Raw genomic sequence first — 60,948 nt, 5'->3', positions numbered from 1 at the left:
ATAAGGATCACAAATTTCCTGATGAAAATTCTTTTCTCATTTGGATAATAAAAAGCTAAAACAAATTTTTATTTTATTGTACAAAAAAAAAGGAAAAATCAAAAGATCTTTTAAAGAAAGTTACGAGCTTAAGCAAAATATGTCTAAAGTATAATCAACTGAATAGAAAGAACTGAGAATATTTAATTGAAGAAAAATCGACAACATACTTATTTTTCATATTCAAGCTTTTTGAAAAATAAAAATTTGTTTTGATTGAGGCATAAAGTATAAATAATTTCCCTCACATAATATCCTGAAATCCTTTTTGGTGACAACTAAAAAGTTTTAACAAGGTATTTATGCTTATTGTCACCATTTAAAAAGAATTTGATTCTTTGTTTTCATAGTGTTGAATGGAAAATACAAGATATTCATTTGGGATCTGTATTTTTATTTAATTTTCCCATGTTTTTATTTTATCATAAAAGATCCAAATAATATTTTTTGAATTGGATCTATCCTTGGGCATTCATATTGAAATTAAGAACCACCTTTGATTTGCCTATTAGCTTGGTTCGGCCCAAAAACTGGACTTGTGCAAGGTAATACCTGATAATTTAAAATTAATTAAAGGTTTAAACTTAAATCAGTGGTGATCGTGCACTGGAAAAAATACGGATTTCCGGATTTTTTCCTAACTGCGCTCCGGAAATCTTAGGTCCAGAAGTTTTAAGAAATCCTCAATCATATTTATGTATAAAAATTCTTGACTATTTTATTTAAAAATATTAGAACAAGGCCATGGCACAGAATAGATCAAGATGGCAAAAACTTATTGTCTTGACCTGTCATAGGCTGTTGTGCCCAAGAAGAATTAGAATTTATACTTGGCATCTTTCATTTGTAAAAAATTTTTCTGGTAGAATAATAAATATGATGAGAGATAAAAATAAACTTATACATAATCATTCATTTAAATTATGCTGTATATAATTTATTTAGAATTCAATGTTTTGTAAATATCAATGATTTAAATTTATAAAGACATTATGCGTCTTTAATGATTTTACTCAAGAAATTTTCCGGATTTTTGAGTTGGACTCACAATCACCCCTGCTTAAATACAAATTATGAAGCAATATTAATTCCACAGGGTAAATATTCAACAAAATTATAAAATTTTCTCGTGACATGATTGGACTGTAGCTAAATGGAACCAGGTTGTCTTCCGTGATGAATCAAGATAGCTTGAGCAGAACTACAGTATAAACATTAAAATAACTTCTAGTGTGTATAATTTATTAATGATTTTTTTTTTAAAGTAAAACTTTTTTTTCTATTTAAAAAAATATAAAAAAGTCTTAATATGTTATCTATATACAGTAAAAAATTCTTTTTTCATGAAGAAAAATTAAATATTGAGGTAATTTAATTTTTTGAAAGACAACATGCAGAATTTTTTTTTTTTACTTTAAAAACACTAATTATATAGTTGATTAGACTCATTTAGCCTTATGTTGCCCATATAAAATCCTGTTATTGGGACCATATTTCAGAAGGAATTTTTTCCTTCTCTAAAATTTTTCATTAAAAAATATATACAGTCAAACCCCGCTATAGTGAACCTTCAAGGGACCGGGAGTTCACTATATCCGTTCCGCAGGCAATTTAACTAATGGTTCCCAAACTTCTCCCTTTTATTATTTAAATAAACTCCACATTATTTAAATAAATGACTGAAAAATATTTTTTAGTAGCGAAAAATGTGTTATTTTTCATTACTCTTCGTCTTGCTTACAAAAGGAAAAAAAAATTTAGTAATCCTTAGCTGATGAGCAATCCTGACAGAAAATTCATATTGATCCCACTGACACCTTACAGGTGCACTATCTACCAGGGTTGGAAATATCTGCTTGGTTTGTTTAGGGATGGGAAAGTGAGATAAAAGAAGCTTATCGCTAAATTCCCCTCTATAGATGGTTTTAAAAATCGGTATACGTATTTATTTTAAAGTAAAAATTTCAAAATCATAACAAAAAAAATTAAGAAAGAAAGCAGTTAAAGACAGAAAAAAGTTCATTATATCCAACTTCCTCACTTTTTTGGTTCACTATATCCACAAAAAATAACATTATATGTGTATAGCAAGGCACGGGACCTAACATTTCGTTCACTATATCCGGGAGTTCACTATAGCGGGGTTTGACTGTATATATTTTGCTGTAAGAAGGAATTCATTTCCTTTAAAAAGGTTAAACATTTTTATTTTAATTTGTTCAAATTTAATGCCAAAAAACAATAAATACAAGCGACCTTACAGGTCTCACAATAGAATAGATCGTATAATACTTTGTCTTTCAAGATTAACATTTTTGAAAAACACACAAATCCACATCCAATTAGTTTATGGAGAAAACGCTAACTTTTCTGGAAACGTGTTAGTCAAAATACATTCTGTATCATACATGTTGGTTGCATGAAGAAAAGATACCCTGAATACTCTTTCTTCCATTGTATAAATTTTGCCAATAATAAATAAAGCAACCCAAAGTATTAAAAGAAACAAGTAGATTTTATTAAACAAAACAATAATTCTTATGTACAGAGATTATTTTTTCTTCTTCATCTTTCTTTGTTGCTTCTGATTTCTTTGTTTTTTTGCCTCCCTTTTATTTGTTTTGAACAGCATTTTTTCTTTTCTCTGATCTTTTTTCATTCTTGGATCCACAACTCTAAACTTTCCTTTCAGACCTTGAGGACGGCTGACCCTACGTCCGACACCTTTCTTAGCCACTATGTATGTCACATTACGATCTTCTTTGGGTAGAGCCCTCTTGTATATACTGTGAAGGAAAAATTTTAATATAACATGTTTCAAAATTGAATTAACTTAAACATATTAGTAGTAATTAATATAACCAGATGTATGCAACAAAAAAAAAAAGACTTTTTAAAAGTAACGTTCCCAAGTATTGTTCCCTATTTGTAAAATTACGATGACAATCTGATTAAAAAAAACTTTAATAAATTGTAGATATAAACCAAATCAAATTTTTAAAATATAAATCATAGAAAATTTTATATATTCTAAAAAAAGTTAATAAGTATATAGCCCCCAATTAAGCCAAACAAATTTCACAATAGGAAAATTTAGTTACTCAAGATTGTTTTCTCTTATAACATTAAGTCATATTGTAACATTAAACATAACATGAGTCCTAAAACAATAAATTAAGTAGAACAAGTGATTTTGCATTTACTTTTGCACCATTTTTTATCAATTTTTTTTAATTTAAAATAATTAAGTCTTGCAATCAAAAGTGGCACATCTGTTCTCTATCAACTGAATAACTATAATAAAAAAAAAAATCGCTTTTTTTAAAATTCTCAATTTTGGAGGCATGACATGTGATAAATGAAAACTCTACTACCAGTTTAAAATTCAGATCAATACAAACACCAATCTATACTCACGCTTTTAGTTGCTCGGCCTTTTCTTGAGAACTCATGTCTGGATGTTCAGTAATTTTTTCAGCTTTCTTTCTAGCCTTTTCCATTCTACGAAGTGCCTATTTGCAAGGAAAAAAATCATTAAAAAACCAGAAACGTTTGTACTACTTATTATATAAAATAAAAAACAATGTTGCCAATTTAAAAGTCAGAATGATTCAACTCAAGGTATGAAATAAAAATAATGCAAAACATAGATATGTTTTACAAGATTAAAAATGAAACCATGGTAAAGAAATTTTAATAACTTTGTTAAAAACATACTAACCTTCCTCTTCTTTCTAGCCCTGGCTTCTACAACTTTTTTTATTGGACGAGCATTTATTTCTCTTAGTCTAGCTTTGTATTCCTTAACCATTTCCTGTAAATATAATATTAGAGTATAGGTAAAAAATATGAGGAAAATTTTGAACAACTGTCAATTACAGCAATGTCTTTTACTAAGATTCAGGATAAGAACAAAACAGGAGTGACCACAATCATTGCCTAAGGCAATCTCCTATATGACAATATCTGGCACTTTTGGAGTTGTCACCAAGAAGTGTCTGTGTGAAGTGAAGAAAATGATAGCAAGGTAAACATCTTTCAAAAAAGAACGAAAAATCCAAAAATCTTATGAGGAAAAAAAAATTTTAAAAATGGCAGGAAAATTTATCGAATTTCGTTCCGGTGTTTTGGTTTTCCGGTTTTCTGATTTCCGGATAACGGGTTCTGTACTGTAATTATTTCTTTAATAAAAAAGTGAAAGAAGACTATATCAAGGACAATGTTAAATTCAAATAAATAAATGTTAACCATTGCATTTGGAGATGCGACTACTTAAAGAGACTTTCAAAACTTAACTTAACTTAACTCAAAATTTGCATACTTACCATATAATAGTTGAATCCCACTAAATAAAAGGGTTTTTAAACACCGAATTGTTACAAATTTCAACATTTAGAGGGGTTAAGGTATTTTAAAGGTGGTACAGTGGTGAATGAAGTTTGAAGAGCTGAAACCATTTTTTTTCTCTTTTCATTAATAATGTTTTTTTTACTACATTTTATATTTGTTTCAAAAAATAAAATTTTATTATTAAGCATTGTTGATTCCTAATTTTGCAAATAGAAATAATTCAGAGCTCACTTCCCTGGTATTCTTAATAAGCCATAACCTCATTATTAGAATAAGCATTTGTTCGCCGGGCGCAAGGAAATTCAACTATTTCTTTCCATTTTTATTTTATTTAATCCTTGTGTGTTTAAAAAAATCCAAAAGTTAGAGGAGATCTAAATTTTTTTGGCAACTTTTTGCTTGAGCCTTGCTAACTGAAAAGTAATTAAGCTTTCACTACCCTCGACTTATTATTATGCTAATTGAGCAATAGATGATATATTTTCTCATTACCTAAAAGTGGACTCATTGCGATAATCCAAAAAATATCAAGCTGATTGAAAAATACAGGACACATTTTCAATTAACCTATGGCAAGTACCTATACCTATAAAGAGAACTTTACTTACAGCAGTTACAGGTAACTGTTTCTTATAATGTTTCTTTTCATCACTCACAAACCAAGCAGGCAAATTTTCATCATTTGATGCATACCTGTGAATAAGCAAATAATTACATAAGAAAAGAATCAATGCATTTACTTGAAAACAATTTCTTTTAAGCATAAAGCCTACCTGTTGTATGCACTTTCGATTATATCTCTCTTTAATTTCTTAGACTGCACTATTAAAGACCCTAGAGCTAATCCTTCAGGGTCCAACCGCACTTTTTTTCTTTTTTCTTTCTTACCTATAAAATTGACAATTAAACTGTATGATAAATAAAACTCTAAACTGAAAGTTCAAAATTTTGCATAGTCATTTTACAAAATATTTTTTTAAGTAACATCTCAAAAAAAAAAAAGGAAAAAACTATTCCCAAGAAATTGGAAAAGAATCCAATTTTATCCATTAACTTAAAAGAGATATACAGAAAAGACAAAAAAAAAATTTTTTTTTAAAGAATCAAGTAAAATATACACTACTAAATCAGCTAGCAATTGGAGAACGATTAAAAATACAAGGAGAGTTTTGGTCTTTACTTTAGCCAATCATTTAAGAATACTATGGCTATCTTTACTTATAGTTTTGGTAGTAAACAAAATAAAAACATAAGTTTAAACATATACCAACCTAAAATGATTAAATTCTAGGAGATTTTACAAACTGACAAACATACTATGCAAATAACAACACAAAATTGAAACAATCCACACAAATTTAGCTTATTTTTACATTGAAAAATGGGAGTAAAAGAAGAAAAAAAATACTACTGTAATAAATGATTTTATACCATCTAGAATAGTAATTAAAAATCAAGTTAAAATTAATGCAATAAAAATAATTCATACAAATAGCGCTAGAAATGCTAAAAAAAAGCTACTGAATCTTCAGACCAGTAAACTTACAGTGGGTGACAGGCATGCGCCTGAAGTTTAATACTAAAATATATTTCTATAAATCTAAAAGTTTTTTCACTCACCTTTTTCTTCCTTTTTTTGGACAAAATAATTAATAATTTAATTTGAATGATATAACTTTCTTTTTGGAAAATCGTTCAAATTCTTTTTAGTACACTTAACTAATTAGCTTTGTTTAAGAATGGAAATAAAATTTAAAGGAGTAAACCACTGCTTAAAAAAGTAACAGAACTAAAGGAGGTGAGCAAAAAGTGAAGTAGAATTTACAGAAAATTTCTTTTAATTTTTACAGGTTATTTATTAAAGAGTTAAATGTTCTAGTGGACCACACACATTAAATGCTTACAAAAAAATTTCACTCAATGAATTCTTCCACACTAAAGAAAAATTAATTCCTTTTTACTTTGAGAAATACATGATTTGACTGTATTTTACAAGATTTGAAGAAGAGAGTTGAGTGTTTCTTACGAAATTTGAAAAACACAGTTTTCTAGAAGATTTGCAGACAGTATTTCACAAGATTAATTTTAAATTATTGTACATTATTGATATTCATTTTTAAGAGCAGATGAAACAGCAAAGGCTGAATAGAACATTAATCACAACACCAAATTTAAAATCTTAACTATTAAAATCACAGAAATAGAAACACTTACCAGAAGCAGATTCCTTATCACTGGGTGTTTTCAAAATTCCTTTTAATTCCTTATCATTTTTTTGGTCAGCTGAAAACATTTAATTCAAAACAGTTACTATACAGATAAAATATTTAACTTAAAGTTACACAGGGGCCAGAAATAAAATTGCAATTAAAACATTTCATACCCATAAATCTAAAAACAGGTCAGTTAAAAAAATATGGCATTTCTAGTTCAAAAAAGAAATTTAAAATAAAGTATGCCAAAATCATATGCTGTCATTCATATTAAATTAAAACTAAATTTTTTTAAGCTCATAATATTAAATTTTCATCCAAGTCACAACATTAAATTTATACTATAAATTCATATAAATTTAACGTCATGACATTTTCATTACATTTTATAAATTTTCAAAGTTCATAAAATATAACGTTAGTTAACAGATCACAGGATGCAAAAATTCTACTTAAATGTGCTATAAAATATAAAAGTTTGTACAGGAAATTTAAAATAAGAATAACACATCACAGAACGAAAAGTCTTAAAATATCTATCAAAAGAAAGCATATGAAAAAATGTATAAAATAAGGGCATTTAAAGTATTTATATACTTTTTTCTTCTTTTTGTACTCAAGGTGTACTTAAGAGTCAACAAACTGTCTAGCTTTCTTATATAAATCATGATGAAAGAGAATAAAATAAGTCAAAAGAATCCCATGCCTGACATTAAAACGCCGAAATGTAATTGCGCACAGATTTTGGGTGTGTTTTGATTGATTAAGACACCTCTGTTCAAATTGAACCACAAAACGATTACAGCTTTGGATAGTTCTACATATGAATTTTTCCCATGTCACCAATCTTGTCTGATATCACTATGACTATTTACATGAAGTAAATTACAATTGTCTGTTTCAAAAAAAAAAAATATTTTAAATATTAAATTAAATAAAATGAAAAATAAAATTCATAGCATTCAAAGCAAGGTCAATACCTGAAGTAGATTCTTTATCAGTAGATTGCATGCCATCCTTTGATTCAGCATCTGAAAATATATAATAGAAATAAATTTCAAAAAAAAATTTTAAAAAAAATATTCATCTAATGAAACATTTGTTTAATAACTATATTAACTTACAAATTTAATTATTGGAGCAATGAATTTTAAAAGAAATGAGGAATAAACTAATAAATTATGCAGTTAATATTTTTTTGCATGAGAATCTTTCGTTGCATTTATACAATCCGTAATTATAAATGTTTAAATCACCCAATCACCATGCTTCTACAACTCATTTATGCCTGTATAGCTGCTAAAAACATTAATTCTTAAAATAAAATTGCTAAAATTAGATTTAAAAATATATTATGAAGTATTTCTTTGCATAACTTCTTTAATAAGTTATAATAAAACAAAATAGTATCAAGAAGCCTTAATTTTATCTCTTTTTTATGAAATGCAACAAAGGCAACGATCAGAAAATTTTGAACCTGTTTTAAGAGACTCAAGTTAATACCTTTTTTCTTCTTCTTTGCTTCCATGGTTTCTGCGAGTAGATCCAGCTCTAAATCACTTTCTTCTTCAGCATCAGCAAAATCGTCTTTATCGAACCACCTGTTAATAGTATCCTTTACTCTGTCAGGCCTTTCCACTAAGTCAACCATCAAGGGATTCCTTTTACCTTCCAATATAGCCTCTGTCACTTCAGCCTCTTCATCACTGTGTGCCTCAGAGTCACTGAAAGAAAGCCAAAACACTGGTTATCAATAATACTATGCAGCACAACAGTAGGTACTACAGATTACTACAGCATCTGCATATTATTATTTATCTCAGATTAAAGTTGGGGTAGAAGTGACTAAACTATTGAAAGAAAATAAGAAAAAATTAAAGAGCAAAGAAATTATATCCTGAGTCATGAAAAATGAGGAACAATTTTTTCCTAATTTAAAATCCAACACTAAAAAGTCATTCCAGTCAGTGCAAGAGATGTTAATTTATTTTAAAACCGACAAATAGTCGACTCAATTCTGAGTTTATGACTACCTAAGTTCAACTTCGTATCCTTGAAGTTTTAAACCCAATCCAGAAGAAATAGGAATTCCTGGATCAGGTACTGGGAAAATTTGCCTTCATGGAGGATTTTTTGAACGAACAAATTCACATTTGAGTTACATAGAGAGGAAAACCTCCCATGGTTAGCCTAACGGCAAGGGGATTCTAACTCATGATACATTTACCACTGAAGATATTTAACGCCAGCACTTTGTTCGGTGTGAACTGGGTGCGGAATTTGAATCGACCAGCTATGGCTGGGATCGAACCCGGGTTACCTCATTGGGAGGCGAGCATTCATCTCCTGGGCCACCACTGCTCAGTGCAAGAGATTGGAAATATTCCTCTGACATAAGCAAAGGTTTTCTAAATTGCCAAAAACATTCAATAAAAATAATGATTATCTCTAAAAATAGTTAAAAAAAAATTTTTTTTTTAATTATTTGTGTATCCAGATGAATTTAATTTTTAAAAAAATAATGTAATATTCTATAAAGTCTGAATAGAAATAGCATAAATTTTTAAAAAATAATTTTTTTTTTTGAGTGAAGAGATCACTGGGAGATTTTGTTTCAATAAAGCAAAACGCTAGTTGTAATTTTTTATCTAACTGATACCTCACAAGTCATATTTCTTATAAATAATAAAAGAAACAGGAATATATATGATATTTATTTGAATATGCATATTTAAATACATTTAATTTAATTACCTAAACAGAAATTAAGTTCTTTCATGCAGGAAATATTTTTGAGTTTTCTATATTTCTTATCTTACCCTAAATTATTTTGAATTGAAAATTATGTATCAACAAGAAAGAAAGCAATGATTTTAAAAAAAAAAATTAACCTTTTCATTTCAAGACTTTCTTTTTCTTTTAAAAAGTCCTTTTGTAATTGTTACACAAAATCTGTATTAGTAAATATGCATGCACTGTTCACAAACTAATAATAAAAACATGTGATTCTTAAGAATGTCAACAACAAAAAATACCTCTCAAATTCTAATTCACTGCCTTCGTTTTCATCACTTGAATAAAAATAGTCTTCTTTTTCAGCAGCCTCTGCTTCAGTTCGATGATCATCTTCCACATGTCGATCGTAGGGCATGAAAGATTTTTTGTATTCTAAGATGTTATCTGCATCCATTTCAGGAGGTTCAAAATTAAATTCTAAATTATCTTCATCTTCTACCTGTAACAACTCCTGCATAGAGAATAATAAAAACAGTAAATAAGAGACATAAGTAACATATAAGTGTAATAATGTGCAAAAGTATTTATATCAAATTATCAAAATCATGATAAAAATATATTCCAAAAATATATATATTAGTCTGAAGTTTGAGCTAGTTTAAGAAGACAACCTTCCATAGACAATGTGATTGGATTACTGAGCATTTAACTTTAAAATATGAGTCTACGAACAGAAAAGTTTTTCTTACTGGAATTTACTTAGCTATCTTTTATTTTAAGATTAAAACAAACTTAAATTAAGATTTTAAAACGCATGACTATAAACAATAAGCTAGAAAAATTAACATCAAATATTAATGAGAAAAAAATTATAAAATAAAAAAGCTGATTTAAGAAAAAAAAATTTTTTTAGCCAACTATTGCAAAATGTATAAAAGCTATTCATTGGAGGAGGAATTTTTAAAATAAATAAAGAGGAATTTTTAAAAATTGATAAAAAGAGACAAAAAAAAAACTTAGTAATCTAATTATTTAAAATGACTGCAATGCTTTTACATCTAAGATTATTAAAATTTACTTGAATAAAAAAAGTTACTGTGTATCATAACGTCATACTTATAAATAAAATAGACATTATATTCAAGTCAAATAGTTAAACTAAATGTCTGAATGACACATATGTGAAAAATTTTAATGATAGCAGAAAAATAAATTTGTTTCAATTGATTTAAAAATCATAAGATTAGAAGAAATAACTGCAACAAATATAATATTAGACAGTTTGGATAACAAAATAATACAATCTAACAAGATGTGAATAACTAAAATAATAATTTAAAAAAAAAAAAAATCTTTTTATTTACATCCTACATTAGTCTCACTTCATTATTTAGTAATAGATCAGGTAGGGTTATGTTTGCATAAAATCAGGCTTATTTTAAAGAAAGTTCTGAAACTGAACTATTAAATTAATTTTATGGAAAAATTTTATACTTTTCATATTGGATCCATATAAATTAACTATAAAGCATAACTTATTTATTTTGTTTAATTGTTTCTTTACAGTAATGCATTCAAAATATAAAAAATGCTTTAAAATATTTTTCTTCATATTATTAAATAAAAAATTAATGTTCATGGCTATCAAATTTAGGTTTCATTTAATATGCAGTCCATTTTGCAGAACTCAACAAAATTTCATCAAAAAGAAAGAAGAGTGTAAGATTATTTGCATATTAGGAATATTAAGGATAGTAAAAATTAATATCTATAGAGGTCAGTTAAAGTATTTTTATTCAATTTAACTATCTAATGAAAATAGCTTTGTTCACCATTAAAAAACTTTAATATGAAGAAAGAAATTTGTGTGAAAACCCATCTATGTCTTTAAATAGTTGTACCATTATGATATTCTGGTAATTTTTTTGATTGTATAATATATCCTTTATATTGTTATCTCTCTATCATTCTTCTCTTAAATAAAATTTTTTTTAAATTTACCTTTAATTATAAAATCCGGGTAAATTTTTCTAAAAACAAATTATTTCAGTTTAAGAGGAAAAAGTAAATATTTGTTAATATATGCCCACGTCATGCCCCAAATTCTCCATCCTTCAATATATCAAATTCATTTCATTTAAAAAAAGAAAATAATAAATAATTCATAAGCAATAAGTCAAAAAGTATAATTTTAATAGTGGTTATTGATAAGGGAATTATTTAAAATATGCAACACAAAGGAGCCAGGTGTAAACCTAAAAAATAAATGGAATAATCCGGTCTTATTTTAGAATTTAAATTCATATTAAAGTGAAAGAATGATTTTGATATAGGAAATATGAAATAATGCATTGTACAACAAAACTGACAAGAAAATAAATCATTAACAGGAAACTGGTAACAGAATATTTTTTTCATTAAAAACAAATTATTGGCACTTGGATAGAAGGAAAACATCATAGTCTATCAACTGTTGAAAACATTCTTAAACCTAGGAAATTTGAGAATATATTTTAAAAATATGACATACTATTTCACTAAACTCATTAATTTACATAATTGCTTTACAATTTAATTCACAATGGTAAAAAGCTAATCAATTTGGAATCTAAATTTTTTATACGATAATTGACTTCTTACACTTTTATTCTTAATTTGAGACAGCTTAAACAAATCTCTGTCTTCCTCAATAATGGGATCATCATCTTTAATAATCATCTTCAAGTTGATGCGATCATGCAATTTCTTCCTCTCTTTCAAAGCTTTTTTCTTCTTTCTTTTTGCATCTTGGAGTTTAGATAATTCCAGGTCTTCAGCTTCTTTGACAGCAGATTCAATTAATTTCTCTTCTTTTAACTCTTCTTGATCAATATCATCACTGAAAATTTTAAAATATAAGCAATCAAGACAAAAGAAAGCAAACTCACCTATAATAAAAAATATTCATTAATAAAGAAATAATTCTCGATTCATTTTTCATTCTTAAAAGATCCCTTTCTTTTCTCTAGCTAAAGAATAAAGATGTGTGGCAGTAACAGTAATTTTGTATTTATATATAAAAAATAGAATAAAGATTTATGAAGAAAAAAAAATTATAAAAATAAAATATTCTAAAAAATATTTAAGAATTTAATTTTTTAAAAAATTGAAACGTCGGAAAACAAAATAATTAAAAGATATAATCCTGTCATCAGCTCACATGATTATATCTGCAAAAAAAGAGTGCTTTCTAATATTGTATGTAATTTTTTTTAATTAAATTCTTAAATATTTTATTTTTATAATTTTTCTTCTTCTCTATTCATAAATCTTTATTATATTTTTTTCCATGTTTTCTCGATATTATTAACTAATTTTGAGTTCTGTAAACTTGCAGTGTATAAGCAGTAAAAAAAACTTATTATTTTCTTAATTTTCATTGTTATTCTCTTTTCTTTTTTCCTTTTCGTCTTTATTATGTTACATATACATAATTCATAAACTTGCATATATTTCACTTTTCATTAACTGTATACACGCTACTGTTTAACCCCTTAACGATCGGTTAGTTTTCCATAATTTGGTCATAAAAGTGCCTATTTTTTTGGCTTTTGTATTTGTATTACGTATTTATTAGTGCTGACATTGTGCGCGTTAACTACTGAACACTCCAGCCCGGAAATACCACAGGAGCGAGAAATAGAGGGAGGACCTCACCCCGTCATTTTCAAGGGAGTGAGAAGGAAGGAGGTAAAAAAATGGAACATGGACTTAAATTTTGAATTTAATTAACCAATTAAGTCCAAAAATTTTTCATTAATTTAAAATTTATAAGGTATTTTTTGAATATAATTCAGCTCTGTTACCTTAATTATTAAATTTTTATAAATTTTACCAATTTGGTTTAATTTGTAAATTTTTATCTTGCTTGTACCAATTAATTTATCAAAAATTAAATTTTAATAATACCACTAAACTACTTGGAAGATGTAACCCTCTGTTAGATATGAAATTCAAAATTTTATTTAAAAATTTTAAAGTCAAAATATAAGTTTGAAACCAAATATTCTATTTCTGGAACAGTGGCATTTCAAGAGTTTTATTTTAAAGTTTTCAGTGATTCATTGACTTATGTTGTATACATTTCCTATTCAATATAAATAAGGATGTTTGTTTGTAAATTGGAGGATGAATGTGTTTAGGTTCAATTTTTTTTCTGGCAAGAATTTGCAAGTGGCTGATAATAGAGTAATAGTGATAGAATCAGGGCTGGATTAACCTATAGGCACACTAGGCACGTGCCTAGGGCCTACGAAAAATTTGGGAGAAAAAATTTTTAAAGAAAAAATCTAACGTAGTGGAATAAGAAAAACAGTTTTGTTTTTCTGATTCCACTGCGTTCGATTTTTTTTTCTTTTCACGATAAATTTCGCACTCAATAAATTCTTTTTATTCATAAATTTTATCATTAGGTTTTGTTTTTTTTTTAAATTCCGTTCATCTTGCCTTGTTCCGGGTTTTAATATTTATGCTAGTGCCTTTTTTAACTATCGTTTCGGTTCGATAATTTCCAAGTGTTTTGATTTAGATTAATAAGTTTTCCTTTTATTTTATTGTCCCCTCCCCCCGTTTCTTTTTTCTCTTACTATATGCATTACACTTGTCGGTATTGCAGATAAAGTTCGATAAACAAATTCGTAAATTAAAATCCATATTAATAAAAATGTAAAAAAAAAAAATATGCAAGAAAATTTTAGCATATATTTTGAAAAATGGGGAGGAGTGAGGGAAGGAGGGGGGGCCCAAAAACGTCCGGCTATGCCTAGGGCCTACGAAAGGTATAATCCGGCTCTGTGCCTAGGGCCTACGAAAGGTATAATCCGGCTCTGGATAGAATACTTAGTATTGCAAGATATGCACTTTTTCATACTCAGTGCTTATCTTTATGATGAATTTCTAACTATTGAAAGGAAATTCTTTCTTATAAGGTGTTGATGGTTTTCAGAAGGTGATACTCTTTTTCTTGTGTTATTTGGCAATGATAGAGAGTTCAAATTTTAAATGAAACGGTTTATTAATATGTTCTCCTAAAATATTGGTATTGAATAGATTCATGCTATTAATAGTTTCTTCTTTCAGATTTTTAAAATTTATTTTACTTCAGTGATAAATGTTTCAACTGAATAATTTTTCCCTTTTGTGAGTAACATTTTTTATTTGTCTCATCTCATTTACAAATTTTAAATGCTCTTAATACTATGTCTAAGAGATGCATAACTATACAACAAACAATAATCTTGTTAGAAAAACAGGCTATTAAGATTTGGAAGATTTAGATATTTGTCATCTAAAGCCTGGTGAACCAAGCATTTTAAAAGACAAAGAAAATAACATAGAGCCTGTTATACCATTATAAGTATTTATTATTTTTTTTTAAAGTATTATTAGAGAAGATGAAAAGTGAAAGTTCAATTACAAAATTGAATAAGAAAGTGAAATTTGATGATTCAACAGAATTAAAAATTTGGAAACTACTTCGTAAAAATGTCATGAACAAATGAATTGTGCTCCTTTTAATGTATTTTACAAACTATTACTGGAGAATACATAGAATATCTCAACAATATATAATCATTTTATGATTTAAAAAAGTTTAAACTATTAACAAACTGATACTTTACATTTTTATGGACTTCTAAGAGGATACCATTTCGCTCTGGCTGATGATATATACTTAACACAACTGAAGTTATCTGGATAACCGTCAGTAAAAAATGCTTCAGACAAACGTTCCAAAAATGGAAATTCTTTAAAAATGCACTTAAAAAAATTTGTTTCACTCAGTTATTTTTATTTTATTGTTTTCAGAAGCTCTTTAGTATTGAATTTACCTAATTTTAATTTACATAGTTTAACCTTTCTTAATAAGGTTAAACATTTAAATTATAGTGAAAATAATAAAATTATCATCCTTAAAGTTCTGATTATAAAAGAGAAAAAATTAAATTTATCTTTATAATAAAAGAGATTGTAAGAGAAACACAAAACACATTGGATACATGAACTTCCAAAGTACTTCTTTCTTGTTACCACATGAGGAAAATGTTACAAATAGAGTAAATGTAGACAATAACAGAACATCCAATAAAATAAAGTCTTTACAGTAAAAAAAAATTATAATACCTTAAGATTTAAATTTATCTATATTAAACTGAACAAATTACAAGACAAGCAGAATCTACCAGGTTAGGAGAATCTAAAATATGGATGATTTTTAATAATCCTGTAATTTCTAAAAAAGATACAGGGTTACCAAAAATGCATACTTTTACAAACTTTAAACTGGGAGAATAATCAGTTATCATGTTCAATTTTTAATATAATCTTGACTAAAACTTTTAAAAAAATTAACACAACGAATGAGAAATAGAAAGTGAAAAAAAATGAATAAATAATTACAGGGAAGAAAATTACAATGAATCTGGACAGATTTAAAATTACCGACAGATAAAAAATTTCAAATTTTAATTGAATAAATAATGTTGATTACCTTTTCTCCTCAGGTTTTTCACTTCCTTTAACAATTGATGCCATCTGTTTCTTCCAACCTAATAGTAGCCTAAAATAATAAAATGCATACAAAAATTAAATACAACATTTCAATATGATATAGACAGCTACTAAGTGGTATTAAAATATTAATGAACAAATATTTTTTCCCTTTTTTGCACTTTAAACTATTATGACAAGATAATGAAGTCTTTAATAAAAACATCAATTTGAATTATTCATATTTTGCAGTATCAAAATCAAATCAATTAAACAAATAATCAAACAATAAAACATAAATATAGCTATGACATTTAAAAAAAATCTCCGTATGAAAGGCGATAAGATTTTATGAATAAAGTTATAATATTATTAAAAAAATAGCTATACGTATAGGATAAATAATCAGTTTTGAATGATTAGTAATTCAAATAGACTAACTTTAGATCAGCTTTTCCCAAAACTTTAATATCTTTACAACACTCTTTCACTTCATCTGTAGTTAACTTGTGATCTCTTATGTCATCATCATCAAAAATAATCTAAAAGTGAGCAAATTTCTAAATAATGAACTAAATTACACGGCTAAATAAAACAACAACAAAAAGTTACATATCAGTATGATAGTATAAAGTTCCTCAAGAAAATTAATGGGCTACATCTCAATATAATACAGCAAAGCATGATAATTTTTATATTGACTTGTTTTGAGAAAATTTAACATTTTAATCATGTAACCCATTAGAATAAAAAATGCTGAAATGGCATGGCAATGACATTCGCCAATATATTTTTGTGCTATAATTGAATTAGCACATACAAGTCAACATACTTTGAGCATTTAAATATTAGACTAGCATGACGAATTTCATAAGGAAATGTAGTATTCTGGAAATGCATGCAGCAAGACAATCACGAATGAAGTTAAATGTACATAAACAGGTAAAAACAAAGAAATAAGCAGCTCAAAAAAAATAATAATAAATAAATAAATAAAATAGAATAGCACAATAAATCATGCAATATATTTAAAATTACATTTATATGATTCGAGCACTAAAAATATAAATTTCTTTATCATTAAAATTAGAACCAGTGTAATATTAAATTTGACACTTATTTTGTTATTTAAAAAGTTATTATTTTACAGTTAAATTTATTTAATTTGTTTAAAAGAAGCTTTGATTTTTTATGCTTATATTTTTTATTTACTGAATAAAATATTAAGAAAAAGATGTGATTTTATTAGTTTAGCTTATTAATCAATATATTTTGACATAATTTTATGGTGCAATATGTTGCATGTTTATATGGTGCTCCTATTAAAGCCAACAAATAATAGCACAAATATAATTTTTAAAAAATTCTACAAACATTTTTTGTCTTATTTTATTCTTTATGAAGATTACCTGAGTGCATTTACTGAGTTTTTCAAGATGATTTTCACAAAAGATGAATTCTGAAGCTTGGAGTGTGCTGTAGACAGACGATTCATCTTCATAGCCTTCAGCTTTCTGTTTCTTATTGGTGACTGCCAGAAGATTTGATTTTGTCTCAACATTTTTCTGATTGACATCTTTAAACAAATGAGAGCCGTCCAAAAATTTAGGATCGATCCGATCGGGAGCTCGATACCCTTGGCAAACCACAAATATTTCAGATGATTCATTTCGAGAGGCTTGTGGCTTTGTTACATGTACCTAAAAGAAACATATGCAGTCATTATGATATAAATAGGAAAGGTTTTATTAATTAAATAAATGTAGAAATAAAAAAACTTACAAGCTTAAACAACTTTTTGAATACCCAAACAAGTGATAAATAATCTTTGGATCGAAAAACCTTTGTTATGAACCAGCCACCCTTTACAAGAAATTCTGTTGCCAACTTCAATGCACTTAAAGTAAGTTGATCTAATGAAAATAAAACAAAATACAATGATAGTAGATTTTATAATATGACTTGTGATTAAATAAGCAATGGTTTGATTATGAATTCCTTACTTTGAGTGAATGCATCCTGTATCCAGTTTTGACCAACATTAGGAGCACCATCATTGAGAACAACATCTGCTTTCCAAGTGCTCAATTGCTTTTTCAATACCTAACCAATAGAAATCACATAGTTAACAGTCAACCAATCAATAAAAAATTAATTTTTGCATTACATATAATTATGAGTGTGACAAAATATAATATAAGTGACATTATTCTGTATATAAACAGCATACCTGGCGACAGCGATCTGTTGTTATATCTTCTTGAAATGTAATTACATTTGGTAAGGACTTTATAGGTACAAGATCAATACCTATATAAAAATTAATTAGAAAAACAGCTTTCAATACAGCACAAAAACATTATGAAGAGAGTTAGCATCAAAAAAAGAATCAAAATTAACAAATCAATAACAAATAAAAATATTTCACGTTCTGATTTTACACTTTTCTTTACATATCACATTATTTAATGACTTTTTCAAACTGATCTTTATTTACATTTGTAGATAATTTTCGTTTAAAAAAAGTAATTAAACAAATAAATAAAAAAAAATAAACAGTTATAATGTGGCAAAAATACACACTTATCATGTGGCACTTATAAAGTCAGTGTCATATTTTGTCAAGATAAAGTGTTGGATTAGAAGATGGCATGTTAGTATAAACATGTTTTATCATAAATAAGATTTTTATATTAAGTTTAGGTTAATTCAAAATCTTACACATACCTCAAAAACATAAAGTCAGTGAAGTGAAGAAGTCAAGACAAAAATAATCAATTGATTTGCTTTATTACATGTTTAATACTAATGTTAGTCCGGGGAGAGAGGAGATAGATTAAAGCAGAATATTCTAATGTGCATCTAAACACATATTTCACACACTGGATTTGAGTTTTACTCCTCAATTTTTCCAGGAGTGAAATCAGTTCTATAAAATTTTTGATGAAATTGCTAGATATTTTTTGCCATTGAATAAAGATATCTTAATGAAAAAGAAGAAAAAAAATCAGTGTAGAATTACCCTTTCCTGTATTCTGAATTTAGAAAAGTAATTATAATTGCTTTAACAGCGCCAATAACTACAGCTGCTTTAAAAGAGGCATTGTAACTCAAACTAGAATAAAATTTAAAAAGCTAGCTTTATAGCAATTGGATAAGGCTTCCAGATTATTTTGTGAAGAACACTTTTTTCATGCTACAAATGTATGTGTCAATTGTAACACGAATTTTGAACATGCTGTTAAATGGTAGGGAGAAAGAAAAAAAAGTTAAATTCCATAGATTTTACTATTATTTCTTTTAAACCTTCTTCTATTTAACCTGTAAATAGAGAAAAAAATTGCAAATAATGAGGAATAATTTTTTTAAGTTAAATATTTAATCAATAATTCTAGTGTGATTACTTTCTCTAATATATTTTAATCAGTTAATCTTTACTAGCATGAACCTGGCATATGGTGTAAACACTTGGTTATAGTAAATAGTTTTAGTGATATCCCTCGAACACACATTTAACTGATATTATACGCTTAAAGTTAGACAGCTGAAAATTTGGTAGTTCACTTATAATAAACAAAAATTTCCTTTCCTTTTTTTGCCAGGAGATATGATTGCAAATTGTCACAATGTTTACGTTTTGTATTTAGATAATATTTACGATTTTATTTATAATTTGTTAGTCTTACACTTATTATTTCAGCGTTTAATTGCATGAGATGGAATGAGTGGGGCCATGCAGAGTTGACAGCAGTGTGATAGCTTTTGGAACATAGTCAGTAGGTGCTTCTTGTTCACTTATTCTAATGTTGGGTGTGTGTCAGTTTTTTGATAGGAGATATGTGTTACTTACAACTATGTGTTGTTTAACTAGAAGCTCGGTTACAGTCTTCTATTTTATAATACTTGATATAATCATTTTATGTTGAAATAAAGAAAGAATTTTAGTTAGAAGTTTGTTGTTTTCATTAAAATAACTCACACAAATTAAGGCATTTCTTTACATTTTATCAAATCTTACTCATGCATGCTTTTTGCTCTGAAACTAGGTAAGAAAAAATTTTACATGGAAAAAAATTTCGGCAACTTTTTTCTGACAAATAAAATTGTAATTGACATTAAATATTCAGAATTCTCCTTTGCAGAAAAAGAGGACTAAAGAAAATAGATTTTTGATCATAGTAATTTACAAGGTATTATCTGCAGTGGCAAATAATTCATAATCAAAACTTTTAACCTTGTGAGTAAAAATTGCTGCAGATTATCTGCTAAGATGTTACGAACTGTCATAAAATCCACAGATATCACGGTTAGTTCAGTGCAGCAATCTACATTTATCTATTATAAACATAACATAATGCATAATATAACTTTAATATATACTTAAAAAATTAATAAAAATATAATATGCATGAATCTTTCTAATGAAAATTTTAAAAGGTGCAAATCAAATACGCAAAAAATGCTTGCTGCCAGATCCAAAAGAGAAATAATGACTTTCAAATTCCTTTCATCCAGCAGAATCTATGACACATAAGAGCTAATGGGCAGCAGTATGTTTTCGTACAAGCAGATAGGCAGTCACACTGGAGATTCAACACTGTTAGATTTGCAGATGCAAATAAGAACCAGAATGACAAGTTTTCCATGGATTAATATATTTTATTAATACCTAGGTTCATGAGTTTCCAACTCGCATCCGTGAATTACACAAAAAATTTACACATGCGAGTTGGAAATATAGTGAAATCCACTCTTTTTCTTAATTATTTATGGTAACTATTGGTAGAGTAAAGATAAATCTATTTACTTTTTAATAATGCTAAAAAAATAGAATTGTGCTTGGGAGTAATTACTGGTTATATTCCAGGAGTTGGTCCCTTTATGTGATTTTTTTTTCAAAATTTGTTGCACATCACAGCTTGGTTATTGCAGAACCTGATCTTTTTTCTGCGTGAATAACAAATAATAAGAGAACAATATATTTCTCCTTAAATATATTTCTAAATTAGATTAGATTTTTATAAACTCAGGAATAGAAATCATGCAATCTGCAGAACTTACATACCTATAATAACACTAGAAACTGGCATAGCTTGTTGTGCTACTTGCAGCCATCCTCCTGGTGCAGCACACAGATCAATTAATACTCGAGATTTTGGAAGAAATTCAAATTTCCTATTCAGCTGAATCAGTTTAAAAGATGCTCTTGAACGATAACCTATGTCACAAGATGAAAAAAATAACTAAATTTTTGGTTTCTATAAATAAATTAATACAATTATAATATCTACTGTTTGACGGTAAACGACTTATATATTTGTCAAAAAATTTTGATGTTCCAAAAGGTCTAGAAATTTAATGAATACAAATTAATTTCACAAAACCTACCTGTTTCTTTAGCTAATTTATAAAATTTATCTTTTCTTTGTTTTCCAACTTTTCCTTTTTTCCCCATTATGAGAATAAAAATGTACAAATATCCTGTACGGAAAATTTATAATCCTCGTGGATTAATTTTGTTTATTTGCGACTGTGAACGCTTCCGGGTGGTCTATTTCTACCCAGTCTGGAAACTTTAGATTTTAGCGCACCTTTATTGTAAATTCTCTATCAATACGCAATTACAAAAACTACATAGTTTTATCTCCTTTTATTGTGTTTCACGTTAGCTGTTGTAATATGCTATTGGCGATGATAAGAAAACGCTCCAAAAATTTATTTTTACCTTTTTTAATTTTATGGCATTGCTATTTTAATATTGCATCATTTGTTTGTATAATTATGACGTACACAAACAAAAATATTTTCTACTTTTTAAATGCTTTAGTCTGGCACGAGGGTATAATAAGTTCAGCATATTTGATGAACTGAAAGAACTGTCTGAACCCGTTTATTCTCCACTCATCTTTCATTCCCTATTTATCAAATACACTTAGTACTTTGAGGTCATATATTTTGAAAGTCATATCTGTTGTGAATATCTAAATTGATACTTTGCACAAATTCGATATTGATAGAGAAGTATTGTTAATTTATTCCCTCTCTCAATTATTACTCACAATTTTTTTTTGTGTGTAATAAAATACAATAATTTTACGTATTTAAATGCTCTGCTATTTTCCACCAATTAACATGTTATAAAGTCATTCCTGTTTTCTATTGTATGTTCACAAATTAAAAAAAAAATTTTGCCCATAGATAAAATTATCCGGGATATTTTCGTATCGGTATCTGTTCTGCGTCTTTTCGTTCCCCTTCTGTGATGTTTTACTTTTTTAAGAGTCGTTACCAGGATGTTACCAAAGTTTGACAACTATTTTGACGTGGATACCGATACAGAAATTTTTCTAAGCTATAAAAAGTTAATATGAAAACCAGTGTAGATTTTTTTTATTCTTCTAAATTCACGCTCTTAACTGAAATCATAAGCCAGATTGCATACAATGTAAATATTTTATCCATGTGAATTAAAGCTAAGATGAATTTAATTTAGTTTCCTCCCCTTTTAGTTACAGTTATAATTAGAGCCCGGAAGTTCAGGCAAAATGCCATAAATGCCCTTTTCTGCCTTTTTTAAACGTTTTCTTCTGAAAATGCCTTTTTTGTTCCTTTTGTTCATAAATGCCTATTTCAGTCTAATTTAAAATTTTTCTGCAAAGCTTTTTGTGCTTTTGTCCGAGCTTAAACGCAAAATGAAGAAATTTTGAAGTACAGAAATGATTGACTGTCATCCGACGTATTGTAATGCATTTATAGAGATTAGGACTTTATTCCTTTTGTCTTATTAATATTTTCTCTCCGTCTCTTCGTGATGGCGTCACCTTCGTCGTGGCGTCAGAAAACGTGGCGTCACCTTCGCCCGATGCGCTTTGCAAGGAGAGAGAGAAAGGGAGTGAAAAGATTGGAGTTATTTTTACTTACAGTCAATAGAATTTATTCTTACTTACGGCCCATATAGCCTACACCATTGAATAACTCGTATGCTCTCTTATCTGCAAAACGAATTCACCAAGCTGGTTGAGCACATTGTAGCAGGAGCGCGAAAAAGTTTTCTAGTACTACTAGTTATTTCTAAAATGCCTAAAGTAAAAGCCTACACAAGCAAAAAACTGGACAGTTTTGTGAAAGAATTTGGGTCGGATGTGTTTTCTACTGATGGGAGCATTCTGTTTTGTAAGGCATGCGAGAAGTCAGTAAATTTTGAGAAGAAGTATTTTATATCTCAGCACTTGGAGACATCTAAGCATAAAACAGCAAAAGATAAAAAAGATGGGAAAACACCAACTCTGATTCCCACTTGTTTTCAATCATCTTCTCGCAAATCGGAATTTGCAATGGATTTATGCAGATCATTTGTAGATGCCGGCATTCCGCTGTGGAAACTTGAAAATAAAAGTATACGAGCTTTTTTGCAAAAATATACGAATCAAAGTGTGCCCTGTGAATCAACTTTAAGGAAAACTTATTTAGATGACTGTTATACCGAAGTTCTTAAAACTATTCAAAATGAAATCGGAACGAAAAGCATATGGCTATCTATAGATGAAACGACAGATGTAACTGGACGATATGTTGCGAATGTTATTGTTGGTGTTATGGACCCATTTGAAAAACATAAAATCTTTTTGTTGACATCTGAACAGTTGCAAAAGACTAACAGTACTACAATTGCACAGTTGTTCACTAATGCACTGGCTTTACTTTGGCCAAATGGTACTGAGCATGAAAGAGTGCTATTATTTCTTACAGATGCAGCCTCCTACATGAAAAAAGCTGGAAATGCCTTAAAAGTTTTATTTCCTAATATGATCCATCTAACGTGCCTTGCTCATGCATTGCACAGGATAGCAGAGGAAATAAGAGGTCTCTATCCTGAGGTAGACTCGCTTGTTTCTAGTGTGAAAAAAGTATTTGTGAAAGCCCCTTCAAGAGTTCAAGTGTTCAAAGAAATTGCACCAGACATTCAATTACCTCCTAAACCGATCCTTACGAGATGGGGAACATGGATTTCAGCAGTCTCATACTACTGCACAAATTTTGAGGAAGTTACTCGAGTCCTTACCAGCTTTTCGGATGAAGAGGCAATATCCATAAGAAAAAGTAAAAATCTGCTTAGCAGTTCTAAAATTAAAAATGAACTGACTTTTATTTCAACTTATTTTGGGAAGCTCCCTGGAGCTATTGAGCACATGGAAAAAAGAAATATGTCTTTGTCCGAGTCACTAAAGATTTTCGATAATATTATTGAAGAACTAATGTCTGTGCCTGGACCATTTGGTGACATAATAAGGAAGAAATGTGAAAGCGTCATCTCTGCAAATACAGACTTTGAATGCATCAAGGACATTGCAAAAGTACTTTCTGGTGATACTACAGTTGAATTAACCATATCTCCTACCATGGCAAGTTGTTTTAGGTACGCGCCCATAACTTCTGTCGAAGTAGAAAGATCCTTCTCTTTGTTTAAAACTATATTGACTGACAGGAGACAAAATTTCTCTTTCGAAAATTTGAAAAAGCATCTAGTTGTGATGTGCAACAACAACCAATCATCAGAATAAATTTGCATACAATATTATTGTAAGTACGAGTTTTAAATTTTTATTTCGCACCTACGCAGTTGAGGTTTTTTTTTTGTGCAATTATGTCCACTTCTTTTGTACTATTGCTACGGCAGTCGAGTGAAATGAATATGTAGGTATACCGGATACTTCTAGCAACTTTTTTTATACCTTGGATACCTATATAGGCTTTTAGGCATTACCAACTACCATTTTGCTCCAATTTTAAGTGCCTTTTTTAAGTGCCTATTTCAAGCTTTTTAAATGCCTTTTTGCCTGCCTATTTTTGCATTTTTTATTGCCTGAAATTCCGGGCTTTAGTTATAATGTATTGGCAAGATTTCTTTCATGTCTTCAGATGTTTTTTTTTTTTTTTTTACCATCAAGAAACGATGTTATCTCTGTTAATATTTTTTAATAATGGTGGACAAAGCTGTAGTAAATCTAACAATTCATAAGCTGTTGCTGTCTGATATTTTTTCTGTCTTACTAGCAAATTGAAATAGAACTTATTAGTTTAACCTTTTGCATCTCGCTGTATTCGAGTCATAAAAAATAGTGTTTAGCTTGCTTAGAGCTCTATCTATACTTGGTGGAGTAAATGAAAACAATATCTGGAAAAGGAGATTTAACTTTGAACTGTACAAGATTTATAAACAACATTATAAATATTATTAAATACATAAAAATAAATAGAATGAATTGGATGGCCCACGTGATTCAAATAAGTGATGACAATACAATAAAAAAGATACTGCTTTTTTGATTTATGGAACAAGAAAGCGGGGGAGGCCGCGGTTGAGATGAGCTGTCTCAGTGGAGTCTGATTTCATCGCAATTAATGAAAGGAATTGGAGATCAAAGGTAAATCGGAAGTCGGCATGGAGAAATCTTCAGAGGAAATCATTGGTTCACATTGGGCTGTCTGGCCAACTATGATGATGATGATGAGAGCTCTATTTAAAATGTTGATGCAATTATATGAATGAATTAATAACCTAATTTTTTACTGTGCACATTAGAATCTAATTTACTGTGTTAATTATGTTATACAATAAAAAAATTCACTAAATATGAATTAAAAATAAATAAAATATATTTTTTTAATCTTTATTTTTCTATACACAACTGATTGGTTATACTTGCTTTAAAAATTAAGCAATCTATGTTATTAAAGAATGTTAGCTTTTTTGTTATACTGACTTTTTGCTTTTTCAGAATGCCTCTTTGCGTATTTTATACCAATGTACCAGGCACAAATGTACCTAAAGACTTTGAAGTTGAACTTTGTAAAGTTCTTGCTGAAGTGCTATCAAAGCCTATTGAGGTAATATTTCTTTTAAGAAATTTTAGATGCTATAAAAATGAATGCATGTTAATTTTATACGGATATTTTTAATAATCTTTTTCTAAATAATCTTCATGTACCTTGAATCAAGATAAAAAGTTTTTTACAATCATTGGTAATAAAATTAATTTTTAAAATCTTGTGGAAAATTTACTTACTAAAGTTTATCAAAAATCAATATACATCCTTATTTAATTGAACTAGAGCTCTTATATCCTTTCAAGATGCACCAATTTTATTAAAACCGAAGCAAGCTGCATTATTTATTACTTGAACTTGAATTATATTTGTGTGTAATTTTATTTGTACTGATTGATTTTTTATTTTATTTTCATACTGTAAAGATATACTTTGACTAAAATTTTGTATTTTATTTCACTTTTTGTTGATCTATAAAGAATATTGTCTAAATTTGTTTGACAAGTACTCCTGCTTGAGCTAGAAGTACTCCTACTTGCTTGAAAAGTAGAATATCTATCTTGAACGTACATGTGTGTTCTTTATAATCAAAGGTTAAGAGAGAACTGAATTTAATAATTTAAAATAAATTCTAAATAAATTTTTTTTTCATATTTAATTTGAGTTTTTATTTATTTAAATTTAGAAAGTTACTGTCAATGTTTTCACCGATCAAAGGATGGTGCGTGGAGGATCCTCTGAACCTACATGTTGGATGAATCTGTGGTCTATAAATGTCTTTAGTGCTGAAAATAACCCATTATATGCTTCAAAATTATATCCTTTTATATCTGAAGCTTTAGGAATTAAAAATGACAAGTAAGATAATCTCATGCCATTATAAGCATTACATATTTCCTAAATTTTATTTTCATTTATGTCTTAACTTTATATTCATATTCAGTAAATATAACAGCTAATTCTTTATTCAATGCAACACCTCTCAGATATGAAATTCTATTTTTAATCTTTAAGGGCCTTACATTAAGCTAACTTAGATTACTGCCTTATAGTGCCAGAAAAAAATTAAATAAAATTCATGTTTATGATTAAAATATTTAAATATAAATATATAGAAATATTAATGTTTGACATCTGTCCATATTAATGAAGATAAGTTTTCAAAATATGGAAATAGAAGTTTAAAATGTACGCTTCTATTTTCATATATCTGGAAATCTTGTTATAAAAACATTTTAAAAAATTTTTGAAAACTGCCTTTAATTATGAGTACATTTGAATTCGCTAGTCACTTTATATATTATATTTTGAATTTTATTCTCTATTTTCTTGAATTTTTTTTTTTGTTTAATTGTTTTATTTTGCATTTTTTGCTTAATAAGCTCAATTTTCATTAAAAAAATTTTGTTGCTCCTCACACTTTTGTATTGATATATTTTGCTTTGGTTATATTAATACAATATAAGAAAGTACTATTTTTTGCGCATATGATCGCGTGAGCTGATGACTAGATAATATCGTTTCTTATTTTATTTTTCAATTTTTTAAAAAAATTTTAATTTTTTCACAGTAAATAAAATTTGTTATTTTTTTTCATTTTCTTAGTCAAGTCTCTTTTTTTCTTTTATCTTTTATTTTTGTCTTCATTATATTATTAAATATATATATATACATATTAGTTTTACCTAGGGATCAATGAGGTGGTTGAGGCGGCCTTGCTACCTTTAACTATATCGATAGCATAAAAAAAAAATCTTATTATATGTATACTTCTTTTTGTGTCTAATTGTTTGATTTCATTTTTTTTCCTCTTTTAGAATTGTACTTCTATTCCATGATATCAAAGCAGAACAATTAGGAAAGCCTTCCTAATGTAATTTATTCATATATTTACTACTGATGTATATCCAGCTTCTGTTTTTACTATATAATGACAGATTATCCTATTATACTTCTACACTTTTTAAAGGTTTCACTTCGTTAAATTTTTATTTTTTGTAACATTTGAATCTTAAATGTGAATGTTTTATCGATTAAAAACAGCCTCTTTTTAATACGCTTTAACTGTTGTAATTCAACAGTAGATTAGAAAACACTTTGTAGGAGAATAATTCAAGTTACTATTGTTAAACTGATCTGCCTTAAGACATTTTTATATTCTGTGTGACAACTTGCAGAAAACTTAGCAACATAATCTCATTTCTTATCTTTCCAGTGTTGAATATTACAGAGAGAATTTTATCTATTAATTTGTTAAAAATAGAAAATTTAATTGATGTTTATAAAATTTAGAAATTAAATAATCGAATGTAACTGAGTTATTAAACATTTTATAAATTTAATAGAAATGTATTGCTTACTGTAATTGTTCAAATTGTTATATACATTTAGAATCTGATAAACATTTTTCAGATACTTTAAATCTTAAGAATACTATATATTTTTACACTGTTAAATAAACTTTGGTTTCTTTTTATATCATATGTTACTTTTTTCATCACAATTTTTGATGTTTAGAGTAAAATCTGCTTTTTTAGTTATTTCAAAATGTCTTAGCATTTTCTTTTACACACACTGGATTTAATATTTTAACGCTACAATCAGAGTTAGTTTGCCTTTCAACATTGCAAGATGCAAGTTATTCATTCCTGTAACCTTTTTATTTATTGCAGACACTTATACTTTTTTTGCGCCATTTATTTTGATATAATAACATGTCAGAGATAGATTTTTAAATTTATATTAAGTTAATATCTATCATTTATAATTTATTTGTGAACAAATATTTAATTTATGATATGAATGCCTTATTCTCATGCTTAATCTGCCATATATGTAATGAAACAAGTGTAAGTTTTGTTTTAAAACTTATGTAGAAACTTTTATAATATATTCATACTATGCAATAATATTCTGGTCAATGTGAAATATGATCTACTTATTGGTTATTTTGTTTCTTTTCTAATTTTTCTTGATTAATATGTAGGTTATACTAGATTATTTTGTAGACTACATTATTTTAATTAAAAAAAATAGCTGAACACTTAACTTTAATTGTTTTTGTTAATCATTTTGCCTACCATTTAAATTCAGAAATTAAAAATGGTGCTATCTCTACCAGTTTTACCTATTAGGCTCCTATTTTTTCTTTTTAAAAAGTTTTAAAAAAGGCATCATAAGCTGTATAGATTTATTTTGTTTTTGTTTTAAAATTTTCAAAAATGGTAGCCTATATCAAGCCTCGGGTTGTTAATAAAGCCTTATTTATTTTCAAATCCAACCTGGAAGTAATTTTTTGCAGTGTCTAGTTAAAAAGTTTTAAGTAATTTACATCATATAGTGCAATATTTTCTCATTCACATACATAAATTGTTATTTCCATAATGTTATATCACTGCTATAATAACCTTCTTTAGCCATGATATATAATTTTAATATACAATTATACTAATTATCATGAGTAACATGTTATTTTTGGAACAGTTTGGAAAATGTCTCAAAAATCAATTAATTTCATCTAGTCATGATTTATTTTGACTGCCATCATAAAACATTTTTTCATAGGTAAAATTAATTTTTGAACAGTGCTAATTTTTGAACTATAGCTGTTATGTTTAATGATAATCCTTTCTATCCATAATATATTAATATAGTTACTTTGTTGCCTTCACTTTATAAGTTGGAAGTTAAGCTGAAACTATTTATATTTAATGTGAATTTGTTATTTTGTTTTATCTAATTTGTATCTAGTCATTTAAGAAACTGTTTCATACTAATAAATGTCAAGTAAAGTTTAACTATAATTATTTGTTTATCTGACAAACGTATTTTGTACTTTAACAAAATGAGAAAAATTAGCTTTCAAATGAACAAAATAATTTTAGTATAATTTTATCCAATTAGATTTATAATACCCTCCATATGTGTTGTGGCAATATTATATAATTTTATTGTATGTTTAAATATTTCAAATGCTGCCATTTGAATGTTCCTTATGTACAGCGATGTTTTACTGCTAATAAATTTTATATTCATATTATATAAATCTTTCATATTTTTTTCTTTAATTTAATTCATCACTAACTCATTAAAATTAAAAAATTTATTTAAAAATGTATTACAATTTGAATCATTTTATAATAATATCATTTTATAACCTAATAAATATTAAGTTTATTAGTTTTTATTTATTTTCATAAAACAGAGATGATTTTGCTCCGGAAAAAATCCGGATTTTTCACTTACCGCAATCCGGAAATCCAAGGCCTAGAAGTTTCAATAAATCATCGATCACATTTATGTCAAAAAATTCTTGTTATTTTATTTAGAAGTATTAGAGCTAGAATTTATACTTGGCATATCTTTCATTTGTAAATATTTTTTCTTTTAGAATAATAAATGTGATTAGACATAAAAGTAAACTTATACATAATTATTCATTTAAATTATGCAGCATATAATTTTTTTAGAATTTCATGTTTTTAAAATATAAATAGTTTAAATTTATGAAGACATAAATTTTTTAAAATGCGTCATTATTGATTTTACTCGAGAAATTTTCAGGATTTTTTAGTTGGGCTCGCATTCACCCCTAATAAAAGTAAACTTTGTTTGAATAAGAATTTTAAAATTTAATAATGTGCATCATTTTTTCGTAGAACTATTCAAAATACTATGGTCAGAAATGAACTGGTTACCATTACTGGTCATCAATGTACTGATAACACTCTCAATTTTCACCTGTAGTCACAGATCGTGGTGCATATAAATAAAAAATTTTTGAAAGATCAAAATTCAAAGAAACTGTTCCTTGATTTTCAAAGTTATATCCTTAAAATTAATCTTTAAGTTGCTAATAAAACAGACAGTGGAATTTGTATAATAATTTTTCGAAATCTAGAAGAACTATTTTTCTAGACCAAATTAAAACTCAGCAAAGAATTATTTAAAGAACAAATATTTTTAACATGTTCTACGATCGGGGTCATCAAAGCTTTTTGGAATATAAAAATTTGAATATTTTTTTGTTTGAGATTTTAATATTACAATTTGAATACTTTGTTATAAATACTCTAATTTCTTTAAGTTTTAGACATCAGTGCAATATAAATCATCACTATTATCTTTGTAGTACTTTTTATCGTTTTTGTAAAAATTATTTTGATTCTTTCTTATCCATATGGAGTGCTCTATATTAACTACCTAAATATTTCCAAACCCTGAATCTAAACAACCATTGTTGAGATCTAAAAACCAAGTCAGGTATTAAAATCATCAAGGACAAGCCACTACGATCTCCATGATATGGAAACACCAGCAATCTTGAATCCACAAGTTGTGTGAGCTCCAAAAAAGTTTCTGGAACTGAAGCCAGCAAAACTCAACTCTCCTTATAAGCCGACTTTATATATAAAAAAAATTCTTTTTCTACAGTCCTGCGTTCTGAGTTACTTGGTTTTCAAAAAATTTCTGGTCGTTTTTTAAATCCCACTGGATTTAAGAGCATCCCAAACTCCATAGTTCTTGGATTATCATAAATCTCAATAGATCTCGAAGCATCACAAATGATTCTAGAGCATCTAACTTGATTTCAGAGCAACGTTATTCCAATGGTTTTCAGAACAACACTTTCCCTGTGCATTTTGGAACAAACCAAAGAAGTAGCGCAATACAAATATTGTTCAGACCAGCCCCATATGTTGTAAGCATACTCAGCTGCTCGCAAACAAATAATTGTGCTCACACTACACGTGAGTCACGAACCATGTGTAGAATTTGAAAAGCACATAATCGTAAATTGAGTTGGAGAATATATTTATATTAACAAAATTTTTTTGACAGTGCTCTGTTGGTGAATAACTTCAGACTCCAGAAAATTTTTCTAAGCACCAACCAAAAGTTCTTGCTGGTCCATTCCCTGGGTATCATTCACATTCAAAGCATTCTCAGAAACCAGAGTATCACCATCCCAATGGATATCAGAGTAACACTACCTCAAAGTCGCACCATCCCAATAAATTTCGAAGCATCACAATTCCCATGGACCATCACAAACTTCATGTATCTTGGAGCATCCCAATTGATATCAGAGCAACGCTATTTCAAAGTATAACCACCCCAATGGATTTCGAAGCATCACAAATTCCATAGAGCAGTTCAATGGATTTTAGAGCAACGCTATACCGATAGATTGCAGAGCAATGCTACACGAGTTGATGTCTGAATATAACGTCATGGAGCATTCTAATGAATTTTACAGCAATGCCATGGAGCATTCCAATGGATTGCAGAGCACCGTTAAACCAAAAAATTTTGAAATAACGCCAATACTTTTTAAAGCTATTGAATATCACATGGATTCAGGAGCAGTCCAAAGAAGCATTTCAATATGAATGTTGTTCATAGAAATCCAGTGCATCTGCAAATGTTTCTCCGACCAACCCAATTGGGTAGCGACGCTGCATTAACGCAGCGTCACTATGATGTTGGAAATATGCTCAGCTGACCGCAATCAAGTTCTTGAGCCAACACTACTCGTGAGTTGTGAACCATGGGTAGAATTTGAAAAGCACTGCATCATGAATCGGGTTGGGAAAAGTATTCTGGAATCTGAGTCAATTAACAATTTAAATTTTTTACTGTATTGTGTTGATAAATAACTTTTTAGGCTACAGAAAAATTTTCTGAGTTCTAACCAAAGTTTTTTTTGACCCTGCTTTTGTGTGTCATTCACATTCCAAGTACTCTCAGAAACCTTCAGAGTTCACCATCCCAAAGAGTCTCCGAGCATCCCAAGGTATATCAAAGCAACGCTACTTCAAAGTCGCTCCATCCCAATAAATTTCTAAGCATCGCAAATCCCATTAAGCAGTCCAATGGATGTCGGAGCAATGCTATACCAACGGATTTCGGAGAAGGCTATACCAATAGTTTTCAGAGCAGCGTCATGGAGCATCCCAATGAATTTCAGAGCAACGCTATCCCAATGGATTTTGTAGAAATGTCAATAGTTTTCAGAGTAACACTATCATTATGGACCTTGACAAAACTTATAGATTTTGGAACAGTCCGAATAAGCATTGCAATACGAATGTTGTTCACAGCAACCCAATACAGCGTCGCTATGATTGTGTAAACATTTTCAGCGCTCAGATAAAACGTTTTTCCTTGACCATAATCAAACGTTTGAGTTAACACAACCCGTGAGTTGAATCTTGTGAACCATGTGCAGATTTTGAAAAATACATAATCATGAATCGGGTTTTGAAAAATATTCTGAAGTCTTTGACAAAAAATTTTCATCAACTAACGATTTTCAAAAAAAAATTTTTTTTACAGTGTTGATTGATGGAGATCTTTTGTCTCAGGCTCCAAAAAATTTTCTGAGCACCAACCAAAGTTATTTTCTGAGCTCCAACCAAAGTTATTTTCTGGTCCTGGCCTTGAGTGTTTTTCACGTTCAATTGAATTCCCAGATACATTCAAAGTATCTCCATCCAGATGGAGTTTGGAGTAACACAAAGGATCTTCGAGCATCACAAACCCCATGAATCTCGGATCATCACAAATCTCAGTAGATTTCAGAGCAACGTTATTTTAGTGGTTTTATAGTATGTCCTTGATTCCTTGATGTCCTTGATAGTCAATCGATTTTGGAGTATCATCATCACACAGTTGATTTTGAAGTATCATCATCCCAATGGATTTTGAGCAACACCAATAGTTTACAGAGCAACATATGCTTATGGAGATCACAAAACACATGGATCTCGGAGCAGTGGTAAGAAGAATTGTTATACGAATGTTGTTCAGAGCAACCCAATGCAGTTCGGAGCATTGCTGTGATTGTATAACGTTCTCAGTTGAAACGATTTTACTCGACCACACATATAACCCGTACATACACATAATTACACAACACATATAATTAATGCACATATAACCCGTGAGAACCCGGGGGATGGGGAATATATTCTGGAGACTGAAGATTTTCATGTTTATAATAATACAAATTACAGTGTTAGATGAGGAAAATATTTTGTCTCAGGCACTTGGAAATTTTCTGAGCTTCAACCAGCATTTTTTTCTGTTCCTGTCACTATGTCACTGAAAAATTCAAAGCATCACCATCCCAATGGATTTCTGAGCATCCCAATAAAATTTTTGAGCATTCCAATAGGATCCTAATGTATTACAGAGCATCACATTTCGTGATATTGCCTCTTTAAAGGTTAGAAGAAGGTTGACTGTACCTGCATGAAGGAGGTGGATATATAACATCAAGTGGGCTGAGCTAACATTGTTGGTTGATGAAGAGCTTTTGTCTCAGGATCCAGGAAATTCTTCTGAGCAAAATTATTTTCTGGTCCTGTCTTTGTGTCCCTGGAAGATTCAAAGCATTCCGATCCCAGATAGCAATATAAGGTTTTTTCACCCAACAAAAACCTTTTCATGTAAACCTAAAAAGGGTTTTTATACGGTTTACATGTAAACCCTCTAACCTTAAAACGAGGTCTGCGACAATCTGCTCTATTCTACGCACATTACCCTAATCCAAAACCTTGGGAAAAAACCTTCTACATAACAACCATAAAACGAGGTTGTCTTAAGGTTTTCAAGCGGGAAAAAAACCTTGAATAAAGCTAGTTCTAAGATGAAAATCATCTTAAATCTACGTAATTATAAGGTTTTCGTTTGCAGCGTTTCGTATGCTCAGCTAAAATCTACCTTGTCATGAGATTTTCATTGACAATGCAATTTAATACTATTGCTAGTGTACGTCAGTTAAAACGTCATTCTGAACGTGATGTCATCTCTCCCACGATTGTATGACAGCGCGTTTTATTATTTGTTTTATATTTTTCTTCTTATAGCTTCTCAGTCCGAGGTAAATTCTCCTTTCCATCAATTTTGCTTGATTATTTTGGGGGAAATAGTCATTTTTAATCAGTCTAACTTACTTTGCTGTAAGAACTGAGCGAAAAAATTCCAAATATTTCTTCTTTGAGCTAAAAAAGAATGTTTGCATATTTCCCTACGTATAAGATATTTCCCTGTTCATGAAGTTTATAAATATTGTTTTTATATTTAAATTTTAAACTCACTTCTTTAATACTGATTTTTATTTTAAAGTTCCTGTTAAAATTGATAATCACCAGGAAGTCATCAAAAATGATAAAAATTAAGATTTAAATGCTAAAATAGTTCAAATTTTTGTTCAACAAAATAAGAATGTTAAAAATATTTGAATTTTTTTTCTTTTTTTTGCAACGCTTATATTTTAAATCAATAAATTGGACACACAGAAAAATTACCTTAATTTTTAAGTATATAACAGGATAAAACAAAATTTAAACATTTAATTCATAGTGCTAACAACTGACATTAATATTATTTTCTTTGATATTATGGAAAAGCATTTTTTTTTGTCTAGATAAATGGGACACTTCTTAAAATATTATCTATAGAAAATAAAAGCCAGTTTTTATATTTTGTAGCTCAAATAGGTTAAAAATTTCTCAAAAACAATTGGATTTCAAATGTAGAAAATACAATAGCAATAAATAGATTTTTAAACAAATATTTATTCCATAAATAATTGTTGTATCAAATAAAAAATTACACATCAATATAAAAATAAAAAATATGTCGAAGCAAAAATAAAAAATGAAGTTGTCAAACATTCAGAACATTCAGCAACTGAGGTTATTCCAGCTCTCGTTTCCCTGAAAAATAAAATGGGAAAATTTACATCAGTGGAATTGAAACTACACTGTAAAAACAAACAGAAACCCTGTATTAATCATATTATAGAAGATCTCTGATTAGTAGAAAATTTCTTCGTGCTACTGGAAAAAAAAAATAGTAAATGAATTTTTTTGAAACAAAAACTGTTAAAAAAATCTTTGTAAATAAGATTTTTTCTTCCTGCATATCAGATCATACACAGTTCGGTAAAAGTCTGTACAGTTGATATCTAAAATTTTTATTTTGATTGTGGATCAAGAGATGGTGTTTACCATAGAAATTAGAATTGTGGTTGTCTTGTCATCTCATGAGAAGCGAGAGAACTTCATGCCCATTATGTGTGTTGATCATTGTAAAGGGTTGTGGAAAACAGGTTTCGTTGTTCTCTGGCTTGAGCTGAACTTGTTGAATATAATGTTTGTTGTTATTTCGATATCAAAGTTTTTAGTCGTCGAAGAGTAAAGACTTTGAACAAACCAAATAAATATGCATAATAATTCAGATCAAAACATTTTACAGTAATTTTTTTTTTTTTGTAATTTGAAAAAAAAGGTAATTTTTTTATAGAAATATCTATAGGAAAACTACAAAAAACTTAACAGATTTTTTTAGTAAAATACGAGGAAAAAAAACAATTGCACCAGAATCTGTCTATGAAGTTATACTGTGACTCCGTTAATAATTTAAACATAAAACTAATCAATAAAAATAAATAAAAGTATTCGCGCATCCTGTCCATATACAATAAAATAATAAGTCCACTCCTGAGTTTGTTTGCGTGCCTACTTGTAAGCATTTCAGAGCTACAGAATTTAGTTTGATTTTAAATTTCCACATGAATTCGCTAAATTCATAGAGTAATTTTTAAAATTTTGATTGGATTTCATTTTACAGTAAATTTAAGATTTTCAAATATTTTTATAAGATTATCATTTAACTGTTATTGGAATTTTTATATTAACTTAAATGTAATATCACACATAATTAATAAATAATAACAGGTATTTTTATTACCATTAATGAATTATTAACAATGAAAAAAAAATTCTTAAAAGTATATATTTTTAAACGACACTACAAAAAGATTTTACACAAATAAAACTCTTCATTTTTTTTTCATAATTTATAATTGCCAATAATTTAAAATATCAACTACAAGTTTCTTTTTATATATAAAGAAAAATATATATTAATGAACTAAAATTATATATTAATTATATATTAATGTACTATTAAATTTATCTGCTCAATAATATTTTAAAAACAAAATAAAACATACCTTCTCCTTTTTCTAAATTTGGCTTGTGAAAGCCAGTCACTTAAGGCTTCTTTAAAATAGTTTTCTTTAAATGTATCTAAAGACTGGATGCAAACATCTAAAAAAAGTGAATAAATGAATAAATGCGAATGAAATTTTATAATTGCCACAAAGGCCATACAGTCTTTACCATGGCAGCTAAACATGAAATCTTTCTAAAAAATATAAAACATTTTTAATTCTTTCATTTTCTGATGGAAATCCAATTTTTTTTTTCTTGTTCAATGAAAAAGTTGTGTATTGAGTAGAAATTTCCGTACGAAATTACAAAAATGTGAAACGCTCAGTCGGATTAAGAAAATTTTTAAAGTACTTAATTGATATAGAAAAACAAGCAATTTTTCAAACAAAATTACTTAAGTGAATAGCGTTGGGTAGAGGACTCAAGAATTGCCCTTCAATTTACAAAAAAGAAAATCTTTGACACTTTTTTAATTTTAGAAAAAAATTCAACATTGTACCAGATAATTAGCGTAGAAATATAACGTTAAATCTCGTTTTATTTTAAAATTTTGTTTTTTCTTCAAAAATACAGGAAACAATTGACAATTTTTCAGAATCAGATGGTCAAATAAAATTTTAGTGTATTTAAATGAATATGAAAACAGGGCATTAAATTGCAGATTACAGACAAATTCAATACTATCTAATACTTAGATACAGTTGGGGTTATCCGTGGTATTTTACTAATGATCGCAGAAACTGCTCCTGACTGAGTATTTTATTACACGGTAATGATTAGTGGTTTATAATAACAGAGTATTATTATGAACCACTTAAAACAGGATTAAAAAGGGTAGTTCCCTAAAATAATAAATATGTTGTTCTAAACCAGGGGTTTCCAACTTAGATGAGGCCGGGGACCACAATTAAAAACACAAATCAAATGGCGGGCCGCAACTTTATCAAAATTTTATACAGGACTCTTTTATGTTTGAAGGAACATTAAATATTTCTGTCAGATTTTTACCAAGCTGTACAAAACAAAACTATTGAATTACAAATTAAAATAAGAAGTAGATTTTTAAAAATATCAAACTGCATATTAAATGATTCGGGCTACAATAACTTTAATGTGCAGCTATGTATTAAACAATTGATGTACAACAGATATCAAGTTGTTAAGACATAAAACTTATACAGTAGCACACAAAATGTTCAATGAGAAAATTGAGGTTTGTCTACTGCAATCACCTGATAATAGATATTTGCATTTTAAGTTTAAAATTTATAAATGTGTGCGTAAATATTTTCGCCGAAATTGAGTGATTTCAAAAAGTTAAAACGGAGAATTTCTTCGAGAAAATTTCTGATACATGCATGCTAAATTATATTCACAAAATACCAAAAAAAAAAAAAAAGTGAAATAAAAAAGAGCAACATTCACGATTATTTTTGTATTTGAATAAATATTTTCTTGAATGCAAAACCTGAGAAATAAATATTTTTGCACCGCTGGTATGTAAAATTTCATTGAAACGAAGAAATTAGGTTTTTGTTAACGAGAAAAGTATTCTAAACCCATACAGATTTTGTACGAAAATTTCCCACAAAAAAAAATAACAACTAATATATTTTAGTTCGCGGGCCGGATGCGGCCCCCGGGCCGGCAGTTGGAAACCGCTGTTCTAAACCGTGACCCAAACTTGGTTCAAGGGCCTTATCTTTAATATGCTAATTTATTATTGTAGACTACATTTTAAATTATAAAACCAGACAACAATAAAAAAGTGTTTCGTTGAAAAAACATGCCTCCTTTTAGTAGGATTTCAATTCCTGCCTTTAAATTGGTTGTCGTCACAATATTAAAAATATGGTTCCAATAGTTTAGGTAGGAGAGGGATCGAAAGTTTGGGTCAACCTTTAATGTCAATTTAATTCTTTGCGTATTTCACGTTCAAATAAATCTAAACTTTTTTCGCAAAATTATAAAATTCATTTAACCAAAACTAATTCTGGCAAAAAAAATTAATAATTAATTTTTTATTTTAATTAATATCGGTCGAAAAGTTTCTGAGTTGTTAGTTACACAATCTAAATACCCATTTAATAAACGTAATTAATTTAAGCGACGGTGTGCATGCATCCCGATAAGACGTTTAGTCTGAATTCGCGCACTAGCTAGTCGGGAAGGGGTTAACATTTCGATTTATGATGACTTCCTATCAGCCAATAATGTGGCAATAAATTGTGCTAATAGTGGACAGAAAGCGATTAAAATATGTTTTGACATATAGCACAGAGTTCCAATTCTAAATTGAGCATTCCTGCTACTAGGAAAAAAAGTCACATTTTCGATAGAAGATTATTCCTATAAGCAATAAATTCTACTTATAGTGGTTAGAAAACGAATAAAACACATATTATTCTGTCTAGAAATTAATGAGCTTAAGCTAATTGGAAAGTTACCGAAATTTAAATTGCAATCTTCTGGCCTTAAATAAACTCGAAATTGCGCGAAGAAAGCATTATAAATGCTACGTTTGGCAAAACTCAGATTCAAACACACACAGTAATACACAGTTTGGATTTTAAAATCCTGATAAGTAGTCTGAAGCGTCATAAAAATTTTAATATGAATAAATCTCCAATTTGGGAAATATAATTTTTATTAGTTGAGCTATATTTTCATATTAATGCAAGTTTAATTAACGCTAGTATTAATTTCATTTTTTAATAGTTATTTAAATTGTACTTTTTGCTTTTTTTTGCAATGTCTCTGGAACTATTTACATGAATCTTCAGGCAACGCGTACATCCAAAAAAAATTAATGTCAAATAATAATAAGAGTAATAAATTAAAATATTGATAGTTAAATTTAAATTATAGTTTCAGTGTTTACTTAAAATTTATTGAAATTAAGAAGAGAGCATAATAATCAATGTCCCTTAGGTTGTGTCGTCCCAAGCATAAATTTAAGTTTTAGATTTCTAAGTTAAATGGTAATATTAATTGATAATCTTAAAAAAAATAACAATACGTAAATTAAATACTTAATAATGAAAATGAAATACAATCAAACGATGTACCTACTTTCTTTAACTCGAATATCTTTAACTTGAAACAATATAACAGAATGTCAATAAAACTTAAACTCCAATTTCAATTTTAATTGCGAAAGCAAACTCCAAGAGTGATAATGATCACCAGCAGTAATATTAGTGCTTTGTTGCGCATGACGTAAGTTTTTAAGACAGTATTATTGGATGGAGGGGAATCAGGTTTACAATAATTTTCTAATGTTAAATTTAGTGAGATTGTTTCTTTTTTCTTTTTATTATTATTTTTAATCGAATGAGAATTTTGAAGTTTGAACATAAAGTATTGCCTTAAAGTTTCAGTACAGCTGGGCTAATAGAATTTTTTCTAGTTTTTTAAAGAACTTTTTTTCAAAGTTTATTTATTGCTTTTCCGTTTTCATTTTATGTATTTTAGATATATAGTTGTTAGCTAATACAAATAAGACGTTAAAAGGAAAAGTAGAGATTTAAAAGACCAGATTTTTTAAACGAATTGAGTAAAATTTAATTAAGCTGACTTTTAGCCTCCCCTCCTCCTTTAGAAAAACGTGTTTTTTCTTATATCACTTCCTTTTACATTTTAATACTAATTTTTTGTTTTCAACAGTGTTTTGTTGAAAATGCATATAAAAAAAATTTTCACTCTGAAAAACTGATGCAAATTATCAGCAATGGTTAAACATTTACGTACCTGTTAACTCATAAACTTTTTAGAGAAAGCATTTTACTGTAGTTGCAAATTGTTTGATTGTCAGTTTGACAAATTTATTTCAAAATTATATGTAAAATCTCTACGTACAAATAACATATCTACAAGACTTGATTGTAATTGAATAATACCAAAACTAAACATTCAAACAATTATTTATTTACACCTCATATAAATGATATTAAATACAGTTCTTCATGCCTGAAACCTTTTAATTTTGAACCCAATCTAGGAGACAATGGAATACATTTGTCAAGTATTAAGACCATCTTGTGCTTTTATGAAAATTTGTTTCGATAAAATTTCACCACATTTGCGTTCAGGAAATCTCTTACTGTTAGCCCGACGTCAAAGGGATCTCTCACACCAGGATGAGTTGGCCGCTTGCGTCATTTTTTGTCGCTGCTGGTAGACTGGGGCTGACCATCAGTTAGTTATATACAATTCAACTAGTCGCTGTCCAGAATTAGGTGTCGATTACAATTGTAATTTATTCTAAATAATGATTGAACAAAAATAAATTACTAGAAATCAAAAACAATTAAAAGCATTAATTACATTAGAAAAATGCTAATACAATTTAATTAGCTATTTTGTTTTCGATAAAGAAAAGAAATTCTTGAATATAATTTTATAAATAAATAAATTTTATTCTTCAAAAATAAAATAATCAGCATTTATAACTTTTTAATTTCACGGTTAAATTGTAAATAAAGTACTAAAAATAAAAACACTATATGAATTAAAAATAAGATTTATAAATATACAGATACATCCACTAATGCACTTAATATATTTTTAACTTTACCAAGTGAAATAGAGTTGAAAAATTCAACCTTATAACATTGATCGCAAAAACTGCAATTGATATTATTGAAATTTTATACAGTGTGCAAAAATTTAACGGACCATCCTGAATAACTTTTTATCTAATGATCAGATCTTCACGTTCTAGGACTATAACCTCAAAAATGCTTATTACTTAGTGCAGACGATATTTTAAGTTACGAAATCAGACAAAAATCGTACTTTCTCTAAATAATTTCTTTTTCTCTCCAACTGATTTAGATTTCTGACCCCCAAAATCTAGAGGTTAGCCGCAATCAAGGAAATATGGTCTAAATAGTTTGGCCAGGAGCGCGGTCCAACAGTTGATTCCCATAATGTTAATTTTACTTTTTGCGTATTTCACCATATTTCAAGAGCTTTTTAAGCGAATTGAAAAATATTTGCACACAATTATGAAATTCGTTTATCCATTATGTTATGGAAGAAGTATATTTTAGTAAATATTTTTATTATTATTTTATAAAGTAATAGTCGGAAAAATTTTAAATTATGAGGTATGTATTTTTTTACATCCTTTAGAAATAGGTAATTTTACATGGCAAAATATAAAATTTGAGCAAAATCGGTTAAATTGTTTCTGAGAAATCGAATTTTAAATATACGCAGGAACAATTCAACCGATTTAACTCAACTTTGTGTTTTGCCATGCAAAATTACCTACATTAAAATTTAATAAGAAGTTGTATGCCTTACAAATCAAAATTTTTCCAGCTATTATTTAATAACATAATAAAAAATAATAAATGCCTACGAAAAATAATTTTTTGCGTGTAATTATCTTTAAAATAACGAATTTTTAAATTCTGTTCAAAATTTTTCAACTTGTTAAAAAAGATCTGGATATATCGCGAAAGACGCAAAAAGTAAAATTACAATTAAGGGATCCAAACTTTGGATCGCTCTCCTGATCAAACAATGTGGACCATATTCCCCAGACTGCGGCAACCCACTATATTTTGGGGGTTCAAAATCTAAATGCGTCTGAAAAAAGGTATGTTTATTCAGAGAAAGTAAAATTTTGCGCCTGATTTCGTAAGTTAAAATATCGTCTGCATTAATTAGCCTATGCCATCCCTTCGAACCATTAAAACTGAGTCACAAAACGTGAAGATCCGGTCATTAGATCAAAATTTATTCAGGGAGGTCTGTTTCTTATTTTGCACACTATACAGTGAGTTTTGTGCGCAAAAAGTTTTTAAATTCACTCCTAAGATATGATGAAATAAAGCTATGGGTCTAGGCTTTGAATCTACCCAGCTTTAGAGCAGGTACCAGCTTGTCGTGGAAATAAAAACGGAAGGTGCGCGATGCTGATTTTATAGTCACCATCACGCCGTTAGTCACAAATCGTGGACCCTCTAGTTCACAAGGGACTGTTGGGCGAATTTTTTGTATCGAATATTTTAAATAAAATTCTCTTGGTGCGGATATTTTAGTGCTATACCATAATTAGGTCTGCAATGAGGTAAAATAAATGAGAATAGGCCACACATTTTAAAGGAACCGCAATGCATAGGACCCCTAAAGACAATTTTTAAAAAAAATTTTAATTTCTGAAGAAAAAAAATATTGAAGATCAAAATGAAATTTTTTTAAATTTTATTCATTTTTAATGTGATTATTCGAATGAAAAGTTTCGAAAAATTAACGTTAACTTTTATTTGTTGTGTTCACATTTTCTTAAAAAAGCAAAACTCGAAAAGTGCTAAAGTATTTCTCGTTATAACAGGAAGACGGTAAAGCCCTTGACTTGATATGATTCAGACTCAACAGAAATGTTTTCCCAACTTTTTAAATCTAAACCGTGACTACAAGAAAACTTTAAAAAAAGGTTTTCGCTGCATACTTTCGCAGACCTTAGAAAACAATCCAAAAACATGGTCTTATACTCGTTTATTTGCTTTCCCTAAAATGAGGTTTTTTGCAAAATATTTTCTAATTATTTATTAATATTTTCGCTGGAAAGGTTAATATTTGCCTTATTTTCTTTCCTTGGAAAAAGGTTTCAGCTTTATATTTCTGCTGACCTTATCATGACAACGAACAAAAATGAAAATATTAAGGTTTGCCATTTGCTTATTTTTTAGCCTAAGTAACAATGTTTTTTAAAAAAGCTTTAAAAATCATTTAGTTTTCCTTTTAGGAAAAAAGGTTGGAAATTGCAATATTTTTGCTTTATTGAAAAAAGGTTTTTACTGCAAACCTTTTCGTGACAATGAAAATAAAGTTAAAACACAACGTTGTCGTAAGGTTACATGCTTTCTGGGGATGGATCTCCAAGCATCCCAATGGATTCAAGTCCCAATGGGTTTCAGGGATCCTAATGGATTTCGAAGCATCACAAATCCCATGGAGCAGTCAAATGGATTTCGGAGGTACCCGATGAATTTTAGAGAAACTTCATTTGATTGCGGTCGAGTGAAAACGTTTCAACTGAGCACCGAAAATGTTTACACAATCATACGAACTCATCACATGCTTCGAACTGTATTAGGTTGCTCTGAACAACATTCGTATTGCAATGCTTCTTTGGAATGCTCCTGAATCTATGGGATGCTCTGAAAACTTGGGATGCTCCAAAATTAATTCGATAGCTCCATGAGATATGTGATGTTCCAAGATCCATTTCGATATTCTGAAAATCTTCGGGGTTCGGAATGCTCTTGAGTCCTTTTGGGATGCTCCGAGATCCACGGGGTTTGTAAAGCTCCAAATCCATTTGAATGCTCCAAGATTCATCAGGATGATTTGAATGTTTCTGAGAATGCTTTGAATGTTTCAGTAATGCAACGATAGGGCTTGAAAAAAGTCTGGTTCAGAAAACATTTTGGAGTCTGAGACAAAAGATATTCCTCATCTAAATTTGTATTATTATGAATATGAAAATCTTCAGACTCGAGAATATATACCCCGCCACCGGATTCTCACGGGTTGTGTGAGTATTTGATTGTGGTCGAGTGAAAACGTTTCAGCTGAGTACGTTACACAATGATAGCACTGCTCCAAACTGCATTGGGTTGCTCTGAACAACATTCGTATAACAAATCTTCTTACCACTGCTCCGAGATCCATGGGTTTTGTGATGCTTCATAAGGATAGCCAAAACCCATTGGGATGGGGATACTCCAAAATCCATTGGTATGGTGATACTCCAGAATCGATTGGCATGACGATACTTCAAAACCCATTTGGATACTTTGGAACCATAGGAACCCCTGCTTCGGTAGCATAACGACCTGCACGCGAAGTTGAGCCCTTTACGGTAGAACAATTTAAAGAGGACCAACACTGCGCATCCTCGGTCCCTACGCAAACTAATCTAAGTGGTCACCCACCAGCACACTGACCGCAACCTGTGATACTTAACTTCCGTGATCTGCTGGACTAAATGAGAAATGACATCACAGATTTTGAGATCATTCCTAATAGAGGACTATTTTCACTGTATGCATCTTTTACGAACGAGATTTTGATTGGTTTCAATTCCAGTACTTTGGCTCACATGCGAAAAAATTGCAAGTAGTGAGAATAGCTAATATAAAACTCAAAAGCAAAATAAATACTTTTACTTCACTTATTAAACTTCAAATTGTAAACAAACAACAAAGTTCAGTTTGTAGCCGCACATGTTCAGTTTATAAATTGTCGATATTTTAATTACTCGTTGATTATAATTTTTAAATCAACTTTTGAGTTGGTTTTAAAACTATTTCAAAAATGGTAACAGTTTTTTCTTTTTAAAAATGTCTTTTTATATAACCTATATATCTAATTATTTATTTGCCATCTTAGCTTTATGTATCTTAAAACTATATAGAGGTATTTATAACAACTACCTATGTAAATTATCTGAGTTATTGTTATAAATATATTGTTTATGCGAAATTAAATGAAAATTAGTTGGTGATTTGAGATTGAGATACTATGTGTGCGCTATAAGTATTTTTAATTTGCTCTCACAATTTGTCTGCATGTAAAGGCATGGAATAAAAATTGAAAAAAACTGTATGATGTGGAACTATTTCGTTTGCAAATAGTTTGAACTTATTTCTTGTTCTTCGTTAGAGTGTGGCCATTGGAATAGGCTCTGTATTTTGGAGTGTTTATTGTTAATACACTCTTCCATTTTCCTATTTCTATCTCAAATTCTTATTGTTGGAAAAATTTTACTTTTAAGTCAACATAAAAAATTGCCAAAATAAGAAGCACACCTAACAATAAATTTTATGCCTGAAATCTCCATTACTGACACTTTTATTCATATGATTTATGTATGAATTTATATTTCTCCTGAAAGTTTTCAATTTAGTTTTTGTAATGTCACATGCTATTTTAAGTTTCCAATTTCTTTTTTAGCATCAACTATATGTTTTATATGAAGATGCAACTGGCTACGCGTTATTTCGGACAACAGAGTTTGAAGAAATAGCAACTTTTTTACCTCAAGTTCAGGATAGTGTCATTGACATAAGTAAATTTCGCAGTGTCGTTTTCCTTGTCGCCTTTCAAAAATTTGAAACATGGAGGGAAGGATTGGAGAACCTAAAGTGTGTTTCTACAGGTAAATTAAACTGCTGCTGTAAACTTTTATTAAAACAAGATGTTTTTATATATGTATTATCTTTTTATTATCTAAGGTTTTTGGTCTTAATTTTCCATATTTTCATAGCCCCTGTGGCAGAACGGCGACGACATTGTCGCAGAGCGTTAGAGTTCTTGTAGAAAGGTTTTTCTTTTGGGAAGAAAAAACAATTTTTTTTCCTGCAGAAATTTGCACGTAAAATTGGAATTGCACATTTAAATAATTACTTTTTATCGCATTAAATTTACACTGTTAGTATTATTATAAATCAGTGTAGTGTTTTGATTGTATTTTCGGCAATTATTGATTTTTACAAGGTTTTTAATTAACTCGATATATTTCAGACGATAGGACAAATTCAAAACGTGCATTCGAGTATTTACTTTTTTAGGCAACAATTCAATTATTTTTTTCTTTCTTTCTTTTTTGTGTGGCAATTATTGCTTTTGATTGCCATATAGTTTTTAAAATCTAATATTATTTAATTATCAAATCTTGGAACGAGACACGCATTTGAGTTACCCCTTTTTGAAGAGCATGATTTCGTCATTTGTTTTTTGGTAATTACTGTTACAGATTTCATGATTTTTATTGATGACAATTTACAAAATGCGATAAAGAAATATTTGTTGCGTTTTTCTCCCCTACAAAATGCGAGAATATTGCCCATAATATTGGAATAAAAAAATATTACATATTCAATAAAAATAATTATATATATTTTTTGTTGTTAGAAATACAGCATTTTTGTACTTTAAATTAGTAATATACATCTTTGTTATTATTATAAGTACCTTAGTCGCAGAAAGTCCGAAGAAATTCTGCCACAGGGTTCGTATCCATATACTTATTAACGCAGCTACTTTCAAACTATTAACATTCTTTCCTAATTCTTCTGTTCTTCTATTAAAAAACTCTAAACATGTATACCACAATCAGGGGTCTGTCCATGCAGGATTTACTACCGTTTAGCGGTACCTTCACAAATTGAACTTTAGGAAAAACGGTAGTTTCACAAATTCAATTTTAGGAAGAACGGTAGTTTCAAAAATTTCTTTATCTTAAAATTTTATTTTTGTATCCTTTAAGAAACGATAAATCCATATTTTTACAATATTTCTGTGCGATTTTTAAATACAATTTTTTATTTTTCACAAATTATGTCTAAATTTTCACAAAGTAGGTACCTTTCAGAAAAACCTAGACAGACCCCTGACAATAATTATTTAGATGATTTCTTACGAGTTTAAAAATTAAATAACAAAAGCTTAGAAAATTTCGATACACTAATGTTTTCATAATATTTTTTTATATTAACAAGCTAATTATTTAGGTAATATACCAATAAATTTATAATACTTTAATTGTAAGAAACAAAACCTGAGTGTTACTTGTATTTGATAGGATACCTATGATTGCTTTTTCTTCATTTGTTCTTAGATACACAGAGTAGTATGTCCAACAAAAACAAAATGCTAGTTGCTTTGAACTTTCAATTTGCTCCATGAACTATTTGTAATGTAATAAAAAAGCACAAAAATAAGTTGACGCAAATGGAATCAATGCCTTATTCTTTCTGCCACTTGACCAAAAGTTTGTAATTTTTCTACAACCATTGTTTTTTGCTTGGGATCATTATTCAGTCATAAAGCCTGCTTAGGTTTTTGCTGATCTTCATGGGCATCTGCATTTAGATTAGATTATGATCTGCATTCAGATTATTCTGATGACATAAATAATTAATAACTAATGGGTGCAAACTTTACCAAATTGAACATCATAGAAAAAATTGTTTTGATATTAAGTAAAATATTAAACTGCCCCTCTGACACTTTCAAAAATTGGAAAATTTTAGACGAATATTTTTCTCTGATACATAATGTTTTTATGTAATAACATGGAGGAAACTGGTGTGCTATGTAGAGGGGTGGAAAGTTTGGGAAAATAAACAAGAAAATAATGGTTGACTCCTATATAGTTTATTTTAGCGTATGATACGATTCTATATTTTTTAATTATATAAACTTTGTAATAATTTTACAAATTATTTAATTGCTTTAGTTTATTTTCCTTACATTTTTGTGATATATTTAAGAAAGTCCTTATTTATTTGAATCATGCTTTTTTAAAGCTATTTATTATTTACATTTATTGCTTGATTAACTGTAATAAGAAAGCCTTTTTAAAATATTTTATCACTTTTTTTTCTTTTTAGAAAGCTATTGTGAGAATTCTAAATATCGTCTAGATATAAATTTGATCTATATTTCTCTTCATTTTAACAAAATATGTACTGGAATTGGTAAAGTAGTTCATCTTAGATGTCAAAGATTTCTATAAATGTATTAAGCTTATTCAATTTTCTTGAAAGGTATTTAAAAGATATTTTTACACAGGCATCTAAATGTTATTAAAAATAAATACTCAGTGGCTTCATTTGTTACAGGGTCAAAATCAATGCAGTCAGACATAGTATATACACTAAATATTACACATATCTAGCCCTAGTGCATACTATATTTATTTTTAGTTGATAATGTATGTTTTGATGTTTTATTTATTGTTTTTTACAAAATATTTGTTGTTATTATAGGTTCTCTGCACAAAGATCTGCAACTTTTTTTAGAGAACAATGTGCCTAAGTCCAAAAAATCTACACAGCGTGTAATGCTGGGTGTGCAAGATCCAGCATTAGCCACTGAAATAAAAGACACTCTGGGTCTTAATTGTTCTTCTTCTGGAGCTGTTACTGAAATTATTAGAGGTAAATGAAGATTAATAAAATTCTAGTTTATTTTGACGCTTGGATATTAAACATTTGTTTCAGGCCCATTGTTTCTTTCATATTGCAGCTTTTGATTATTGTCTTCCTATGATCAGGATTGTAGTGATTGAAATCAGTTGAATTTAATTGTAGATATTAACCAATTTAGTTTTAAAAAAAGTCTTTGATTTTAATCACTTGATAATTTAAATGAATGAAAATGTTTTTAAAATTTGTAATGTAAATTTTAAATATATATATAGGAAACATATTTATTCAACTAAATTTATGTTTGCTTACTATATTTTTTTTATATTTGAGAATAAATTTAAAAACCTTTTAAATTAATACCTCTTAAGCAATAGAGATTTCATTAATAAAACTGTGAACTGAGAGTCTAACCTCTTTTATTTGAAAAAGAAAAAATAATGGAAAAGACTGTGTAATCATAAGTTTTAATAGTGTTTTAAAATTTAATAGACAGGATATGATATGCTCTATACATGAGCATATTTTCGTTAAAAATTCTTTTTTATACCTACCATTAAACAATATTATAGAAGTTTTTTTTATACTTTCATTTGTTCCTAAAGGAGTAAAAATATTCCTTTTCTTATTTTGCAATCAGGAGTTTAATGCTTCTAAAGGATGAGAGAACTAACTTCATTCAAAAATCAAATGGTGTTATACACTATCTACTAATAAGTATTTGGACACTTGTGATTGAAAAGAAAAGCAAACTGTATTAATAATAAAATAGTTGGTGGAGCCTCCACGAGAGGCAATTACAGCGTGAACCCTCCGGGGCATACTTTCCTCAAGTCCTTGTGTAATGGCTAGTGGTATTTTCTTCCACTCGGTTTGTAGAAGACATGCAAGACATGGGTAGTGCACCCCTTGATTTGGTGATCCAACTCGTCCCAAAGGTTCTTGATAGGGCTCAGATCTGGGCTGGCTAGTCCATTCCATTAAACCCCATTGGCACCATGCCAAGCCTTGGTGACCTTGCAACATGATAGCTGGCATTGTCGTCCTGGAAGTAACATGGATCCACCCCTTAAAACTGCCACAACGTAGGAAGCACATTGTCATCCAGTAGGCAACTTGCCTTGGACTAATGCCGATGTTGTTTCCTACATGATATATACCAGCGGAGGGCATGACGAACCTCAGGACCACAGACAAGGGCGCCGTCAGAATAATATAAAAGAGGGTGCAACCCTCTAACAAACAACCTCCCCCCCCCCCAAAAAAAAACTTTTTTTTTCAATATTCTGTTATTACATTTTGTTTTGTTGTTACATATACTTTCATCTGTTAATTTTTTTCAAGATACATTTCTTCATTGTTAACAAGATACGAAAAAGGTACGAATTTCTTGTAATTGCAAATTTTGCCACGAGAAACTGTATTGATGGCGCTGGCATAGCTACTGACTTTGAAACACAAATAACTAAAAACAGTAGTTTCGTATGCTAACGTGTTTGTGTACGCTTAACATTGGTATTTATTGTGTTGATGAAGTTTTACAGTTGTGAGAAGCCAGTTTGTGTTATTCACCTTTGTTAAACTAAATAACTAATGGAAAATATAATATTATTTATCTTTTATTAGATGAAACTTAAAAATATAGCTTAGATATCTGCCAAGTTTGTGCATGCATGCTCAGTGTGCATAAGAAAAGAATCAAAGTTTACTCAGAATTCATTGAGAAAGTTATAAACAGATTTGGAGAGCAAACAGGACTATTACAATTCTTGTTTGATTAAACAATTTTTTAATTGTTATATATTATTAATTACTTATTTGTTTTTTAATAAAAATATTTTTAATAAAAATTTTTTATAACAAAATTGTTTTTCTGTATCTCTTTAATTGATTAAAAAAAGGCCAGGGGGGTGCAAGTGCACCCGCTTGCACCCCGCTGCCGGCGCCCTTGACCACAGATATAGTCATTTGCATAGGTGTCCAAATACTTATTGGTAGATAGTGTATAATTAAATGCTAAGCTGATAAGCAAAAGAATAATTATCTGAACAAATATTTTATTGAAAAAAGTGATCAATTATTGAAAGTGAAATTTGTTAATTAAGTTTTTTTTATTACATATTTTTTATAAGATACATAGCTTAGTTACTAGCTTATAAAATATAATTTTAAAAAAAAAAATTTCATTTGTATATGAGTATGAATATTTGCCTTATATGTTAAAAAAAAAGTAACATCATTATCTTATTTGATGTTATAGGTATACGGATGCATTTTCGAAAGCTGATGAAGTCATTTCATGATGAAAATACAATTATGAAATCAAAACTTGCCATGGGTCATCATTTTGCTCGAGTTAAAGTAAATTTGACAATAAACAAAGTTGATAACATGATTACTCACGGCTTAAACGTTGTCGATCAATTGAAAAGGGATGTAAACACTCTTGCCCTTAGAGTTCGGTAAGTGTAGATTTTGTTTTCGAAATAGATGTTTCACTTTAGAATCATGTTGAGAAAATTACATATTTTATTCATACATATTTGCATATTTTATATTGCATATTTGTTGAGAAAATTGCATATTAGATATTATTTATGTTATTTTGTTGGATAGTAATATAATAGTAAAATAGTAGTAATAATAAAAGGGATAAAAATATTTTGCAAACCTTATCAATCAGAGCATAGATGATATTGTGCAGTTTTATTAATAAAACTTCATTAGTTTGCTATTTTTTTAATTTTATTTACTATACCGGCATTTTAAGAGAATTTTAAATTTTTTGTTAAAATTGTATTTATTGGTCATTAAAGCATTTTGTTAAGCTCCATTTATTAAATATATTATGTAATATGTATCTTTTAATTTATTAGTTATAATTTTTTGTTCATTTGGCATGCATTATCAGGGTGGCCACCCACCTGGAAAACCTGGAATTATCAGAGAATTTTTTTATACTGGAAATATCAGGGAAATTTGGATAAAAACCTGGAAAAATCAGGGAATTTTAAAGAAAAGCTGGAAATTTCTTTGATAATTTTAATTTCACTAATTTAAATTATTTACTAATTTTCTTAATTTAAATTATTTCATCCATTATACCCACTTTTTTAGACGGAAATGTATCGCTAAACAGTTGAAATATCATTAACTTAACAATACTTTGTCTGCATCAAAATTTGCTCCATTACAGCTCTGTCAAACTAGAATACCACATAAAATTCTCCCACGGTTTGCTAAACGAATGCAGAAACCTTTGATTGCTATGGGACTGTGCAATTTAGGAAAGATTCTGGTGGAGATGGAAAAGAGGATTAGGATATTAGCTTCTGTTTTTAAATTCTGTCCTTGGGCTGAATCCATTTATGGCTCAAGTTTGTTCCGATACTTTGGTGGTAATTTTTTTTTTCTATTTTGACAAAATGTTTTTGTATTTTTAACTTTATAAAATTCTCCAAAAATTGTTGGTTATAATTTAATAATAACAGATTTTATATTGCACTCTTTTTCTGAAAGCTTTTCTACTCCCATTCAAAGAAATCTGTAAATTATTTTTTCTCAGCAAACCAACCAATCACACATTTTTTTACAATCGCTGACAGCAATGTTTGTCGATAAATCGTTACAATTGTTGCATTAAGCTAATTTTTTTCTATTTCATTTTAACCTTTTATAACATATTTTTAAAAAAATGTTTTTTTTTTTAAAGAACCAACTATATATTAATATTTAATTTTACTCTTTTGTTGGTCAATATATGATTTTTGATTCAAAATTTTCTACCAAAACATTTGAAAAATAAATGAAAAATCTTGCCAAATTGCCAAAATAAATTATTTTTCTCAAGATGATATGTTAAAAAAATAACATTTTGAAAAAAATATTTTATAATATAGACACTTTTCTTGTACACATCCTACACTTTGTAAGAAAAAAGAAACAAAAACCTGGAAATTTTAAGATTTTTATCTGGAAAAATCAGGGAAATTTGAAATCTGATTTGAGTGGCCACCCTGAATATTCAAGTTGCTTTGAAAATACCACTGTTTATGCTTAAAGTAGTTTTCAAAATGAAATATAGATGGCAGTATAAAGTCACGTGAATAGTAAATGTTAATTTTTGTTTTATGTATATGTATTTTTAGTTCTCTATGTGTTTTGTCTCAATAAAGTTGTGTAATTAAAACCGGCATGGTAAGTGATTATTTTCCCCGAGACGAATAAACCTTTTTTCATTTGTGGCGCCATTACGTGGGGCAGATGTGGATGACTCATGTAAGTGACTTTGATTTTTGAATTTGTTTGAAACTTGAATAGAATTGAATTTTGAATTTGTTTGAAACTTGAATAGAATTGAATTTTGAATTTGGGAACTTTAGAATTGAATTTGAATAACCATGTCGGTCAGTGATAATGAGACAGATGAAATTGATGAAAACTCGAAGAAAAAAACCATTCAAAAAAGAACAACAAATAGAGCATTAACAACTAAACTGCTTAATAAAATAGAATCCTGTTATAAAGATGAAAATTTAGATGATGAGAATAAAAATGAAGAACTAAAAACTTTATACGATCAATTGATTGAAAAAGAATATGAGCTTGTAAAACTTAACATAAAGATAGAGGCATTTATTTCCGTTGACGAAATTGAAAGGGAAATAATTTCGGTTGATGAATATTCGGAGAAAATTTTGAAATGGAAAGGTAAAGTTAAACGAAAAATTGATAAAATTAATGAAGAAACGCAATCGGTTTCTAGTCACAAAAATTTACCTCTAAGTTCATTAAATAGAACTCCCATGATAGAACACAAAAAATTGATTTCTTTACTGAAATTAACTTTGCCTAAATATTTTGGAGACCCCTGTTTATGGCTTGAATTTTGGGCCCAATTTGAAGATGCAGTGCATAAAAATACCGAATTATCAAATGTCGAAAAATTCCATTACTTAAAAAATTCGTTGGGTGGTTTTGCATTAAATTCTATTAAGGGTTTTTGTTTGACAGATTCTAATTATGACAAATGCATAAAATTAATATCTGATAGATTTGGACGAGAGGATCTTGTAATTAATGGTCACATGACTAAACTCCTTAATTTAGAACCCGTGAAAAACTCTTCTAATTTGAGAGCGTTTCGAAATTTATATGATCAACTTGAAATTAATATTCGTTCCCTTGAAAGTTTGAAGGTCGCATCTGGTTCGTATGGCCAGCTTTTGTGTCCCATAATTCTAAAACTATTACCTCTTGATGTTAGTTTGGGATATAACAAAATAAAAGAATCTAAAGGTCAGTTTAATGTAAATGAATTAATGAAGTTTATCAAAATCGAATTAGAATCGAGAGAATCGTCATTACAGCTAACACAACCAAAAATTGATTATTCCCCTCCATATCATCGTTCGGCAAACGAATCATACCCGAAAAGAAATAATCCACACACTTCCGCCTTAACTACTATCATAAAAGATAAAAAATGCATATTTTGTTTTAAGGGACACGATTCTTTAAATTGTCGCTTATTATCACTTTTTGAGAAAAGGGCCAAATTAAAAAGAGAAGGTCGCTGCTTTAAATGCTTATGTAAAGGTCATTTGAGTGTAGAATGCCAGGAAAATGTTCGATGTAAGAAATGTATGAGTCAAAATCATAACGAACTGTTTTGTTTTGGGAAAGAGAAACCGATAATAACAAATCACTCAGAAAAGCGAAATGAGGAGCCAGCAGCCGCGCCTCAAAATCCTGAATCAATTATTTCTAGTATTGCGCATAAGGCCAATAGTCAAAACAAGAGTATAATTTTGCCGACGTGTTCTGTAACTGCGCATAATCCAAATAAAAAATGTAATTCTAAAAATATTTTAATGCTTTATGATTCAGCTAGTAGCTGTAGTTTCATTACGAAGGAATTAGCATATAGTCTTAATTTATTGATTTCTCGAACTGAGCGATTAGAAGTATATACATTTGGAAATAACCCAATTCAAAAGGATTTCGGGGTCACGACAGTTAACCTATCTCATATAAATAATCCAAGCAGATGCGCGAAAGTAGAATTATTTATTACTGATTCTATTTCTCATTGCCACGTGCAGGCTCCGAATGATATGATTAAAAGAATGTTAAAGGAATTAAATTTATCATCTGAAGAATTGTTTTCTTTTGAGGGAAAAGAGAAAATTCACATTTTATTGGGATGCGATTTAATGTGGAAATTTTATACCGGAAATAAATTAGAATTTTCTAAAGGGCTTTATTGTATTGAAACTTTATTCGGTTATTGTATTAGTGGAGTTACGCAATCTATGAATTTAAGAACTCAATCAGTTAACGTTTGTATTTCAGAAAGAAAAAACGTTACGAACTCAGATGGTGATTTAAATGCTAATTTAAGGAAACTTTGGGAAATAGATAATTTGTTTATTGGGAAGGATGATAATAGCATTTTAACTAATGATATGGAAATTTTGCGACGCTTTGAAAATGAAATAAAATTTGAAAATGGAAAATATGTGGTTAGGTTGCCTTTTAGGGAAAACATGAATCTTTCTGATAATTTTTCGAATGCTAAGAGGAGGCTCTGGAGTTTGACTACCCGTTTTGAGAAAGATCAGGCTCTCTTTCAGGATTATAATGAAGTGTTTAGAGAACAGTTAAAATCGGGTGTAATTGAACCTTTTACTATTGAGAAAGGGATTTCGTCAGACCATATGTATTACATGCCTCATCATCCAGTTATCAGAAGGGATAAAGAGGAATCGCGTACAAAACTACGCATTGTATTCGATGCATCTTCTAAAGATAAAAACTGTTATTCATTGAATGATAATTTAGAGGCAGGTCCAAATCTTAACCCTAATTTGTTAAATCTTCTTTTGCGGTTTCGACAGAATTTTATTGGAATTATAGCAGATATTGAGAAAGCGTTTTTGCGCATTTCTTTAAATAAAAACGATAGAGATTGTCAGCGCTTTCTTTGGTTTGATCAGATGCCGCCAAGTGAGATTAAGATTTTTCGGAACACTACAGTTGCGTTCGGGGTTAAATCTTCGTCATTTTTATTAGCCGCTACAGTTAAGCACCATATTGAGAAATTTAAAGGGTCACACGAGTTAGCATACGCGGCATTAAACGATTGCCTCTATGTCGATGATTTAATTACAAGTGTGAATAATTTAGAAGACGCTATTGAACTGTGTAACGACACAAAGAACATTCTTATGTCTGCCAACATGAACTTACGTGCCTTTAAAACTAACAGCATCGAACTGTCGCAATATTGGCAAGAAACGAAATTCGAAGAACCTTCCAAAAATAGTTTGATTCCTATTAAGGTACTAGGTGTCATATGGGACACCGTGAAAGATGAACTGAAATTGGATTTATCTTCCATAAACTGTTCTCTCTCAAGTACTATTTGCACAAAGCGTGCCATTTTGCAACTATCATGCATGATTTTTGACCCTATCGGGTTTATAGCTGCATTCACGATTCGAGCAAAGATATTGTTGCAAGTTACTTGGCAAAGAGGACTTGGATGGGATGATGAGTTACCTAATGATTTGAGAAGAAAATGGAAGAAATGGACATTTGAAGTTCCGAAACTGGAAGACATTATTATACCTCGTTGGTACTTTCCTAGGTCTAGTCGAGAGAACATCGATTTTCAGATACATATTTTCTGCGATGCTAGTGAATTAGCTTTCGGTACTATAGCTTACCTCAGATACATCAATGAATCAGGACAATATGAAGTTAGCTTTGTCCTTGCGAAAGCTCGAGTTGCACCTGTTAGGAAAATTACGTTACCGAGACTAGAGCTTTTATCCGCTGTCCTTGGTGCAAGAGTGCTAGACTCCTTGAGAAGTGTTTTCCACATAACGAACAATTATTATTTATGGAGTGATTCCATGGTGACTTTACATTGGATCAAGGGGTGTGCTAGCAATTGGAAACCCTTTGTAGGGAACAGAGTAATGGAAGTTCAAGCGAAAACTGAACCAGAAAATTGGAGACATTGCTGTGGTATCGATAATCCTGCTGATTTGCTGACACGTGGGTGCAATGCAAGCGAATTGAAAGAAGGAGATAAATACAGGCATGGACCTCCTTGGCTGAGACTTGAAGAGTCAGAATGGAATAATGGTAAAGGTTTTAGCTCTTGGAATAGCGAACACTTGGACGATGAAGTTCGTATTGAGAAACGAATCAAGCCCATGAACATTAATATGAATGATTGCAAGGAAGAAAGCCAGCCTGATTTTATGAACGTCATAAATAAAATTTCGTCATGGACTAAATTGCAAAGAGTATTTGCCTGGTGTAGAAGATTTATTTTAAATTGCAAGTTTCCAGCTGCAAAGATTAGTGGTTGTTTAACAACTGCAGAAATTCAAAATTCTAGAAAATCTCTGGTGAAGATAGTTCAAGAATATGCTTTTGGTACTGAAATAGAATATCTGCATAAAGAGAAGACACTCCCAAAAAATAGCAATCTGTTGCCTTTGGCACCCTTTCTTGACTCATCGGGACTGCTTCGAGTTGGTGGAAGATTGAAGAATTCCAATCTTTCTGACCGTCGAAAACATCCAATACTTCTCCCAAAAGGTCATCATTTATCAACGATAATTGTGAGATATTTTCATGAAAGCCATCTACATGGAACTATTCAAATGACATTATCAGCATTAATGCAAGAATATTGGATAATTGGTGTCAAGAATCTTGTCAGAAAGACTATCTCCAGTTGTGTAAAATGTCATCGTCAAAATGCTAGAATTTTGATACAATTTATGTCTGATTTACCTTCAGTAAGAGTAACACCTTCCCGAGTTTTCTCCATTGTTGGAACTGATTATGCCGGTCCTTTCCAAGTGAAGTCCAGAAAAGGAAGAAGTGTGAAGACTATGAAATGCTATGTTTGTTTATTTGTGTGTTTATCCACAAAAGCAGTTCACTTAGAACTTGTAAGTGATCTGACTTCTGATGCCTTCCTAGCTTCTTTACGAAGATTTACATCTCGACGTGGAAAACCAGATCAGATACACAGTGACTGTGGGACAAATTATGTTGGTGCGTATAGAGAGTTGAAACGCCTGATTGCATCACTCTCTTCAGATGAAAGTTTTCAAGGCTATCTTGCAAAGGATAATATCATTTGGAAATTCAATCCTCCTGCGGCACCTCATCATGGAGGATTGTGGGAATCTACTGTTAAATCTATGAAGTCGCACCTTAAAAAAACTGTCGGTGAACAGATCCTCACCTACGAAGAATTCCTAACCCTGATTGCTGAAGTAGAAGCTTGCTTTAATTCTAGGCCACTTACCCCTCTGTCGGATGAACCTGCTGATTGTGAGGCTTTGACGCCTGGTCATTTCCTTATTGGTACTTCATTGACATCAGTACCGGATTCTGATCTTTCAAAGGAAGTGATTACACCTTTACAACGATGGAGGTTAATGCAAAAAATGAAACAACAATTTTGGAAACAGTGGTCAACTGACTATCTTTCCACTCTTCAAAGGCGACCGAAATGGCTCCAAGTAAAGAAAAATCTTGCTGTAAATGAACTGGTGCTAATCAAAGAAGATGATTTACCTCCACTGAAGTGGAAGTTGGGACGTGTGCTAGAGACTTATCCTGGAGCAGATGGTAAAATCAGAGTGGTAAGGTTGAAAACTGCAAATGGTGAGTTAAAACGTCCTATTGTTAAACTTTGCCCACTGCCTATAGAATACAAACTTTGAACTCATACGAACTTTGAACTGTTAATTTTAATTTTTCAGTCAAATTTAATTTTCATTTTAAATCAAAATTTTATGATGGTTGATATTTGTCTGTAAGTGCATTTCATTAGATCAATTTTGTTTTTGAAATAGTTAATTTGTTTATTGTTTGTCTACGATTCACATATATTTCATTTAAAGTTGATTTAGTTTTGTGTGAAGATTCTTAAACTTAAAATTTTCTGTAATTGATTTATTGCTGCTTTATCTTTGAAATTAAAGTTTGAATGAATGTATAACATTTTATGAACCCCCTAAGGGTTCATGGCAGGGGAGGATGTTTATGCTTAAAGTAGTTTTCAAAATGAAATATAGATGGCAGTATAAAGTCACGTGAATAGTAAATGTTAATTTTTGTTTTATGTATATGTATTTTTAGTTCTCTATGTGTTTTGTCTCAATAAAGTTGTGTAATTAAAACCGGCATGGTAAGTGATTATTTTCCCCGAGACGAATAAACCTTTTTTCAACCACATTTTACAAATATCAAGCATCAAGTATCTTCATTTGCTTGAAAAAGCAAAGTTTTTTTATTTTTTACTATGTTATATTAAAATATGATTAGTAATATATTGAGCATAAGTTTGTCATTTGGCAGTCTTATTGAATGGTTTCGTTTGGCATTTTAGAATTTTTTAAAATTTATTTCCATAATATTTTTTAATTTTAAAATTTATTTCCATAATTTTTTTTAATGCTCCTCAGATTATTAAATTTTCTGTTTTTGTTTTGCGTCACACCTAAATGAAATTTTGGTAAGGCAACTGGTTTGGTTTGGCAACTAGTACGTTAGAAACTTAATATTGTACTTGTGTATTAAGAGCATTCTGCACTTTTTTTTTATTATTGTAGATTCGTTTGAAAATAAACTTATAAATTATAGATTCAAACAATTCAAAAAGATAAGTGTATAATAGATGCTAGTCTTGTATTCTTTATAATAATAATAATAAATGTGAAGAAAACTTTTATAACTTCTTGCCTTTTTCAAAGTTATATTTAATTGTAGCTGTTTTTTTGTGAGAATATTTTAAAATTTTATCGTTTTAAAATTTTTATTATTTTAAAAATAAATTTTACATTTGTAACTTTAATTTCCAATTTAATTTAATTGAAATTAATTTAACTTAGTTTAATGTTAAACTTTTAAAAAAAACTGCCTTATCATTTTATGGTTTTGAAAAAAGATAGTCTCTGTGTTTTAAAATTAACACCTCCTTTATAGTGAATTTTTCATTATAACATCTAATGTCATTTCCATTATATTGTCTAATTATTTCAATGTTGTGTTATTCTGTGCACAATCCATTATTTTAAAGTCTATTATAATATCTAATCTCAGTAATTTGTTATGATATAGTGACCAAAAGTAGATTAAAGTTTTTCTTTCTAAGAGATTTTAAGAATTTAAAAAAAATGTTTTGCATTTTTACATTTTCAAAACAGGTAATGATTTTATTGACAAGAACTCAAATTAATGAAATATTTGTTTCTTTAATAGAATATAAAATTAATCTATGTATGTTTTATTGATATAAATTTTTCATAGTTAAAATCAATTCTTCAATCCTTATCTCTCATAGTGTCAAATATTGGGAAAATAATAGTTTTGCACTGTTTTTTAAAATTGTCATTTAAAATTTGTCAACTTTTTTGATTAGTAAATTTCTTCGAGCCTGTAGATAAGAGATAAATTGGTTAAACAGAGTTACTTCATGTTTTTTGCTGAAGCCTTGTCAGTTTTCAGTTGTACAATTTTCATGTGTAAAATGTAATTTTAATTATAATCAGAATTTTTAATTTTGGCTAGTTCAGTTTTCGAGTTTTGTCAGTTTTTAAGTGGGAATTGCAGTTCATAAATTTCTAAATTATTCTAGAACTTGATTTATCATATAAAATTTTGGATGGTCCATTTTACATATCTTAAGAAATTAGTTAAAAAGGAGATTGAAACATTTTCTTTTTTTATAACAGAGCACATGCATGAATTTTACAAATTAGTTTTTTTGCATAAAAGTTATTGTCACGAGGTTTTTGAAGGTTGCCTCAAACACAGGATTTGGGTCTCTAGATTAGTTTTTCACTTTAAGTACATAATATCTTTTTAATATTTTAGTTATTCTAGGATAAATTATCTATTTTTAAAATTTTTGTTGTGCTTTTTCATTGCAGAAGACTTTATGATTGCCATTTTCCGGAGCTTTTTAAGCTTGTTCCTGATCCCCAGCAGTATATTATGTGCGTGAAGGTAATAAAAGATAGAAAAAATATGCCTGAAAATATTGAAGAACTTCTGCAATGTGTTTTGAAAGATGAGAATAAAGTTGAAAACGTTCTTAAAAATGCACAAAAGTCAATGGGTAAGTGTTTAATAATCTGTTTAGTAGTGTTACTGAACGTTATTAAGAAGTTGCTTTATTTAGGCTCTAATATGTTAAAGAAAATATTGTTTTCTTATTCAGATAATTTTTAGTAATTG

At 28.9% G+C, this 60,948-nt stretch overlaps 3 protein-coding genes and 1 long non-coding RNA gene across 5 annotated transcripts in view; 2 read left to right on the top strand and 2 right to left on the bottom strand.

Annotated features, from left to right (window-relative positions):
- Positions 1-2,535: 2,535 nt before the first annotated feature.
- On the bottom strand, positions 2,536-21,559 carry LOC107439419 (pre-rRNA 2'-O-ribose RNA methyltransferase FTSJ3). Its single transcript, XM_016052012.5, has 18 exons — positions 21,255-21,559; positions 20,932-21,084; positions 18,097-18,176; positions 17,870-17,969; positions 17,649-17,779; positions 17,276-17,566; positions 16,308-16,408; positions 15,868-15,936; positions 11,979-12,216; positions 9,638-9,849; positions 8,106-8,326; positions 7,583-7,633; positions 6,604-6,672; positions 5,163-5,277; positions 4,998-5,082; positions 3,761-3,853; positions 3,457-3,551; positions 2,536-2,825 (listed from the first exon to the last, which is right to left on the bottom strand). Exons 1-18 carry the CDS (start codon positions 21,319-21,321, stop codon positions 2,591-2,593), a joined length of 2,406 nt encoding a protein of 801 aa, XP_015907498.4. The 5' UTR covers positions 21,322-21,559; the 3' UTR covers positions 2,536-2,590.
- A 67-nt stretch (positions 21,560-21,626) lies between these two features.
- On the top strand, positions 21,627-29,739 carry LOC107439420 (D-dopachrome decarboxylase-A). Of its 2 annotated transcripts, none has more exons than XM_016052015.4 (4): positions 21,627-21,887; positions 25,646-25,754; positions 26,380-26,552; positions 27,512-29,739. In XM_016052015.4, exons 2-4 carry the CDS (start codon positions 25,647-25,649, stop codon positions 27,564-27,566), a joined length of 336 nt encoding a protein of 111 aa, XP_015907501.1. In that variant the 5' UTR covers positions 21,627-21,887; position 25,646; the 3' UTR covers positions 27,567-29,739. The 2 variants fall into 2 exon arrangements, with proteins under 2 accessions (XP_015907501.1, XP_015907499.2); XM_016052013.4 differs by lacking the exon at positions 21,627-21,887 and adding an exon at positions 22,077-22,227.
- Positions 29,740-35,258: 5,519 nt separating this feature from the next.
- Positions 35,259-36,819, bottom strand: LOC147814833 (uncharacterized). Its single transcript, XR_015430747.1, has 2 exons — positions 36,721-36,819; positions 35,259-35,419 (listed from the first exon to the last, which is right to left on the bottom strand). It is a non-coding gene; the product is annotated as an uncharacterized LOC147814833 (long non-coding RNA).
- Positions 36,820-44,910: 8,091 nt separating this feature from the next.
- LOC107439418 (nucleolar protein 56) overlaps positions 44,911-60,948 on the top strand; it is a 23,890-nt gene continuing 7,852 nt past the window's right edge. The window contains exons 1-5 of the mRNA XM_016052009.4: positions 44,911-45,058; positions 45,695-45,899; positions 48,514-48,684; positions 50,933-51,134; positions 60,642-60,829. Coding sequence (XP_015907495.1) covers positions 45,056-45,058; positions 45,695-45,899; positions 48,514-48,684; positions 50,933-51,134; positions 60,642-60,829 — 769 coding nt within the window. The 5' untranslated portion in view covers positions 44,911-45,055. The remainder of the gene's footprint in view (positions 45,059-45,694; positions 45,900-48,513; positions 48,685-50,932; positions 51,135-60,641; positions 60,830-60,948) is intronic.

Source organism: Parasteatoda tepidariorum, chromosome 2 (assembly GCF_982258835.1).
Source record: "Parasteatoda tepidariorum strain Cologne lab strain chromosome 2, Ptep-v5.0, whole genome shotgun sequence".
NCBI lineage: Eukaryota > Metazoa > Arthropoda > Arachnida > Araneae > Theridiidae > Parasteatoda > Parasteatoda tepidariorum.
Note: the sequence above shows the minus strand (reverse complement) of the source record. Positions and strands in the feature narration are given on the sequence as shown.

Excerpts from the sequence above, each read along its gene's own strand:
- LOC107439420 (XM_016052013.4), top strand. The coding sequence starts at position 22,160 with ATGTTACCAAAGTTTGACAACTATTTTGACGTGGATACCGATACAGAA. Across the intron at positions 22,228-25,645 it reads ATTTTTCTAAGCTATAAAAA|AATGCCTCTTTGCGTATTTT; the intron begins GTTAATATGAAA and ends TTGCTTTTTCAG. Across the intron at positions 25,755-26,379 it reads TGCTATCAAAGCCTATTGAG|AAAGTTACTGTCAATGTTTT; the intron begins GTAATATTTCTT and ends ATTTAAATTTAG.
- LOC107439419 (XM_016052012.5), bottom strand. The coding sequence starts at position 21,321 with ATGGGGAAAAAAGGAAAAGTTGGAAAACAAAGAAAAGATAAATTTTAT. Across the intron at positions 5,083-5,162 it reads ATCGAAAGTGCATACAACAG|GTATGCATCAAATGATGAAA; the intron begins GTAGGCTTTATG and ends GCTTATTCACAG. Across the intron at positions 2,826-3,456 it reads AAGGCCGAGCAACTAAAAGC|TATATACAAGAGGGCTCTAC; the intron begins GTGAGTATAGAT and ends TTTCCTTCACAG.